We start from the raw sequence: 72,089 nt of genomic DNA on the forward strand, positions 1-72,089 counted from the left end.
TGATGTCGTCTCCATGAGGTTCACAGAGGACGTTCCAGTCTGTAGCCTCAAAGCCTCCTCTAAGAGCATCTTCAGCTTCAGCAGACCAGATGTTGATAGTCTTTGTGATGACTGGTTGCTGCTGAACGATGGGCTTGTAGGTGGAGGTGAGAAGAACCAGATGATGGTCAGATCTTCCTAAAGGAGGCAGGGCAGAACAACTGCATCCATTATTCATATTTGCATAAAATAAGTCCAACATCTTATTTTCTCTGGTGGAGCAGCTGACAAACTGCTGGAATGTTGGTAGAGTTGCAGAGAGGGAGACGTTGTTGAAGTCTCCGGAGATCGCCATGAATGAGTTTGGATGCTGTGTTTGTAGCCGAGCAACGACGGAGCTGATGACGTCACAGGCTGTGTCTGGTGCGGTACCAGGTATTATATAAACCGCTACCAGAATAACACAGGTAAACTCTCTGGGTAAATAATATGGACGGAAGCTCACAGCTAACAGTTCCATGTCCCTTGTGCATATCTTCTCCTTGACAGTAACATGTCCAGGATGACACCAACGCTGGTTAACCAGCACTGCAATTCCACCACCCTTTAGCTTTCCGCTGTGTTGTCTACTGCGGTCTGCACGGACCGTTTTAAAGCCCGGTACAGACACATTACAGTCAGGGATGTGTTCATGCAGCCATGTCTCGGTGAAGCACATAATACTGCACTCTCTGTATTCTTTCTGAGACCTTGTTAGCATCTCCAGCTCGTCCGTTTTGTTAGCTGGCGATCTCACATTACCCATGACGACGGTCGGGAGAAATGGTTTAAATCTCCATTGTTTTCTTCACTCTCTGACTCCCGCTCTGCATCCTCTTCTCTTTCTTTTCAACTCCATCGGGATTTGATGTGTTGTTTCGCTGATAATCCTGATTTGGGAGAGGTTAATCAGTTGATCCCGATTATAAACAAGTCTTTTGTTGCCATGAAGACTTATCATAACAAGCCTTGAAAGAGCAAAAAATATGCAGAAAAATCCTCCTTGCAGCACACCCTCCGAACCGGCATGAAATCCTCAGAAAAAAGTACCTAATTTGAAGTCATATCTATGTGAGAAGAGTTTGTACTTTAAAAAAAATCAAGATAGCAAGTCAGAGCTAGTACAATCTGCTGCCAACAGACGGCACAGTCTAGAATTGAATCAATGATCGAAATTAAGGACCAAACCTGAATTTGGGGTAATATACTAAGAAAACTATGTTGTTAGACCTCTGACATGATACTATCTTGTGTTTAAGAGATTTGATTATCTTCATCTGCTGACTAGATTCCACCACAATATCCATCACTTCTTCTTCATCTTTGTCTTGCCTTCCCTGTCTCCTGCCACCCCTTTCTTTTATCTTCTCTGCATGTTCATCACAAGAGCAAATCACTGCCATGAAAACTGCTTTTCCAGGAATGAATCTGGCCGCTGGGGAAAACCTTTAAAGCCTTGCTTTTTCTTCCTTTTCCTATCATGTTATTCTAAGTAAAGTTACCAACATTATATCAGGATTAAAGTTTCTTGGAAAAAACCTTTAGCAAAGAGAGGATTTCTGACGAGAGCCTTGGAAGCTATGATAGCTTTGACAGACGGCCCAGCTGTGCTGGATAACCCACATCTTTTTGCGTAGAAGAGTCACAGGTTTCCTACATGGCTGGATCACACAGCTCAGTACAGGATTTACTTCGTGGCTCAACAAACTGTAACATTTCCAGGGGATTTAGGCTGCTAATCAGTGTTTATGCGGCGCAGAAATGGAGCCGGTCCAGGCCTATAAAACACCAGAGCTTCAGGTCCGAGCTGCACAGTCAGAGTCGAGACTTTCTCAAAGCCTAATGGGATTCCTTCAGATTTTGCTGAGCCTGCAAGTCAGAGTTGAGGGAACTGCGGCCTGATATGACACTACCATCCAGTGATGTACTTAAACAGCTTTATCTTCCTCTCTTCTTATTCATCTCCTCCCACCTCTTCCTCTCCTTCTTATTTCCCTCTTCTTTACGTACCCTGTCCTCCTCCACATATCAGCTCTTACTGTTTTTATCCCAACATATGGTGTTCATTAGATAATGGAGAGAGTGGCGGGTGTTGTTTGGGCGGTGGAGGCTGGTGGTGTGTGATGTCAGTATGTATGAGGATGGAGGAGTGCTTCTTCTCACATGACGCATGAAAAACAAAGAATAACATTTTGCTGTCTCAGTTGTCAGCAAAATGTCATCAAATATGACTCTGCTGATGTATATGACTGATTTTATTACTGGACATTTAGTCAGTAGCATCACTTTACATGTAAATTGGACAGTGTGCAAGGCGTTATCAGATCCCCTGGAAGGTGTGTAACCTGACAGCCACAGACTGGAGACAAGACATGGTATGAGGTTCAAGTGATATGCAGGAAATGCTGTGCAACCTGTAGGGAAGAAACGGGATATTTGGTTGTGCCAAATCAATGAAAAATTAAAACAAAATTAGGTCTAACTCAGGAACTACACTGAAACAAAACATCCCAAACTAATTTGTCTACAAACAGAGCTCAACAAAAACACCCAGTGAGTGGCAACAAAATTTAACCCTCATTTGTTGAGCTAGGAGCAGGTAAGGTGTAGGGCACCTCAAACTCACGTGGTCCACATCCTCCTATGTAATGCCTGTTCCAAGCTCACAAGAAGGAGCAGAAAAGGGGAGCCTCAGCTTCCAGGAGTGCTGCTTTTAAAATTACACATCCATTGGAGCATTCAATGCAGAAGCAGCCAATAAAACGTAAAGGTTGAGCCGCCCTTATAAATCGGTCCTTATTATACTGTTAGCATCCAACTGGAACAGAGAAAAGAGGCAGAGTCATCTGCCCGTGACAGATGTCAACAATAAATACAGTTTTACTATCTCATAGACTCGGTCCAGTTCAATCCAGTTCAGTGTAATCCAACTATAATCCATCTAAACAAATCTGTACATAATTCAATTTAATGACATTTATGAAAGCGGCCATCTAAAAGAAATGATTAAGATAATGTCCCAAGTAAGGAACCACCAGAATGGAGAATCCCCATCAGAACCAGAACCAGGACAGAAAACCTGCATCAGGACCTGAACCAGGAAGGAAAACCTGCATCAGGACCAGAACCAGGAGAGAAAACCTCCTTTAGGACCAGAACCAGGAAGGAAAACCTCCATCAGAACCAGAACCAGGAGGGAAAACCTCCATCAGGACCAGAACCAGGAAGGAAAACCTGCATCAGGACCAGAACCAGGAGAGAAAACCTCCTTTAGGACCAGAACCAGGAAGGAAAACCTCCATCAGGACCAGAACCAAAAGGAAAACCTCCATCAGAACCAGAACCAGGAGGGAAAACCTCCATCAGGACCAGAACCAGGAAGGAAAACTTCCGCTGAATGGGAGCAGATTAAACAAGGGGAGCATAGAAAAGAAAACCAGAATGACTGAGACTCTTGTGTCTACAGGGCCAATTCATTTTCACTAAGGATTTTAAAGTTGACTCACTTACAAGCCAACTGCTAAGAAGCTCACCAGCTCGCCACCTTGAAGACAGAAAGCAGATGTTTATTAGATTTGTTGTTGTTGTTGTTCAAAATAAAAGGATGGTTCCTGGACTCAGTCCAGAGGAACATCCCAGGATGTGAGCCAACATACACAACAAGTACAAACACTGTGAAAGTCTTATCATGATTAATTCTGACAGTACAACAGGTTTGCACAGTAATATATTTACAGCATCAACAGTAAAAATAGTTACTTTTTTCTGTTCCCGTGGAGACAGCTTCCAGCAGCGCTGCAACTTTTAGCTCTTTTGAACCTTTTATTTGACCTCTTTCCTCTACTTTCTTTCCTCTTCTTGTGAAGAAATTGTGTGTTTTATATATATCCATGGATATTAATCCTCCCGTGGGCTCACCATCTGCGGGAGGAGCCGTAGGGGTCGGGTGCAATGTGAGCTGGGCGGCAGCAAGAGGCGGGGACCCTGGCGGTCCGATCCCCGGCTGCAGAAGCTGGCTCTAGGGACGTGGAACGTCACCTCTCTGGTGGGGAAGGAGCCTGAGCTTGTGTGCGAGGTTGAGCGGTTCCGGCTAGATATAGTTGGACTCACCTCGACGCATGGCTTGGGCTCTGGAACCAGAACCAGTACCCTGAAGAGGGGCTGGACCGGAACCAGTACCCTGGAGAGGGGCTGGACCGGAACCAGAACCCTCAAGAGCGGCTGGACCTTCTTCCACTCTGGAGTTGCTCATGGTGGGAGGCGCCGAGCAGGTGTGGGCATTCTCATCAGCCCCCAGCTTGGTGCCTGCACGTTGGGGTTTACCCCGGTGGATGAAAAGGTAGTTTTCCTCCGCCTCCGGGTGGGGGGACGGGTCCTGACTGTTGTCTGTGCTTATGCACCGAACAGCAGTTCAGAGTACCCACCCTTTCTGGAGTCCTTGGAGGGAGTGCTGGAGGGTGCTCCTTCTGGGGACTCCATTGTGGTATAATTGGGTGGTATAAATGATAAATGCAGAGGAGAAGGGGGGCTAGGTAGTCAGTTGTTTGTGTGTTTTATTTTAGTTTAATTGATTTATTAATTATAGTTTATTTTATTTTTTGAATTTTCTTTTTTTTTTTTTATTAATTTTAGGGGTGGGGCTTGATTAAAGAAATTAATCTAATTAACTACAGGCTTTTAAATTAATTTATCTTGATTAATCGCATTTTAATCGCATTATGAAATTTGCCCCAAAAAGCTGCTTTTAAAAAAAAATTTAAATGGATTTAAAGCAATCATTAAGTGTAATAGTATTAAATGAGATAAATATAATAGCCTCAAGCTCTATTAATGTCCGAATAAATTAATTTAACTTTGGGTTAGTTAAAAAGTACTAGTACTAGAAAACAGTGGAAAAACCAGAAATAGAAAACGTCCTGGCCAAACCTAAACAGACCAAGTTAAAGCGTCATTTTAAAGACTTTACTTCCAGCTGCATCTCCATTTATTCTCTAATTAAGAGTCTACAATATGTTACAATGATTTTAACTTTATGTTTTCACCAGCACTCTATTTATAGACATAAACACAAAGACATTTATTGCTATTATGTCCGCCTGACCTCTCTGTCTATTAGAATTTAAAAAATCAAGAATGCAGAAGCTTTTTTTATTATTAAATATGTTTCTCAGGCCTTGGCTATCAGGAGAGAAAGATTCCTACATAAACAAACTATTTCCATTTGTCCCATTTGTTTTCCCCTCAGTGACTTCAGAACCAGTTTCTGTCTGGAACAAGACATTATGTCTCACACTCCCAGCGCCTGAACTGTTGGACCTGCCTGGTTTTTGTATTATTTTGATTTTAACTTTATTACTTTGTTTTCAATGCTGGAAGATAACGATTTCAACTCATGCTGATCTTTGGCTGCTCGAATTAGATGTCATCGTCTTAAAAACAATAGAATAAGAAATCTGGGCATATTATTGGTTGAAAGACCGACAAGAAGTCATCACTGTTTACACAGAGTTCCAATATGGAGGTCTGCTGACATAATTTACACCTTTTTAATTACTAAATGTAATAAATCATGGACATAGCGCGGTGGAATTCACGTACAAAGAACATGCTGAACTTAACGGCTGAATTGAAAACCTTCTCGAAAGGCTAGAATCGTCCCAAGCTCAGGATAGATCACACAAAGCGCTGCTTGTGAGAGCAAGTTTCCCGTTTAACTGTGTGGTTCCTGAGATATTTAGCAAAGTGTGAGCGAATTAACCAGCTTCTATTTCAGTATGCTCTGAGGAGCAAGCTAAATGTGTTCTTTTATTGTTACTCCTGATACCACCAGAAGATGCTTCACTTGTTGGTGCTCCTTCTGTCTTTAAATAAACTCACTGAAGGGTCTGAAACGTCTCTAAACAAAGCACCAAGTTAGTATCGGAGAAGTGTGTGCATCGGTGTGATCGGCATACGAGGAAACCTCTGACAAAGCTTCCACAATTAAATGTGTTAATTTGAATTCGTTCAAGTTTCTGTAATTAATTAATTGAGATTAACGTGTTAAAGTCATCAGATCTTCATGTGCATGCTACTTTTCGTTTTGCTACTGCAAATTTTAGTGATAGTTTAGTTGCATTTTAGTGCGCAGTTAAGTCGAAGTCTATTAGTGAGTTACTTGGTGGATGGAAGCATCAAAGAATGGCATCGGTTTTAATCTGTCTATCTCTCTGTTGTCACTCAGATACTGAAGCTCGCTTTTTTCAACTGTCATGGCTGCAAGACTGCTGTCTTTTCTGATCCTTGACGCAGCCAGGAATGCAGCCGATAGGTACTAAAGGACCTTTCACACGAGCAGCTGCTTATGGGCACAGTTAGGGCAACTTAGCAAAGGAAACATTAAGGAGGTTGTGCACAGACAACAGATGTCTCGGTGGACATGCAGACCTGTTTTCAGGTCAGTGCTGGAGTATTTTGCAAGTTTATTTAAACGTGGTTCACTCGAAAAGCTCTCACATTTAGGACTGCATGCCTTGTAGACGCAGGCCTTTGAGTAGCCCCGCATCTACTGGGAAACCTTTGCTCCATTCTATCCATACAAGGGAAAAGCACCTCTCTTTTTATGTGTCTGAGTTGTTCAACTCAGCAAGTGAACCTGCAGTTTCCTACAAAACCCTACATTTCCCTACATCAATCATCTCATTCTTTAATGTTGTGATAATGATACAGTAGACCAGATTTTATTAAACAGACTCAGATGTCTGGTGGGCCTCTCAGGTGCTGTTTTAAAATGGTTTTACTCCTTTCTCACAGATCGACAGTTTTTTATTATAAGTATTTGCTCCTCAAAGACCCATAAAATAAAATGTGGGGTTCCCCAAGGATGAACTTTAGGCCCATTACTTTTTAACCTGTATATGTTGCCACTGGGGGATGTCATCAGGAGACACGGCATTGATTTCCACAGCTATGCTGATGATACACAGCTTTACATCGCCGTGTCTCCTGATGACCTGAAGCCAGTTAACACCCTTTTAAACTGTATTTTAGATATAAAGTCATGGATGGCAGAGAACTTCTTACAGCTCAACCGGGACAAGACTGACGAGTTCTGATGAGGACCAGGGGGCAGGGACACATTACACCTGTTTTAAAGTCGCTGCATTGGCTTCCCGTGCATTTCAGGATTGATTTTAAGATTCTTTTAGTGGTTTATAAAGTATGAACCCTCGCGGACCCTGAGGTCCTCAGGTACCGGCCTTTTAGTTCTTCCTAAAGTTTGTACCAAAACATATGGCGAAGCCACATTTCAGTATTACGGGCCTCGCCTATGGAACAGCCTGCCTGAGGGCCTCAGGGCTGCAGAGACTGTTGATGTTTTTAAAAAAACGCTCAAGACCGACCTTTTTAGTTTGGCTTTTAACTAAACTTTAACATTCTTATATTAGCCGATATTTATCCTTCTTTTTAGTTAATTTGAGTTATTTATATATTTTATATATTTATTTACATATTAGTATAAATTTAATTATTTTTGAATGGATTTTACTTTTAGTCATCACTCCAGTTCTGTCCTCATTGGGGTCCTCTCCACCGAGGGCTGTCCCTGTCTGGTGGGTCGGGATCCGGTGCTGCAGCCTTACAGTTGTGGCATGGGTCCTGTCTGCCCGGACCCGGGTGGCCCCCATGGTGATGACCTGGGTGGTCGTGGGTGGGGGTAGCCCTTTGTATAGATACACCCTGAGGATATCGTTTCCTTATCTGATGCACATGTACCTGGCCATTTGTCTTCTTTTAACTGTTATTGGGGTAATAGGGTACGGGAGAGGGTGGCTGTAGATTGGTGTAAAGGGACTATGGATGTATGTGTGTGTCTGTTTTATCTATTTTAAAGTAAATTGTTTTATGATGTAAAGCACTTTGTATTGTTTTTAAGCACGAAAAGTGCTATAAAAAATAAAGTTTAATTTGATTTGATGGCTTCTGCTCACAAAGTAATAATTTTATGTTTTCTAAATATTGTAATGGCACACCAATTACACTTTGGGCACATATATGATCTGGAGGTTTGAAATTTCGTACCCTGAAAAATAATAATTTCTTGTATTAAATATCTGCGTAAGGCTAATTTGGCTTAGACACCGGCATCACACCAACTACACTATATGTTTTTGTGTGTGTGTCCTGTTCTCCATTTTTTAATCCTTACTTTCTGACTCACCTTTCCAGTAGAAATATCTCCCCTATTGCTCTCTGTGCTCCTCTTTCCTGACTTCTATAGATCAATAAGGGTATTATTATTATTATCCATTGCTAATAATCATATGTGAAAGAGTACAGCCTCTGTACTCATACTTAAAGAAGGAAACACAGCTGCAGAAGACAGTCACCCCAAAGATAGGATGGTAAAAATAGTGGGACGTTTACAAAGCTTTCAGGCAAACTCCCTGAGTAGCCAGCATGTTTTTAGACCTGGAATGTAACTTTGGGTAAATATACACTTTGTATTTACATGTCTGTTTCCAAACACAGACTAAATGGCATGTGAACATCACATATTGCATATTCATTGCAGCAGATCTTCTAACTAGACACAGATGCAGTATTGTACAGCTCTTTGTGTATGTGTGCATGTGTGTGTGTGTGCGTGTGTGTGTGTGTGTGTGTGTGTGTGTGTGTGTGTGTGTGTGTGTGTGCGTGTGTGAACTGGACATAACGTTGACTTCAGCCTGTGGGTTTCTCTCCGTCTGTAACCCGTTTCATTCATCAGAAAGACATGACAGGATTACTTGTTTGGATTCTTTTTGGGCCTTTATGTGTGGATAATTATTATTTGAAATATTTCCTCATATTCTGACTTCTTACACAATCCATTGTATATTTTGTATAAATGTGCATATGCTAGTATGACGAAAGAATTATTTTATAATGATTATTTTCTTGCACTGTCAATGAAAAAGTGATTAAATGGAAAACAAGTCAAGCAGAGGGAGGAGGGCAAAGAAAGCGTTTTCCTGTGATTTCCTGTAGTTCAAGTTGAAGAGGTTGGCGTGCGTAGAAATCCACACAGCTTATCTCTCTGAGGAGTGAGACAATGCACATCAAGGGGAGGAGGAGGAGGAAGGGGAGTTGTGTGTCCATCTGCTGCTGGAGGAGAGGAGGAGGGAGAGGAGGATGTAAAGAATGAGACGCTGACTGATTAAAAGTAAACGCAACTTTAAATAATTTTCTAATTTGGTCCATCCAGTGAAAACACAGCCGCCAGCTGCAGGGACGACTACATATTATTCAGTCGTCTAGAACAAGATTAAGACAAAAATGGGTACACTGCTTTCTCTAAGTTCAACTCTAAGTCTCCTGAATAAATCAAACATTTGCTCCACGATTTTTTTCTTTACACCCTTGTGTATAAAAACTTACAGAACTGTTGTCAAGGTTTGCCACACAATAACCAGAGTTATTAAATCTTACTTTTGAGTCAGTCCACAGTTCTTCCTCGATTTAACAACAAGGATCTTGACCACTACGGTGGTGTAGTGGTCAGCTCTGTGGTCTCACAGCAAGGTCGCTGGTTTGAGCCTTGTCTGGCGGAGGATTAGGTTTGTGGCCTTTCTGTGTGGACTTTGCATGTTCTCCGTGCGTCTGCATGTGTTCTCACTGGCTTCCTCTCTTCATCCAAAGACAGGTCGACTGGTCTGTCTAAAACTGTCCCTCGAAGTGAGTGAGAGTGGGAATGGTTCGATGAGCCTCGATGAGCTTTAAGCTGCAGTGATAAACTTCATAGTCATCTTGTTAGGTTTGAGTCTTGGACACGTAGGTGTAAGAAGTGCAGACTGTCACTCATCACCACCTGGTGGTGAGTTCGCTCCAGCGGTTGCAGAGGATGCCATTCAGGCCTGGCAGGCCCAAACCTGTTGGAAAGATTTGCTAGTTGCTAGATTTTCTAGTTGAGACACCTGCCAGAGGGAACAACACCACCTACCTCAGGCAGTACTTTGTCCCGAGGAAGGTGGGGAACGTTGAGCTGACTGGAGTCCTGGCTGTCAGGTAGTTGGTGCTTACCATAGCTGACTTCATGCTCATCAGACAGAGCAGGAAGTCCTATCACACCTCATTGGGGAAACTTGGCTTGGACTGGCTGACAGAGAGGCTGGTCCCCTTGTTTAACAAGGAAACCAGAGAGTATATTGTAAGGGGATCAGAGTTACCAATGTCCTGGTTTGGCCTACACAGGGGTCTTTGACAAGAATTTCCATCAAACTGTCCAACCTCTGACTTATGAAGGGTATTGTGGTTTTCTCTCTGGTTGTACAACAACTGACCAGCTCTACACCCTTTGCAGGGTCCTAAAAGGGACATGGGAGTCAACCCAACCAGTCCAAATGTATTTTATGACAATGGAAAAGGCATTGGACAGTGTCCCTCAGGAAATCCCTGAGAGCTCCATGGGTACGGCGTACCAAACCCTCTGAGGAGGTCCGTTGGTTCCCAGTATGACTGCAGTCAAAACTCGGTAAACTGGAATTGGTGAGAGCTGGACTTTGCCAGGAAACTTCACCAACACGAATGTGAGGACCCAAAAATAATCAAACCAGGTTGGCGAATTAGAGGGAAAAAAATCAGGATACGCAAGGGAAAAGAACCAACAACATAAAGCATGAAAACAAAACTAAACATGAGCAGAGTACACAACCCAACCCAAAGCATGACCCTAACATCAACATCATGCATGCTACCAGTCCAGTTATCATGTCTAACTCCTGTTGTCGCTAAACACTCTCAGACAAGGACTGATATATCGACGCAGGACACAAATCAATTTAAATCTGGTGGTGTGATCCAACTCAATTCATAATTCTCAGTAATCAGTAAGTAAGTAAGTGATGGTGAGCAGTTACTGTAAATGTTTCATGTCAACAATCTTTCCAAAGCGGCGGTGTCACAGCTGGATCCCTACTTCCCCGTTTAGCTTGTCTTTGCAGCTGTTTAAATACCACAAGTTGTAAAGATATTTGTACTTTCTCACCACCTGGAACAGATTTTTAATTAAAACAATGTTTCACCTGAATCAGCAGAAAACTTTGAAAGCTGCAGTTGTCGGCTTCATGCTTTTAACCACGCCCACCTCAAATCTCAGACCAATCACACGTTACTTCTCAGAGCCCATCAGAAGAACGTTCTGCGGGCCGATGTGCTGAGAACTGTCGTCAACGACGTCGGTAAAGACAAAGTGATGTCATTTTCTTCTCAGGGTCTCAAGAGCAAGAAAGAAGTTTTCGCCTCTCGTGGGGAAGTAGGAGGCTTTATTTGTGTTTGTTTCTGGACATATGTGAACTTGAGTCCTACTTCTTTTCACTTCAGACAAAGAATAACCTCTACGGAGCTGTTCAACCTTCGTTTGAGTAATCTATATCACAGCTTTGAACTTACTTTTACCATCATATGAGACTTTTTAGATGACTGATTACAAATGTTTGCTGAGAAAATGAGCTGCATTTTTGGATGGTATTAAATGTCAGATTATTTATTAAAGTCTGGGGTCGGGTCGCGGGGGCAGCAGCCTCAGCAGGGAAGCCCAGACTTCCCTCTCCCCAGCCATATTTGCCAACTCTGCGGGGGGATCCCGAGGCGTTCCCAGGCCAGCCTAGAGATATAATCCCTCCAGCATGTCCGGGGTCTTCCCCAGGGTCTCCTACCAGAGGGACGTGCCTGGAACACCTCACCAGGGAGGTCCAGGAGGCATCCTGACCAGATGCCCGAGCCACCTCAACTGGTTCCTCTCGATGAGGAGGAGCAGCGGCTCTGAGTTTTTTGCACAAAAGTCAGTGTAAACGCACTACACACTGAAACATAGTGCGCCAAGTAGTGTTAGTGCGCTGATTGAGACACAGCCATGGGCTCAACCTCCTGTGGCCTTACCACCAGTAGGGGGCATAGCGGTCAGATGCAGCGTGAGCTGGGAGGCAGCTGAAGGCAGGGCCCCTGGCAGTCCGATAATCGGCCTAAGAAACTAGCTCTGGTGTGGAAGGAGCCTTAGCTAGTGCGTGAGGTTAGGCAGTTCCAGCTAGATATGGTTGAACTTGCCTCAACACTTGACTTGGGCTCTGGAACTAGTATCCTTGAGAAGAGCTGGACCTTCTTCCACTCGGCAGTTGCTCTCTGTGAGACATCCTCAGCAAATGTAGGAATACTTGGTAGCAAATATGGCAGGGGAGAGGAAGGTCTGGGTTTCCTTGCAGGGGGCTGATGTTCCCGTGACCCGACCTCAGATAAGTGGCAGAAAATGGATGATGGACATGCTAAACACCTGATCTTCTGGGTCAAATCACTGCCCTAAGGTCAACAAGGCAGAGGGTTTGCAGATAATATACATGTTATTATTGATCAATTAACAGTATCCCTGTGTAATTGCGCACATAGCTGCAGTTATTGTCATAAGAAGGAGACATGAAAATAACATAAGGAGATGTGTAAACATTTTTGGGATGATCCAGGAAACAATTATCAAAACTTTTCCAGTACTGCCATTTAGGAGCTATGGAACCCTGCCAGATACTTAGCATGTCTATAGAAATTGCAAGTAGACGCATTCGCTAATTATGCAGTGTTTCTGTGAGGCCAAAGACATGATTAAAGTGGTGTTAAATATATTGGATCGGTGCAGGATTCTTTTAATTTGAAAAAACAGTCTCCTGTCTTTCTCCTGGCAAAATTTTAGGTGGATTAGTTTATTAATTCCTTAGTAAAAACAAATGAGACCTACATAAGAAACCATATTGTGTCATAATCATTCATGTGTTCTTTCTTTTTAAGGTGACAGTATATACACCCCACGACCTGTTTTAGTTGCAGACGTTTTATTATATACTGATTTTTCTTTTCACCTTCTAATGTCTTTATGCTTTCTTTTTACTTCATCCCCTGTTAACATTATTTTGCCAATGGCATTCATTTGACCACAAATTTGCTCCCATACAAGCGTTTATGTGTGTAGCAGTCAGTTCTTTGCCTTATGTCATGTTTTCTCCCCAAACCCACCATGTTGCAAGCCATGAATGGAAAAGCCTCATTTAAATCTGGTGTTTCAGACACGTATACACGCACAGCCAACCTTAGAGCTGGTTCCATAAAGAGGGGTCCAATACCAGAAGGTTCTTCTTCCTGAGACCACAGTGGGAGCCGGTTCCAGTTCTGCCTCCCATTCCACTTTTAAATCATCTGGGAATCTCCAGTGAACTTGTAGTCTACTGGGAAAATAACAAAATAGGAGATCGACCCGTAAAGATTTTGGCTTAGGAAACAAAAAGTACTTTAATGTTAGGAAGAGGACTTGTGATGTTGGGTTCAATTACATTTAGTCATTTTAGATAACTTGGTTGGATTTAGGCAGTAACATGTATTTGCTATGTTGAGTAAGAGTCATGGAGTTTAGATTTCTTTTACATAGTATATCAGTTTAGCAATAAATATCTACCATTTTTCTTTGGTAAGATAAGTAACTTTGTATTTCCCTGTTAAGGAGATTTGCCGGTTCAACTCATTTTCTGCTCATGCCTGTGTCAAAACATCCAGAAATGTTGTCCTGGTTACCAAGCAGGTGGGTTTCAGAGGCCATTGGTTCCTGAAATATGTTTTACACCTCCAGTGTAAAATGGATAGTTATAAAATTATGCTTATGTCACAATTTTATAAAATAATAATCAGGTGTTGTATCAAACAAACAAGGCAAATGTTTTAAACTGGAGGGTTGATGGAGTCAAATACTGTATTTAACCAGAATACTAGTCCAAAACCATTTAATGAACCACAACAGATGAGTAGAGTGAATTGGTCAGCCCAAGGCGAGGAGTTTTAATGCTCTGATTTTCTTTTTACCATTTTGATCTCCTGTAATTGTTAGATTAGTTCTGGAAACATTTTTGTTTTGGTAAGAATGAAGTTAGATGACACATTTCCCATTTTTCATCAAGTTTCTTTTAGTTTTCTGGGGGCACCATGACAGTGAGAGTGTTTTATTGAAGCCTAGAGCATACTAGAAGATCGTTCTTAGGGGGTACTCTAAGAGAGAGAGAATGTGATTCTAAGAGGCCCTGACAAAGTGAGGAGTTAGGAGGGAAAACAGGTTGTCCTACCTCGAGCATCAATCATCTACAACAACTCCTGTTTGCACGCATTTCTATTTGTTCTGGTTGCTCTTCCACGACTTTCTTGGCGTATTCCTCTTTCAGTGGCGGCTTTTCAAACAGATCTGAGCGGAGAAAGAAAGAGAAAGCATGCAGAAAAAACCAAGCTGTCTCTGTGAGAGTGCACGTGATATTTTTTATGTGCTGCCTTTTGTGTGGTGGAGAGCAAACCAGAGCTCCGTTTGAGGCCATAGACTCTAACAGAGTCCAGCTGTGTGGTTCACACAGCCATGCAGAGCTACAGACAAATTGAATCTCCTTTGACCCATAAATCACCTTGCCTGAATTTGTGGTCCTTTCACCCTCCTTGTGGCGGTCGACTCTCATAGGAAATTGTCAGCCACTTATGATGAAAAATAACAGGTTTCTTTTTTCACATCTTAATCACAGGTTGCCTCGGCAGGTTGAATTATGGCAGTGAGGGGTTGTGTTATAGTAGTGCTTTAGGATCCATTTTTCTCAATATTTTCAGCCACATGCTTTTTCTAAGTTCATCAGTGCCAAATGAAATTCAATTTCATTTTAATACAAGATGCCAACATTGTCACACAAAATTATGGGCTTTGTACAAACCTTCATTTAATGCATAAACAAAACAGACTTGATTATAACTTGCACCTAAAGGCAATTGCCTCATTCCTGCTGCCCTAAAAGTAACGTATCAGAACAAATTTGCAGCCTTTGAAACGAAAACGTCTTTCAAACTCTCCTGGAAATCATTCAGCTGCTGTTTGTGCAGCTCCAGAAAAGTGTCACTCTGAGGAGTTACAGCAGTTCTACACAAATCAACCCAAATATCATGTTAAAGTGTGGGAAGAAGCACAGGAGTCGGAGAAAGAATTCAGGAGAGGCAGGAAAAATACCAATGTCAGGTTCCGTCTTGCACTGCGAGAAGAACCCCAAAGCTTTTTGTTTCATGAAAGAAAGTGCATTTGATGTTTGCAGAACTAGCAGAGAAAAGTCTACATTCAGAAGCAGAGGAGGTGTTGAGACTTGAGTTTGGGTCCAGTTTTTATGCAGCCTCCAAACAAGGAAAATAGTCTTTTAGTCAGGGCTTTAATTTGGACTTTCAGCCATGGCAACTAAAGTTAAAGGCCTACATTAAGCCATTAAACATTATTTGTTTGTTTGTTTTTTTTTAAATTAAGTTTTACTCAGAGCTTTCATTGAAACACATTATCACAACTCATTGCACGCTGACACCTCAATCCAAAACACTGGGATGGCTTTCCAGCCCAGTGAGCCGCTCCACATGTTACCAGTTATCCACTGCCATCAGTAACAGCCTGGCTGCTCCCAGAGGAAGCGTTATTCTCAGTAAATACTCAATGAAGTGCATTTTATTACACAAACTTCTGGAGATTTTTCCGCTAATTCACTGGAGATACACCCTGACATGGTGAGCAGCTTCACTTTCAGGATACCTGCAGTACTTCAAACTGGTGGGCTGTAATCCTGTATCAGTACATAACAAGTTAGAAATGAGTGGACACCCAGGTGACTGACATTTGGCCTTGTTGGACGACCATCTTTTGACTTTAGCTCCGGCACAGACTTTGGGACATTCAACTGGACCTGGGACAAAGGTGTGAGGCATGTTTTTTTCTGTTTTATCTACAACTTTTACCCAGGACTGTTTGTTTAGTCTCTCTTACCAAACAATGTGTACAATCGCCTCTGCCAAGGTTATAATTTTGCCTCTGTTTATGTGTCTGTTTGTCTGTTTGCAGCTTTACATAAAACTCCTGGAGGGATAGTTATGGTGTGTTTATAGGGACTGGTCTTTGTGTGACTTAGACTGCAATGAATTCAGCATCCTCATTGGGAGATAAAACCATTTTCAGTATATCTCCATGTAACTCCATGGTAAATGGTGAGAAAATCCAGGAGAAGATCCCAACATGTTTTCCAAGATATCAAAGACAGATGTGGATCCTGGAATCATTCTGGATACGACCATCCAGAAAAGGAACAACATTCCCAATACTATCATCCAGAATAGAAACAACGTTCAGGATACTATCATCCAGAACAGGAACAACATTCTGGATACTATCATCAAGAACAGGAACAACATTCTTGATACTACCATCCAGGACAGGAACAACGTTGTGGATACTACCATCCAGGACAGGAACAACATCATGGACACTACCATCCAGAACAGGAAAAACATTCTGGATACTATCATCCAGAACAGGAACAACATCATGGCGACTATCATCCAGAACAGGAAAAAAATTCTGGATACTACCACCCAGAAAAGGAAAAACATCCTGGATGCGACCATCCAGAACAGGAACAACATCATGGATACTACCATCCAGAACAGTAACAACATTCCCAATACTACCATCCAGAATGGGAACAATATGCTGGATACTACCATCCAGAACAGGAACAACATTCGCAATACTACCATTCAGAACATGAACAACGTTCTGGATAACACCATACAGAAAAGGAACAACATTCTGGATATCAACATCCAGAACAGGAACAACATTCTGGATACCACCATCCAGAACAGGAACAACATTCTGGATACTACCATAATGATCAGGAACAACATCATGGATACTACCATCCAGAACAGTAACAACATTCCCAATACTACCATCCAGAATGGGAACAATATGCTGGATACTACCATTCAGAACATGAACAACGTTCTGGATAACACCATAAAGAAAAGGAACAACATTCTGGATATCAACATCCAGAACAGGAACAACATTCTGGATACCACCATCCAGAACAGGAACAACATTCTGGATACTACCATAAAGATCAGGAACAACATTTCCAATACTACCTTCCAGCACAGGAAACAAATTCCTAATTCTGCCATCCAGAACAGGAACAACTTTCTTGATACTACCACCCAGAGCAGGATCAACGTTCTGGGTACCACCATCCAGAACAAGAACATCATTCTGGATACTACCATCCAGAACAGGAAGAACATCATGGATACTACCATCCAGAACAGGAACAACATCATAGACACTACAATCCAGAACAGGAACAACATTCCCAATACTACCATCCAGAACAGGAACAACTTTCTTGATACTACCATCCAGAACAGGAACAACTTTCTTGATACTACCATCCAGAACAGGAACAACGTTCAAGATACAACCATCCAGAACAGGAACCACATTCTGGATACTACCATCCAGAACAGGAACAACATCATGGACAGTACCATCCAGAACAAGAACAACATTCCCAATACTACCATCCAGAACAGGAACAACATCATGGATACTACCATCCAGAACAGGAACAACATCATATACGACCATCCAGAACAGGAACAACATTCCCAATACTACCATTCAGAACATGAACAACGTTCTGGATAACACCATACAGAAAAGGAACAACATTCTGGATATCACCAACCAGAACAGGAACACCATTCTGGATACCACCATCCAGAACAGGAACAACATTCTGGATACTACCATGCAGAACAGGAACAACATTCTGGAAACTACCAACCACAACAGGAACAACATTCTGGATACAACCATCCAGAACAGGAACAACATTCTGGATACTACTATCCAGCACAGCAACAACATCCTGGATATCACCATCCAGAATAGGAAAAACATACTGGATACTACCATCCAGAACAGGATAACATCCTGGGTACTACCGTTCCACAACAGGCAAAGTGTTCTGGATACCACCATCCAGAACAGGAACAATCTTCTGTATACAACTATCCAGAACAGGAACAATCTTCTGTATACAACTATCCAGAACAGGAAAAACATCCTGGATATCACCATCCATAACAGGAACAACATTCTGGATACTACCATCCAGAACAGGAAGAACATTCTGTATATCACCATCCATAAATGGGACAAAATTCAGGATATCACCATTCAGAACAAGAACAACATTCTGGATACTACCATCCAGAACAGGAACAACATTCCCAATACTACCATCCATAATGGGAACAATATGCTGGATACTACCATCCAGAACAGGAACAACATTCCCAATACTACCATTAAGAACAGGAACAATGTTCTGGATAACACCATATAGAAAAGGAACAACATTCTGGATACTACCATCCAGAACAGGAAGAACATTCTGTATATCACCATCCATAAATGGGACAAAATTCAGGATATCACCATTCAGAACAAGAACAACATTCTGGATACTACCATCCAGAACAGGAACAACATTCCCAATACTACCATCCATAATGGGAACAATATGCTGGATACTACCATCCAGAACAGGAACAACATTCCCAATACTACCATTAAGAACAGGAACAATGTTCTGGATAACACCATATAGAAAAGGAACAACATTCTGGATACTACCATGCAGAACACGAACAACATTCTAGAGACTACCATCCTGAACAAGAACAACACCGTGGATACTACCATCCCGAACATTAAAAACATCCTGGTACTACCATCCAGAACAGGAATAACATTCTGGATGACACCATCCAGAACAGGAACAACATTCTGGATACTACCCTCCAGAACAGGAACAACTCTCTGGATACCACCATCAAGAACAGTAAGAACATCCTGGATGCTACCATCCAAAACAGGATAACATCCTGGATACTACCGTTCCACAACAGGAAAAGTGTTCTGGATACCACCATCAAGAACAGGAACAATCTTCTGTATACCACCATCCGGAACGGGAACAACGTCCTGGATACTACCATCCAGAACGGGAACAACATTCTGGATACTACCCTGCAGAACGGGAACAACATTCTGGATACTACCATCCAGAACAGGAACAACATCATGGATGCTACCATCCAGAACAGGAACAATATTCGCAATACTAGAATCCAAAACAGAAAAAAAAACATCCTGGATACTACCATCCAGAAAAGGAAAAACATTCTGGATACCACCATCCAGAACAGGAACACAATTCTGGATATCACCATTCAGAACAAGAACAACATTCTGGATACTACCATCCAGAACAGGAACAACATCATGGATACAACCATCCAGAACAGGAACAACATTCCCAATACTACCATCCAGAATGGGAACAATATGCTGGATACTACCATCCAGAACAGGAACAACATTCCCAATACTACCATTCAGAACAGGAACAGTCTTCTGTATACCAGTATCCAGAACAGGAACAACCTTCTGGATACCAACCATCCAGAACAGAAACAACATTCCCAATACTACTATCCGGAACGGGGACAACGTCCTGGATACTACCATCCAGAACGGGAACAACATTCTGGATACTACATTGCGGAACGTGAACAACATTCTAGATGCTACCACCCAGAAGAGGCAAATCATCCTGGATGCTACCATCCACAACAGGAACAAAATCCTGGATAACACCATCCGGAACAGGAACAACATTGTGGATACTACCCTCCAGACCAGGAACAACTTTCTGGATACCACCATCCAGAACAGGAACAATGTTCTGGATACTACCACCCAGAACAGGAAAAACATCCTGGATGCGACCATCCAGAACAGGAACAACATCCTGGATAACACCATCCAGAACAGGAACAACGTTCTGGATACCACCACCCAGAAGAGGAACAACTTTCTGGATACCACCATCCAGAACAAGGAAAACATTCTGGATACTACAATCCAGAAATAGGACAACATTCTGGATATCACCATCCATATCAGGAACAACATTCTGGATACTACCATCCAGAACAGGGACAAAATCCTGGATGCTACCATCCATAACAGAAACAACATTCCCAATACTAATATCCAGAACAGGAACAACTTTCTGGATACCACCATCCAGAACAGGAACAACTTTCTGGATGCTACCATCCATAACAGAGACAATGGTCTGGGTACTACCGTCCAGAACAGGAAAAATGCTCTGGATAACACCATCCAGAACAGGAACAACTTTCTGGATACCACCATCCAGAACGGGAATACCTTTCTGGATACTACCATTCAGAACAGAAACAATGTTCTGGATACTACCGTTGAGAACAGGAAAAACGTTCTGGATGCCACCATCCCAAACAGGAACCACTTTCTGGATACCACCATCCAGAACAGAAACAACATTCCCAATACTACCATCCAGAACGGGAACAACATTCTGGATACTACCTTCCAGAATGGGAACAACATTCTAGATATTACCACCCAGAACAGGAAAAAAATCCTTGATGGTCCCATCCAGAACAGGAACAACGTTCTGGATACCACCATCCTGAACAGGAACAACATTCCCAATACTACCATCAACAACAGAAACAACCTTCTGGATACCACCATCCAGAACAGGAACAACATTCCCAATACTACCATCCAGAAGGGGAAAAACATTCTAGATACTACCACCCAGAAGAGGAAAAACATCCTGGATGCTACAATCCAGAACAGGAACAACATCCTGGATAACAACATCCAGAACAGGAACAACATCCTGGATGACACGATCTGGAACATGAGACACGTTCTGGATACGACCCTCCAGAACAGGAACAACTGTCTGATACCACCATCCAGAAAAGGAACAATGTTCTGGATACTAACATCCAGAACAGAAACAACATTCCCAATACTACCATCCAGAACAGGAGAAACATTTTGGATACTACAATCCAGAACAGAAACAACATTCCCAATACTACCATCCATAACGGGAACAACATTCTGGATACTACCTCCCAGAACAGGAACAATGTTCTGGATACTACCACCCAGAACAGGAAAAACATCCTGGACACTACAACCCAGAAAAGGAAAAACATCCAGGATGTCACCATCCAGAACAGGAACAACATCCTGGATAACACCATCCAGAACAAGGAAAACATTCTGGATACTACCATCCAGAACAAGGACAACATTCCGGATATCACCATCCAGAACAGGAAAAACATCCTGGATACTACCATCCAGAAAAGGACCAAAAGTATGGATACTACCATCCAAAACAGGAAAAGCATTCTCAATACCACCATCAATAACATGAACAACATTCTGGATATCACCATGCAGAACAGGAACAACATTCTGGATACTACCATCCATAACAGGAACAACTTTATGAATACTACCATCCAGAAAAGGAACAACATTCGCAATACTAGAATCCAAAACAGAAAAAAAATCCTGGATACTACCATCCGGAACAGGACCAACATCCTGGATATCACCATCCATAACAGGAACAACATTCTGGATACTACCATCCAGAACAGGAAGAACATTCTGGATACTACCATCCAGAACAGGAAAAACATTTTGGATACTACCATTCAGAACAGAAACAACATTCCCAATACTACTATCAAGAACGGGAAGAACATCCTGGATCCTACCTTCCAGGACAGGAACAACTTTCTGGATACTACCATCCAGAACGGGAACCACATTCTGGATACCACCATCCAGAACAGGAGCAACTTTCTGGATACCATCATCCAGAACAGGAAAAATATCCTGGATGCTAACATCCAGAACAGAAACAATTTTTCCAATACTACCATCCAGAACGGGAAAAACATACTGGTTACTACAATCCAGAACAGCAACAACATTCCCAATACTACCTTCCAGAACGGGAACAACATTCGGGATACTTCCCTCCAGAGCGGGAAGAACTTTCTGGATACCACCATCCAGAACAGGATTAACATTCACATTACTACCATCCATAACAGGAACAATGTTCTGGACATCACCAACCAGAACAGGAACAACTTTCTGGACACTACCATCCTGAGCAGAAACAACATTCCCTATACTACCATCCTGAAACGGGAACAACATTCTGGATACTACCACCCAGAACAGGAAAAACATCCTGGATGCTACCATCCAGAACAGGAACAAAATTCGGGATACTTCCCTCCAGAACGGGAAGAACTTTCTTGATACCACAATCCAGAATAGGAACAACATTCTGGATAGGACCATCCAGAACATAAACAACACTACCAATACTACCATCCAGAACAGGGAAAACATTCTGGATACTACCCTCCAGAACAAGAACATCATCCTGGATAACACCATCCAGAAAAGGAACAACGTTCTGGATACTACCATCCAGAACAGGAACAACTTTCTGGATACCACCATCCAGAACAGGAACAACTATCTGGATGCTACCATGCAGAACAGAAACAATGGTCTGGATACTACTGTCCAGAACAGGAAACATGTTCTGGATACCACCATCCAGAACGGGAATAACTTTCTGGATACCACCATCCAGAACAGGATTAACATTCACATTACTATCATCCATAACAGGAACAATGTCCTGGATATCACCAACCAGAACAGGAACAACTTTCTGGACACTACCATCCTGAGCAGAAACAACATTCCCTATACTACCATCCAGAACGGGAACAACATTCTGGATACTACCATCCAGAACAGGGAAAACATTCGGGATACTACCATCCAGAACAGGAACAACTTTCTTGATACCACAATCCAGAATAGGAACAACATTCTGGATAGGACCATCCAGAACAGAAACAACACTGCCAATACTACCATCCAGAACAGGAAAAACATTCTGGATACTACCCTCCAGAACAAGAACAACATCCTGGATAACACCATCCAGAAAAGGAACAACGTTCTGGATACTACCATCCAGAACAGGAACAACATTCTCAATACTACTATCCAGAACAGGAACAACTTTCTGGATACCACCATCCAGAACAGGAACAACTTTCTGGATGCTACCATGCAGAACAGAAACAATGGTCTGGATACTACCGTCCAGAACAGGAAAAAAATGCTCTGGATAACACCATCCAGAACAGGAACAACTTTCTGGATACACCATCCAGAACAGAAAAAACATTCCCAATACTACCATCCAGAATGGGAACAACATTGTGGATACTACCTTCCAGAACGGGAACAACATTCTAGAAATTACCACCCAGAACTGGAAAAACATCCTTGATGGTCCCATCCAGAACAGGAAAACATCCTGGATGCTACCATCCAGAACAGGAACAACATTCTGGATAGGACCATCCAGAACAAAAACATTCCCAATACTACCATCCAGAACAGGAACAAGATTCTGGATAACACCATCCAGAACAGGAACAACATTCTGGATAGGACCAACCAGAACAGGAACAACATTCTGGATAACACCATCCAGAACAGGAACAACATTCCCAATACTACCATCCAGAACAGGAACAAGATTCTGGATAACACCATCCAGAACAGGAACAACTCTCTGGATGCTACCATCCAGAACAGGAAAAACATTCTGGATAACACCATCCAGAACAGGAACAACATTCCCAATACTACCATCCAGAACAGGAACAAGATTCTGGATAACACCATCCAGAACAGGAACAACATTCTGGATAGGACCATCCAGAACAGGAACAAGATTCTGGATAACACCATCCAGAACAGGAACAACATTCTGGATAGGACCATCCAGAACAGGAACAACATCCTGGATAACACCATCGAGAACAGGAACAACATCCTGGATAAAATCATCCAGAACAGAAACAAATTTCTGGATACCACCATCCAGAACAGAAACAACATTCTGGATACCAAGATCCAGAACAGGAAAAACATTCTGGATAACACCATCCAGAACAGGGAAAACATTCTGGGTACTGCCATCCAGAACAACAACAACTTTCTGGATACCACAATCCAGAACAGGAACAACATTCTGGATAGAACCATCCAGATCAGAAACAACACTACCAATACCACCATCCAGAAGAGGAAAAACATTCTGGATACTACCCTCCAGAACAAGAACAACTTTCTAGATACCACCATCCAGAACAGGAACAATGTTGTGGATGCTACCATCCAGAACAGAAACATTCCCAATACTCCCATCCAGAATGGGAAAAATATTCTGGATACTGCCATCGATAACAGAACCAATATTCCCAATACTGCCATCCAAAACGGGAACAACATTCTGGATACGACCATCCAGAACAGAAACAACATTCTAGATACTACCACCCAGAAGAGGCAAAACATCCTGGATGCTACCATCCAGAACAGGAACAAGATCCTGGATAACAATATCCAGAACAGGAACAACATCCTGGATAAAACCATCCAGAACAGAAACAAATTTCTAGATACCACCATCCAGAACAGAAACAACACTCTGGATACCAAGATCCAGAACAGGGAAAACATTCTGGATAACACCATCCAGAACAGGAACCACATTCCCAATACTACCATCCAGAACAGGTATAACATTCTGGATACTATCACCCAGAACAGGAACAACATCCTGGATAACACCATCCAGAAAAGGAACAACGTTCTGGATACTACAATCCAGAACAGGAACAACATTCTCAATACTACTATCCAGAACAGGAACAACTTTCTGGATACCACCATCCAGAACAGGAACAACTTTCTGGATGCTACCATGCAGAACAGAAACAATGGTCTGGATACTACCGTCCAGAACAGGGAAAATGCTCTGGATAACACCATCCAGAACAAGAACAACTTTCTGGATACCACCATCCAGAACGGGAATAACTTTCTGGATACCACCATTCAGAACCGAAACAATGTTCTGGATACTACCGTAGAGAACAGGAAAAACGTTCTGGATGCCACCATCCCAAACAGGAACCACTGTCTGGATACCACCATCCAGAACAGAAACAACATTCCCAATACTACCATCCAGAACGGGTACAACATTGTGGATACTACCTTCCAGAACGGGAACAACATTCTAGATATTACCACCCAGAACTGGAAAAACATCCTTGATGGTCCCATCCAGAACTGCAACAACATCCTGGATAACACCATCCAGAACAGGAACAACATTCTGGATAGGACCATCCAGAACAAAAACATTCCCAATACTACCATCCAGAACAGGAACAAGATTCTGGATAACACCATCCAGAACAGGAACAACATTCTGGATAGGACCAACCAGAACAGGAACAACATTCTGGATAACACCATCCAGAACAGGAACAACATTCCCAATACTACCATCCAGAACAGGAACAAGATTCTGGATAACACCATCCAGAACAGGAACAACTCTCTGGATGCTACCATCCAGAACAGGAAAAACATTCTGGATAACACCATCCAGAACAGGAACAACATTCCCAATACTACCATCCAGAACAGGAACAAGATTCTGGATAACACCATCCAGAACAGGAACAACATTCTGGATAGGACCATCCAGAACAGGAACAACATCCTGGATAACACCATCGAGAACAGGAACAACATCCTGGATAAAATCATCCAGAACAGGAACAAGATCCTGGATAACAATATCCAGAACAGGAACAACATCCTGGATAAAACCATCCAGAACAGAAACAAATTTCTAGATACCACCATCCAGAACAGAAACAACACTCTGGATACCAAGATCCAGAACAGGGAAAACATTCTGGATAACACCATCCAGAACAGGAACCACATTCCCAATACTACCATCCAGAACAGGTATAACATTCTGGATACTATCACCCAGAACAGGAACAACATCCTGGATAACACCATCCAGAAAAGGAACAACGTTCTGGATACTACAATCCAGAACAGGAACAACATTCTCAATACTACTATCCAGAACAGGAACAACTTTCTGGATACCACCATCCAGAACAGGAACAACTTTCTGGATGCTACCATGCAGAACAGAAACAATGGTCTGGATACTACCGTCCAGAACAGGGAAAATGCTCTGGATAACACCATCCAGAACAAGAACAACTTTCTGGATACCACCATCCAGAACGGGAATAACTTTCTGGATACCACCATTCAGAACCGAAACAATGTTCTGGATACTACCGTAGAGAACAGGAAAAACGTTCTGGATGCCACCATCCCAAACAGGAACCACTGTCTGGATACCACCATCCAGAACAGAAACAACATTCCCAATACTACCATCCAGAACGGGTACAACATTGTGGATACTACCTTCCAGAACGGGAACAACATTCTAGATATTACCACCCAGAACTGGAAAAACATCCTTGATGGTCCCATCCAGAACTGCAACAACATCCTGGATAACACCATCCAGAAAAGGAGCAACATTCTGGATACTACAATCCAGAACAGAAACAACATTCCCAATACTACCATCCAGAACGGCAACAACATTCTGGATAACACCATCCAGAACAGGTAAAGCTTTCTGGATACCACCATCCAGAGCAAGAACAACTTTCTGGATACCACCATCCAGAACAGGGAAAACATTCTGGATACCACCATCCAGAATGGGAACAACATTCTGGATACTGCCATCCAGAAGAGGAAAAACATCCTGGATGCTACCATAAAAAACAGGAACAACTTTCTGGATCCCACCATCCAGAACACAAACAACATTCTGGATACTGCCCTCCAGAACAGGAAAAACATTCTGGATAACACCATCCAGAACAGAAACTACATTCCCAATGTTTCCATTCAGAACAGAAACAACATTCCCAATACTACCATCCAGAACGGGAACAACATTCTGGATACTACCATCCAGAACAGGAACAAAGTTCTGGATACTACCACCCAGAACAGGAACAACATTCTGGATACCACCATCCAGAACAGAAAAAAACATTCCCAATACTACCATCCAGAACGGGAACAACATTCTGGATGTTACCATCCAGAACAGGAACAACATTCCCAATACTACCATCCAGAACGGGAACAACATTCTGGATACAACCATCCAGAACAGGAACAACATTCTGGATATAACCATCCAGAACAGGAACAACGTTCTGGATACTACCACCCAGAAGAGGAACGACTTTCTGGATACCACCATCCAGAACAGAAAAAAACATTCCCAATACTACCATCCAGAACGGGAACAACATTCTGGATGTTACCATCCAGAACAGGAACAACATTCCCAATACTACCATCCAGAACGGGAACAACATTCTGGATACAACCATCCAGAACAGGAACAACATTCTGGATATAACCATCCAGAACAGGAACAACGTTCTGGATACTACCACCCAGAAGAGGAACGACTTTCTGGATACCACGATCCAGAACAGAAACAATGTTCTGGATACTACCGTCGATAACAGGAAAAATGTTCTGGATACCACAATCCAGAACGGGAACTACATTCAGGATGATACAACCAAGAACAGGAAAAATATCATGGATGCTACCATCCAAAACAAGGACAACATCCTGGAAAACACCATCCAGAACAGGAATAACTGTCTGGATACCACCATCCAGAACAGGAACAACATTCTAGATACCACCATCCAGAACAGGAACAATTGTCTGGATACTACCATCCAGATCAGAAACAACATAACCAACACTACCATCCAGAACAGTAACAACATTCTGGATACCACCAACCAGAACAGGAACAACATTCTGGATACAACCATCCAGAAAAGTAAAAACGTTTTTGATACTACCATCCAGAACAGGAACAACTTTCTGGATACAACCATCCAGAACAGGAAAAACATTCTGGATACTACTATCCTGAACAGGAACAACATTCTGGATACAGCCATCCAGAACATGAACAACTTTCTGGATACTACCATCCACACCAGAAACAACATTCCCAATACTACCATCCAGAAAATGAACAACATTCTCAATATTACCACCCAAAACAGGAAAAAAATCCTGAATGCTACCATCCAGAACAGGAAAAATATTTCCAATACTAACATCCAGAACGGGAACAACATTCTGGATAGCACCATCACGAACAGGAACAACATTCCCAATACTACCATACAGAACAGGAACAATGTTCTGGAATATACCATCCAGAACAGGAACAACATTCTGGATACTACCATCCAGAACGGGAACAACGTTCTGAATACTACCATCCAGAACGGGAACAACATTCTGGATACTACCATCCAGAACAGAAAAAACTTTCTGGATATCACCATCCAGAACAGAAACAACATTCCCAAAACTACCATCCAGAACGGGAAAAACATTCTGGATGTTACCATCCAGAACAGGAACAACATTCTGGATACCATTATCCAGAACAGGAACAACGTTCTTGAATCTACTATCCAAAACAGAAACAACATTCCCAATACAACCATCCAGAAAAGGGACAACATTCCCAATATTACCACCCAGAACAGGAAAAACATCCTGGATGCTACCATCCAGAACAGGAAAAACATTCCCAATACTAACATCCAGAACGGGAAAAACATTCTGGATACCACCATCCAGAACAGGAACAACATTCCTAATACTACCATCCAGAATGGGAAAAATGTTCTGGATTTTACCATCCAGAACAGGAACAACGTTCTGGATGGTAGTATCCAGAAAAGAAACAACATTCGCAAAACTACCATCCAGAACGGGAAAAATATTCTGGATACAGAAATCCAGAACAAGAACAACTTTCTGGATACTACCATCCAGAACAGGAACAACATTCTGGATGACACCACCCAGAACAGGAACAAATTTCTGATTACTACCATCCAGAACAGAAACAATGTTCTGGATACTACCATCCATAACAGGAACAACTTTCTGGATACCACCATCCAGAACAGAAACAACATAACCAATCCTACCATCCAGAACAGTCACAACATTCTGGATACTACAAACCAGAACACTAAAAATGTTTTTGATACTACCATCCAGAACAGGAACAACGTTCTGGATTCTACCATCAGGAACAGGATCAACATAACCAAAACTACCATCAAGAACAGGAAAAACATTCTGGATACTACCATCCAGAACAGGAACAACATTCTGGATACTACCATCAAGAACAGGAACAACTTTCTGGATACCACCATCCAGAACAGGGAAAACATTATGGATACAACCATCAAGAACAGGAACAATGTTCTGGATACTACCATCCAGAACAGGAAAAACTTTCTGGATACCACCATCCAGAACAGAAACAACATTCTGGATACTGCCATCCAGCACGGGAACAACATTCTAGATACTACCACCCAGAACAGAAACAACATCTTGGATAACACCATCCAGAACAGGAACAACATTCTGGATGCTACCCTCCAGAACAGGAACCACTTTCTGGATACCACCGTCCAGAACAAGAACACCGTTCTGGATACTACCTTTGAGAACAGAAACAACATTCCCAATACTACCATCCAGAACGGGAACAACATTCTGGATACTACCACCCGGAACAGGAACAACTTGTGGATACCACAATCCAGAACAGAAACAACATTCTGGATACTGCCATCCAGCACGGGAACAACATTCTAGATACTACCACCCAGAACAGAAACAACATCTTGGATAACACCATCCAGAACAGGAACAACATTCTGGATGCTACCCTCCAGAACAGGAACCACTTTCTGGATACCACCGTCCAGAACAAGAACACCGTTCTGGATACTACCTTTGAGAACAGAAACAACATTCCCAATACTACCATCCAGAACAGGAACAACTTTCTGGATACCACCATCCAGAACAGGAACAACTTGTGGATACCACCATCCAGAAAAGGAACAACTTTACTGATACCACAATCCAGAACAGGAACAACATTCTGGATGCTACCATCTAGAATGGGAACAACATCCTGGATGCTACCATGCAGAACAGGAACAACATACTGGATAACACCATCCAGAACAGGAACAACATTCTGGATAGGACCATCCAGAACAGAAACAACACTGCCAATACTACCATCCAGAACAGGAAAAACATTCTGGATACTACCCTCCAGAACAAGAACAACATCCTGGATAACACCATCCAGAAAAGTAACAACGTTCTGGATACTACCATCCAGAACAGGAACAACATTCTCAATACTACTATCCAGAACAGGAACAACTTTCTGGATACCACCATCCAGAACAGGAACAACTTTCTGGATGCTACCATGCAGAACAGAAACAATGGTCTGGATACTACCGTCCAGAACAGGAAAAAAATGCTCTGGATAACACCATCCAGAACAGGAACAACTTTCTGGATACACCATCCAGAACAGAAAAAACATTCCCAATACTACCATCCAGAATGGGAACAACATTGTGGATACTACCTTCCAGAACGGGAACAACATTCTAGAAATTACCACCCAGAACTGGAAAAACATCCTTGATGGTCCCATCCAGAACAGGAAAACATCCTGGATGCTACCATCCAGAACAGGAACAACATTCTGGATAGGACCATCCAGAACAAAAACATTCCCAATACTACCATCCAGAACAGGAACAAGATTCTGGATAACACCATCCAGAACAGGAACAACATTCTGGATAGGACCAACCAGAACAGGAACAACATTCTGGATAACACCATCCAGAACAGGAACAACATTCCCAATACTACCATCCAGAACAGGAACAAGATTCTGGATAACACCATCCAGAACAGGAACAACTCTCTGGATGCTACCATCCAGAACAGGAAAAACATTCTGGATAACACCATCCAGAACAGGAACAACATTCCCAATACTACCATCCAGAACAGGAACAAGATTCTGGATAACACCATCCAGAACAGGAACAACATTCTGGATAGGACCATCCAGAACAGGAACAACATCCTGGATAACACCATCGAGAACAGGAACAACATCCTGGATAAAATCATCCAGAACAGAAACAAATTTCTGGATACCACCATCCAGAACAGAAACAACATTCTGGATACCAAGATCCAGAACAGGAAAAACATTCTGGATAACACCATCCAGAACAGGGAAAACATTCTGGGTACTGCCATCCAGAACAACAACAACTTTCTGGATACCACAATCCAGAACAGGAACAACATTCTGGATAGAACCATCCAGATCAGAAACAACACTACCAATACCACCATCCAGAAGAGGAAAAACATTCTGGATACTACCCTCCAGAACAAGAACAACTTTCTAGATACCACCATCCAGAACAGGAACAATGTTGTGGATGCTACCATCCAGAACAGAAACATTCCCAATACTCCCATCCAGAATGGGAAAAATATTCTGGATACTGCCATCGATAACAGAACCAATATTCCCAATACTGCCATCCAAAACGGGAACAACATTCTGGATACGACCATCCAGAACAGAAACAACATTCTAGATACTACCACCCAGAAGAGGCAAAACATCCTGGATGCTACCATCCAGAACAGGAACAAGATCCTGGATAACAATATCCAGAACAGGAACAACATCCTGGATAAAACCATCCAGAACAGAAACAAATTTCTAGATACCACCATCCAGAACAGAAACAACACTCTGGATACCAAGATCCAGAACAGGGAAAACATTCTGGATAACACCATCCAGAACAGGAACCACATTCCCAATACTACCATCCAGAACAGGTATAACATTCTGGATACTATCACCCAGAACAGGAACAACATCCTGGATAACACCATCCAGAAAAGGAACAACGTTCTGGATACTACAATCCAGAACAGGAACAACATTCTCAATACTACTATCCAGAACAGGAACAACTTTCTGGATACCACCATCCAGAACAGGAACAATTTTCTGGATGCTACCATGCAGAACAGAAACAATGGTCTGGATACTACCGTCCAGAACAGGGAAAATGCTCTGGATAACACCATCCAGAACAAGAACAACTTTCTGGATACCACCATCCAGAACGGGAATAACTTTCTGGATACCACCATTCAGAACCGAAACAATGTTCTGGATACTACCGTAGAGAACAGGAAAAACGTTCTGGATGCCACCATCCCAAACAGGAACCACTGTCTGGATACCACCATCCAGAACAGAAACAACATTCCCAATACTACCATCCAGAACGGGTACAACATTTGTGGATACTACCTTCCAGAACGGGAACAACATTCTAGATATTACCACCCAGAACTGGAAAAACATCCTTGATGGTCCCATCCAGAACTGCAACAACATCCTGGATAACACCATCCAGAAAAGGAGCAACATTCTGGATACTACAATCCAGAACAGAAACAACATTCCCAATACTACCATCCAGAACGGCAACAACATTCTGGATAACACCATCCAGAACAGGTAAAGCTTTCTGGATACCACCATCCAGAGCAAGAACAACTTTCTGGATACCACCATCCAGAACAGGGAAAACATTCTGGATACCACCATCCAGAATGGGAACAACATTCTGGATACTGCCATCCAGAAGAGGAAAAACATCCTGGATGCTACCATAAAAAACAGGAACAACTTTCTGGATCCCACCATCCAGAACACAAACAACATTCTGGATACTGCCCTCCAGAACAGGAAAAACATTCTGGATAACACCATCCAGAACAGAAACTACATTCCCAATGTTTCCATTCAGAACAGAAACAACATTCCCAATACTACCATCCAGAACGGGAACAACATTCTGGATACTACCATCCAGAACAGGAACAAAGTTCTGGATACTACCACCCAGAACAGGAACAACATTCTGGATACCACCATCCAGAACAGAAAAAAACATTCCCAATACTACCATCCAGAACGGGAACAACATTCTGGATGTTACCATCCAGAACAGGAACAACATTCCCAATACTACCATCCAGAACGGGAACAACATTCTGGATACAACCATCCAGAACAGGAACAACATTCTGGATATAACCATCCAGAACAGGAACAACGTTCTGGATACTACCACCCAGAAGAGGAACGACTTTCTGGATACCACCATCCAGAACAGAAAAAAACATTCCCAATACTACCATCCAGAACGGGAACAACATTCTGGATGTTACCATCCAGAACAGGAACAACATTCCCAATACTACCATCCAGAACGGGAACAACATTCTGGATACAACCATCCAGAACAGGAACAACATTCTGGATATAACCATCCAGAACAGGAACAACGTTCTGGATACTACCACCCAGAAGAGGAACGACTTTCTGGATACCACGATCCAGAACAGAAACAATGTTCTGGATACTACCGTCGATAACAGGAAAAATGTTCTGGATACCACAATCCAGAACGGGAACTACATTCAGGATGATACAACCAAGAACAGGAAAAATATCATGGATGCTACCATCCAAAACAAGGACAACATCCTGGAAAACACCATCCAGAACAGGAATAACTGTCTGGATACCACCATCCAGAACAGGAACAACATTCTAGATACCACCATCCAGAACAGGAACAATTGTCTGGATACTACCATCCAGATCAGAAACAACATAACCAACACTACCATCCAGAACAGTAACAACATTCTGGATACCACCAACCAGAACAGGAACAACATTCTGGATACAACCATCCAGAAAAGTAAAAACGTTTTTGATACTACCATCCAGAACAGGAACAACTTTCTGGATACAACCATCCAGAACAGGAAAAACATTCTGGATACTACTATCCTGAACAGGAACAACATTCTGGATACAGCCATCCAGAACATGAACAACTTTCTGGATACTACCATCCACACCAGAAACAACATTCCCAATACTACCATCCAGAAAATGAACAACATTCTCAATATTACCACCCAAAACAGGAAAAAAAATCCTGAATGCTACCATCCAGAACAGGAAAAATATTTCCAATACTAACATCCAGAACGGGAACAACATTCTGGATAGCACCATCACGAACAGGAACAACATTCCCAATACTACCATACAGAACAGGAACAATGTTCTGGAATATACCATCCAGAACAGGAACAACATTCTGGATACTACCATCCAGAACGGGAACAACGTTCTGAATACTACCATCCAGAACGGGAACAACATTCTGGATACTACCATCCAGAACAGAAAAAACTTTCTGGATATCACCATCCAGAACAGAAACAACATTCCCAAAACTACCATCCAGAACGGGAAAAACATTCTGGATGTTACCATCCAGAACAGGAACAACATTCTGGATACCATTATCCAGAACAGGAACAACGTTCTTGAATCTACTATCCAAAACAGAAACAACATTCCCAATACAACCATCCAGAAAAGGGACAACATTCCCAATATTACCACCCAGAACAGGAAAAACATCCTGGATGCTACCATCCAGAACAGGAAAAACATTCCCAATACTAACATCCAGAACGGGAAAAACATTCTGGATACCACCATCCAGAACAGGAACAACATTCCTAATACTACCATCCAGAATGGGAAAAATGTTCTGGATTTTACCATCCAGAACAGGAACAACGTTCTGGATGGTAGTATCCAGAAAAGAAACAACATTCGCAAAACTACCATCCAGAACGGGAAAAATATTCTGGATACAGAAATCCAGAACAAGAACAACTTTCTGGATACTACCATCCAGAACAGGAACAACATTCTGGATGACACCACCCAGAACAGGAACAAATTTCTGATTACTACCATCCAGAACAGAAACAATGTTCTGGATACTACCATCCATAACAGGAACAACTTTCTGGATACCACCATCCAGAACAGAAACAACATAACCAATCCTACCATCCAGAACAGTCACAACATTCTGGATACTACAAACCAGAACACTAAAAATGTTTTTGATACTACCATCCAGAACAGGAACAACGTTCTGGATTCTACCATCAGGAACAGGAACAACATAACCAAAACTACCATCAAGAACAGGAAAAACATTCTGGATACTACCATCCAGAACAGGAACAACATTCTGGATACTACCATCAAGAACAGGAACAACTTTCTGGATACCACCATCCAGAACAGGGAAAACATTATGGATACAACCATCAAGAACAGGAACAATGTTCTGGATACTACCATCCAGAACAGGAAAAACTTTCTGGATACCACCATCCAGAACAGAAACAACATTCTGGATACTGCCATCCAGCACGGGAACAACATTCTAGATACTACCACCCAGAACAGAAACAACATCTTGGATAACACCATCCAGAACAGGAACAACATTCTGGATGCTACCCTCCAGAACAGGAACCACTTTCTGGATACCACCGTCCAGAACAAGAACACCGTTCTGGATACTACCTTTGAGAACAGAAACAACATTCCCAATACTACCATCCAGAACGGGAACAACATTCTGGATACTACCACCCGGAACAGGAACAACTTGTGGATACCACAATCCAGAACAGAAACAACATTCTGGATACTGCCATCCAGCACGGGAACAACATTCTAGATACTACCACCCAGAACAGAAACAACATCTTGGATAACACCATCCAGAACAGGAACAACATTCTGGATGCTACCCTCCAGAACAGGAACCACTTTCTGGATACCACCGTCCAGAACAAGAACACCGTTCTGGATACTACCTTTGAGAACAGAAACAACATTCCCAATACTACCATCCAGAACAGGAACAACTTTCTGGATACCACCATCCAGAACAGGAACAACTTGTGGATACCACCATCCAGAAAAGGAACAACTTTACTGATACCACAATCCAGAACAGGAACAACATTCTGGATGCTACCATCTAGAATGGGAACAACATCCTGGATGCTACCATGCAGAACAGGAACAACATACTGGATAACACCATCCAGAACAGGAACAACATTCTGGATACTACCCTCCAGAAAAGGAACAACTTTCTGGATACTACCATCGAGAACAGAAACAACATTCCCAATACTACCATCCAGAACGGGAACAACATTCTGGATACTACCACCCAGAACAGGAAAAACATCCTGGATGCGACCATCCAGAACAGAAACAACTTTCTGGATACTGCCATCCTGAACAGGAACAACGTTCTGGATACTACAATCGAGAACAGAAACAACATTCTGGATAACACCATCCAGAACAGGAACAATATTCTGGATACTACCAAACAGAATGAGAAAGACATTCTGAATGCTACCACCGAGAACAGGAAAAACATCCTGGATGCTACCATCCAGAACATTAACAACATCCTGGATAACACCATCCAGAACAGGAACAACTTTCTGGATACTACCATCTAGAACAGGAATAACTTTCTGCATACCACCATCCAGAACAGGAACAACATTCTGGATGACACCATACAGAACAGGAATAAATTCTGGATATCACCATCCAGAACAGGGAAACCATTCTGGATACCACCATCCAGAACAGGAACAATATGTTCTGGATATTACCAAACAGAACAGAAACAACGTTCTCGATACTACTGTCCAGAACAGTAAAAACGTTCTGTATACCACCATCCAGAACAGAAACATCTTTCTGGATACCACCATCCAGAACAGGAACAACTTTACTGATACCACCATCCAGAACAGGAACAACTTTCTGGATACTACCATCCAGAACAGAAACAACATTCTGGATACTAACATCCTGAACAGGAACAACGTTTTGGATACTACCATCCAGAACAGGAACAATATGGTGGATACCACCATCCAGAACAGGAACAACTTTCTGGATACCTCCATCCAGAACAGGAACAACATTCTGGATAACACCATCCAGAACAGGAACAATATTCTGGATACTACCAAACAGAATGAGAAAGACATTCTGAATGCTACCACCGAGAACAGGAAAAACATCCTGGATGCTACCATCCAGAACATTAACAACATCCTGGATAACACCATCCAGAACAGGAACAACTTTCTGGATACTACCATCTAGAACAGGAATAACTTTCTGCATACCACCATCCAGAACAGGAACAACATTCTGGATGACACCATACAGAACAGGAATAAATTCTGGATATCACCATCCAGAACAGGGAAACCATTCTGGATACCACCATCCAGAACAGGAACAATATGTTCTGGATATTACCAAACAGAACAGAAACAACGTTCTCGATACTACTGTCCAGAACAGTAAAAACGTTCTGTATACCACCATCCAGAACAGAAACATCTTTCTGTATACCACCATCCAGAACAGGAACAACTTTCTGGATACTACCATCCAGAACAGAAACAACATTCTGGATACTAACATCCTGAACAGGAACAACGTTTTGGATACTACCATCCAGAACAGGAACAATATGCTGGATACCACCATCCAGAACAGGAACAACTTTCCATCACTGTAAGAGAACAAACGTGCAACAAACACCACAGTGGATTTTTTATGAATGGATCTGGAATCTGATCCACATAAGAGGAATGTAGGACCAGAACATTGGCTTGAAATGAACTGCTGGCTAGTCTTCTGAGCTCTCACCGCGGTTTTTTGCTTGTTTGTTTTGGTCATTATAGTAACCATGCACATTTTCCAGTTTTTACAATCAGGACAGAGTCCTCCATGAAACCTGAAACAAAATTGATTCATTTCAGCTTTACAGCACAAATTCTTGGCAAAAGTTTTTTCAAGATACTTTTACAGATTTACTTCAGTCAGTTATAAACCAACCAAAACAAATCCACCATATGAACCAAATCAGTCCAGTTTTTAATTACTGTGTTCATATAAAACATTGTCCTAACCGCTTAATCCAATGAAGGGTTATGGGGAAGCTGGAGCTAATCCCAGCAGTCTTTGGGCAAAAGGCAGGGTACACCCTGCAATGACCCTTGCCACGTCCATCGGACTACATCGGGCCACACAAAGACAACCATTCACTCCTATGGGCAATGTAGAGTACCCTCACATGCATGTCTCTGGATGGTGAGAGGGAGCCAGAGTACCTGGAGAGAAGGAGAACATGCTAACTTCCCACAGAAAGGCTACTGTCCAAACCTCACCCCAGCCAAGGATTGAACCAGCAACCATCTGGCTGTGAGGCTACAGTGCTACCCACCATGCAGCCTTTTATAAAACAGTTTATAACAACAATTACCAAGCTGAGAAAACTCCATCACAACCAGAACAAGGGAGGACGGCTATCTTTCTGGACTGTTTGACTCATTGTTACTTTTGACATCCCACCATCAGGACGAGCCACATGAAGCAATGTTTTATTTTTCTTTGATATTTTAAATTGAATTTTTTTTGTGATGTTTTGCAATTTGTTTTGCTGGTTGGTTAGGTTCAGGAGTCCCCAGTGGGACACAGTTAAACACCATCTCATGCCTCTCTATGATGGGAATTGTATAAAATGATCACTCCAATGCAGGGAGGAAATTGAAATTGTTCTAAAGAACAAATAAACCTGAAATGCATACTTTTCTGCATTTAAGGATTTAAGTGACGTGAACTCCTTCGGCTGTCATGATTCACCTCTATCTTGACTGAGTCTTTTTATTTATTCTGAAGGTATTTTGACCTTGAACTCTAAAGCAGCTCCTGAAGGAGTTCAGATCCAGGGTTTAAGTCCCAGTATTAAAAACTATGAAACACTTTTCTTGTGTTCTTGCTATCTGTCAGATGTCACAAAGTCATGGAGTCAGGGTTGAAAAAGAAGAAAAATTCCTTCATCCTTTCTAAGAGTTTAGAGTTAATAGGGAGGTGTATAGCTCGCAGACGGTGGACAGATGCTTCTGTGCGATCCAACAACAGTTCCCACACTTATGGGACACAATCTCTGTTCTCTCGCAGAAGATGTGATGAAGCAGTGGTGAATATGGTTGCTTCCAACATGTGGAGGACGTGTGGCCTGAACTCTGGCTGAACCCCTCTCACCACTACCACTGCATGGGAGTCATTAGCACATGTTCAGAGAGATGGCAAGAGGCTGTTTATGTCACTGGCCTGCATTTACAGGCTGCGGTGTCTGAACACGGAGGGAACATGAGAGTTTTTGGCTACATGAAAGACACTGCAGCGGTTTTGACTGCGTTTCCCAGTCGCTTCCAACCCTGCTGCTACAGCTGCATTCAGCCAACCTGGGAAAAATGTCCCTTCAAATCTGGAAAGTCATCCATCCAGCCATATAAAGGACAGTTTCACTTCTTTACAGCACTTATTCTCAGACTTTGCCTGATTTGTGCTTCCTACCTCAGGGTGGTGCCGAACAGCAGTCACTGAAGATCAAACAGGAAAAGAAAACAAGAGAAAACAAACTTAAAAATCAACTAACTACTGCAAATTACAATATAAATAGGCTATAATTACACAAAAGCCTTTATCTTTCTTTCCGTGCGAATGGCAGTCACACGGTTAACATTAAAGCTACAATGTGGTTGCATTTAGAAAAAGCTGCCTATTAAATGTGTGTTTCTGACAGGACCTGACCTCCAGTTTCCTGCACCAATGTTGCACATGCTCTGTACCTTCTGAAGAATACTTCACTGCAAACTGACGTGCCAGTATTAGAAATACAATTTAAATAAGATTAGTATCACCCACAAGCAGAGTGTGACAGCAGCGGCAGACTTCAGCTGATGAAAAACGTTGACTATAAAGAGAACACGGACCTTTCTGGGACCTCCATGTCTACAAGATCCCCTGGCAAGTAGAAGACAGGGACAATGGACAGTGGGTCAAGCTTGTGAACAGGTAGGATTTTGTTCCCAACAGCAGCTTACTACGGACCAGATCTGCTAAAGGTTTGCACGGATTAAAACGTGCAAACTCACTGCACACATAAAACAAGTTCAAAGTGATTTACTAACGGCGCACACTGAAGGCTCACAAAGGCACAAAACAGCATGTCTGCATCCAGCTTGTATGTCTATGTCTATGCTTGCATGTCTATGTGACATACAAGCTTGGGAGGAGAATATTAAATACATTCCTTTAGCAGCTGCAATGGGATCCATCAAACCTGAGAGCAATGTTGCTGATAATAACGGTGTTTAACACGTTTCAAAAAGACGTGCAAACAGTCCGCCAACGAAACGGAGACATCGAAGCAAAGAGATGCAGAGAACGTGTTTCTGACCCTCATGAATATTTTTGGGCTGAAGGGAGCCATCCACCTGCTGGCTCCAGCCTCAGTCTCCACCTGCCTCTGCCTGTGTTTGGCTGCCTTCTGCTTCCTGGATGGAATCTGGTCATTTTATTTCCTCTGCAGGTTGGTCCAAAGTCCCCACCTTGGAAGTAGCTCTGATTTATCATTACAACAATGTGACGGCTGTGGGTCAAAGAACTGTTCAGCACCAGTTCTAACACAATGAGACGCACTCAAGCAGTTTGTAGTGGAGGTGGATGCTTCTGACTCGGTAGTGGGGGCTGTTCTGGATCACCACCATGGACCTGAATGTAAACTGCACCACTGTGCTTTCTTTTCTCATTGATTGACTACAGCTGAGAGGAGTTACAATGTGTGAAACTGTGAATTCTGGGCAGTAAAGCTAGCTCCATTCATAGTCCGGATCATAAGGAGCTGTCCTTTCTGCAGAATTCCAGACAGGCCAGGTGGTCTTTGTTGTTTGGGTGTTTAATTCCAACATATTGTCCAGGTTCACATCATATGAAGCCAGATGGTCTTTCTTGACTGTGATGATACCCCACTCCCAACAGAGCCCTTTCATCTGGGACAAACTGGGATGGCTGGCCAGGGTGGACCACAGTGGAATCAGCTGGTTGAGCAGCAGAAACAGGAGGTCTGGCTGGTTCCAGTAAGGTGCCTCCTCTTTTGTAAGGGAATCGTCTTCACTCTGAAAGGGCTAGAGCTGTTTCAATTTCAAAGGCGAAGATCGTGTTGCTTTCTGACTGATTGGCTTGATAGGGGCTGAGAGAAAACTACGAGGCAAAAAAAGTGTGAAGTGTTCTGACGGGGCGTTCTTCTGTCTCTGGCTTCACGGTAAAACTGGAAGTGAACCAGCTTTCTTGATGACAATGGGAACTTCTGGTTCCCACTGATCAGCAATCTTGTGTTCCCCTTATCCTCACCAGTACTCAGTCTCCCACTGACACTTCTGAGGCAACGATGTTCTGGTGAAATTGCGTCGTGTTTCTAAACATCGACCCCTCAGCATTCGCCATGGTGATTTTGTAGCTCTCTTCAAGGTGAGCTTGGATCTTATTGACTTATTGTTTGTCTGAATTGTGCAGAAATGAAGTGAAAGGTTTGCTAATGAGCCATTGAGTTAGACGTGTTGCAGCATGGAAACTCTTGCAGGACTGCGGCCCCGGAAGACTGGAGTTGCCCACCGGTGATTTACGCTAATCAGCTAATGAATCAGTGAATCCGACAGACTACAGGAGGCAGCAGCAGCAGTCACTGTCATCGTTCCATCAGAGCCTCTATCTACCCAAAGTGACTGATCTGATGGCTTCTTCACCTGTAGTTGTCATGGCAACCATTAAATGCAGCACATCTATTGACGGTGCTGCAATGCCGTCGTGTTTTCTTCAGGACTTAATGGGAACAATGCCGCGGTGGATAACTCCTGGCCAGAGCGGCGAGTTATGAGTGCTGACAGTAATCGTCCTGTGGTGCAGACAGCTGGCATGTCTGATCCCCATAGATTGGTTTTAGTGGTCAAATAAAGCTGATTAGCAGCTCGTCTGACCTGTCACAGACACTGCTGCCTTCTTGTCTATGAACCTGTGTGCATAATGTCCAGTTCTGGGATTGTTCCACTGAGGACCATCATTCATAATGAGCTCAGCTGCTCCACACCTTCACAGACCTGGAGACGTAGATCCAGACTCAGACTGGTTCTCCTGGACCGAACCAGTTTCCTCATCCTTCAGCAACTTTAACTGCTGTGCATGAAATGTTATGAACACACAAGTTCTGCCTGACGAGGATGAATGTGGAGCAGGACGGAGTTGGGTGGAACTTCCTGTCAAACAGTTTCTGAGAAATGTGAAGAGCTCCAAACCCTGCTGAGACAGCAGAACGCACAGACCAACAAAACAAACATCACATTAATAACATTTCACCATAAACAGCATGAAGGCACAAAGATAATTTCCTGCTTGTTTATTTTTTGTTTATAAAATTTTAGATGGAGCTGAAAAACAAAAGAACACAACAGAGGTGAAAAGACAACTTTACTGAGAGCACAAATCCTCACAAATGTTTTTATCTGAATTCATATTGTTTTCCTGTTTGTTATGTTTTCCTGTTTGTTTGTTTTCTGGTTTGTCATGTTTTCCTGTTTGTTTGTTTTCTGGTTTGTCATATTTTCCTGTTTGTTATGTTTTCCTGTTTGTCATGTTTTCCTGTTTGTTTGTTTTCTGGTTTGTCATGTTTTCCTGTTTGTTTGTTTTCTGGTTTGTCATATTTTCCTGTTTGTTTGTTTTCTGGATTGTCATATTTTCCTGTTTGTTTGTTTTCTGGTTTGTCATGTTTTCCTGTTTGTTTGTTTTCTGGTTTGTCATGTTTTCCTGTTTGTTTGTTTTCTGGTTTGTCATATTTTCCTGTTTGTTTGTTTTCCTGTTTGTCATGTTTTCCTGTTTGTTTGTTTTCTGGTTTGTCATGTTTTCCTGTTTGTTTGTTTTCCTGTTCGTTATGTTTTCCTGTTTTTTTTTTTTTTCCTGTTCGCCATGTTTTCCTGTTTGTCATGTTTTCCGGTTTCTTGGTTTGTTTTCCTGTTTGTTATGTTTTCCTGTTTGTTTGTTTTCTGGTTTGTCATGTTTTCCTGTTTGTTTGTTTTCTGGTTTGTCATGTTTTCCTGTTTGTTTGTTTTCTGGTTTGTCATGTTTTCCTGTTTGTTTGTTTTCTGGTTTGTCATATTTTCCTGTTTGTTTGTTTTCCTGTTTGTCATGTTTTCCTGTTTGTTTGTTTTCTGGTTTGTCATGTTTTCCTGTTTGTTTGTTTTCCTGTTTGTCATGTTTTCCTGTTTGTTTGTTTTCTGGTTTGTCATGTTTTCCTGTTTGTTTGGCTTCCTGTTTGTCATGTTTTCCGGTTTCTTGGTTTGTTTTCCTGTTTGTTATGTTTTCCTGTTTGTTTGTTTTCTGGTTTGTCATGTTTTCCTGTTTGTTTGTTTTCTGGTTTGTCATATTTTCCTGTTTGTTTGTTTTCCTGTTTGTCATGTTTTCCTGTTTGTTTGTTTTCCTGTTTGTCATGTTTTCCTGTTTGTTTGTTTTCTGGTTTGTCATGTTTTCCTGTTTGTTTGTTTTCCTGTTCGTTATGTTTTCCTGTTTTTTTTTTTTTTCCTGTTCGCCATGTTTTCATGTTTGTTTGGCTTCCTGTTTGTCATGTTTTCCGGTTTCTTGGTTTGTTTTCCTGTTTGTTATGTTTTCCTGTTTGTTTGTTTTCTGGTTTGTCATGTTTTCCTGTTTGTTTGTTTTCTGGTTTGTCATGTTTTCCTGTTTGTCATGTTTTCCTGTTTGTTTGTTTTCTGGTTTGTCATATTTTCCTGTTTGTTTGTTTTCTGGTTTGTCATGTTTTCCTGTTTGTTTGTTTTCCTGTTCGTTATGTTTTCCTGTTTTGTTTTTTTTTCCTGTTCGCCATGTTTTCCTGTTTGTTTGGCTTCCTGTTTGTCATGTTTTCCGGTTTCTTGGTTTGTTTTCCTGTTTGTTATGTTTTCCTGTTTGTTTGTTTTCTGGTTTGTCATGTTTTCCTGTTTGTTTGTTTTCCGGTTTGTTTGTTTTCCTGTTCGTTTGTTTTCCTGTTTGTCATGTTTTCCTGTTTGTTTGTTTTGCTGTTTCTCATGTTTTCCTGTTTGTCATGTTTTCCTGTTTCTTGGTTTGTTTTCCTGTTTGTTATGTTTTCCTGTTTGTTTGTTTTCTGGTTCGTCATGTTTTCCTGTTTGTTTGTTTTCTGGTTTGTCATATTTTCCTGTTTGTTTGTTTTCTGGTTTGTCATATTTTCCTGTTTGTTTGTTTTCTGGTTTGTCATGTTTTCCTGTTTGTCATGTTATCCTGTTTGGTTGTTTTCTGGTTTGTCATGTTTTCCTGTTTGGTTGTTTTCTGGTTTGTCATGTTTTCCTGTTTGTTTGTTTTCCTGTTTGTCATGTTTTCCTGTTTGTTTGTTTTCCTGTTTGTCATGTTTTCCTGTTTGTTTGTTTTCTGGTTTGTCATATTTTCCTGTTTGTTTGTTTTCCTGTTTGTCATGTTTTCCTGTTTGTTTGTTTTCTGGTTTGTCATGTTTTCCTGTTTGTTTGTTTTCCTGTTTGTCATGTTTTCCTGTTTCTTGGTTTGTTTTCCTGTTTGTCATGTTTTCCTGTTTGTTTGTTTTCTGGTTTGTCATGTTTTCCTGTTTGTTTGGCTTCCTGTTTGTCATATTTTCCTGTTTCTTGGTTTGTTTTCCTGTTTGTCATGTTTTCCTGTTTGTTTGTTTTCCTGTTTGTAATGTTTTCCTGTTTCTTGGTTTGTTTTCCTGTTTGTCATGTTTTCCTGTTTGTCATGTTTTCCTGTTTCTTGGTTTGTTTTCTGGTTTGTCATGTTTTCCTGTTTGGTTGTTTTCTGGTTTGTCATGTTTTCCTGTTTGTTTGTTTTCCTGTTTGTCATGTTTTCCTGTTTGTTTGTTTTCCTGTTTGTCATGTTTTCCTGTTTGTTTGTTTTCTGGTTTGTCATATTTTCCTGTTTGTTTGTTTTCCTGTTTGTCATGTTTTCCTGTTTGTTTGTTTTCTGGTTTGTCATGTTTTCCTGTTTGTTTGTTTTCCTGTTTGTCATGTTTTCCTGTTTCTTGGTTTGTTTTCCTGTTTGTCATGTTTTCCTGTTTGTTTGTTTTCTGGTTTGTCATGTTTTCCTGTTTGTTTGGCTTCCTGTTTGTCATATTTTCCTGTTTCTTGGTTTGTTTTCCTGTTTGTCATGTTTTCCTGTTTGTTTGTTTTCCTGTTTGTCATGTTTTCCTGTTTGTTTGTTTTCCGGTTTGTTTGTTTTCCTGTTTGTCATGTTTTCCTGTTTGTTTGTTTTCCGGTTTGTCATGTTTTCCTGTTTGTTTGTTTTCTTGTTTGTCATGTTTTTCTGTTTGTCATGTTTTCCTGTTTGTCTGTTTTCCTGTTTCTCATGTTTCCCTGTTTGTTTGTTTTCCTGTTTGTTTGTTTTCTGGTTTGTCATGTTTTCCTGTTTGTTTGTTTTCCTGTTTGTTTGTTTTCTGGTTTGTCATGTTTTCCTGTTTGTTTGTTTTCCTGTTTGTTTGTTTTCCTGTTTGTCATGTTTTCCTCTTTATTTGTTTTCCTGTTTGTCATGTTTTCCTGTTTTTTTGTTTTCCTGTACGCCATGTTTTCCGAATTGTTTGTTTTCCTGTTTTGTTTTTTTTCTTGTTCGTCGTGTTTTCCTGTTTGTTTGTTTTCATGTTCGCCATGATTTCCGGATTGTTTGTTTTCCTGATCGTCATGTTTTCCTGTTTGTTTGTTTTCCCATTTCTTTGTTTTCCTGTTTGTCATGTTTTCCTGCTTGTCATGTTTTCCTGTTTGTTTGTATTCCTCTTTGTTTGTTTACCTGTTCGTCATGTTTTCCTGTTTATTTGTTTTCCTGTTTGTCATGTTTCCCTGTTTGTTTCTTTTCCTGTTTGTTTGTTTTCCTGTTTGTCATGTTTTCCTGTTTGTTTGTTTTCCTGTTTGTCATGTTTGACTGTTTGCCATGTTTTCCTGTTTGTCATGTTTTCCTGTTTGTTTGTTTTCCTGTTCGTCATATTTTCCTGTTTGTTTGTTTTCATGTTCGCCATGATTTCCTGATTGTTTGTTTTCCTGATCGTCATGTTTTCCTGTTTGTTTGTTTTCCCATTTCTTTGTTTTCCTGTTTGTCATGTTTTCCTGCTTGTCATGTTTTCCTGTTTGTTTGTATTCCTCTTTGTTTGTTTTCCTGTTCGTCATGTTTTCCTGTTTATTTGTTTTCCTGTTTGTCATGTTTCCCTGTTTGTTTCTTTTCCTGTTTGTTTGTTTTCCTGTTTGCCATGTTTTCCTGTTTGTCATGTTTTCCTGTTTGTTTGTTTTCCTGTTTGTCATGTTTGACTGTTTGTTTGTTTTCATGTTCGCCATGATTTCCGGATTGTTTGTTTTCCTGATCGTCATGTTTTCCTGTTTGTTTGTTTTCCCATTTCTTTGTTTTCCTGTTTGTCATGTTTTCCTGCTTGTCATGTTTTCCTGTTTGTTTTTTCTCCTGTTTGTCATGTTTTCCTCTTTGTCATGTTTTCCTGTTTGTTTGTATTCCTCTTTGTTTGTTTTCCTGTTCGTCATGTTTTCCTGTTTATTTGTTTTCCATTTTGTCATGTTTTCCTCTTTGTCATGTTTTCCTGTTTGTTTGTATTCCTCTTTGTTTGTTTTCCTGTTCGTCATGTTTTCCTGTTTATTTGTTTTCCTGTTTGTCATGTTTTCCTCTTTGTCATGTTTTCCTGTTTGGCATAGTTTTCCTGTTTGTTTGTTTTCCTGTTTAGTTGTTTCCCTGTTTGTCATGTTTGACTGTTTGCCATGTTTTCCTGTTTGTGATGTTCTCCTGTTTGTTTGTTTTCCTTTTTTTTCCTTTGTTTTTACAGGATCATAATGAATGTCATCAACAGAAAACGCCAGCCACACTGTTATGGAAAAAACCAGTAACTACATAAAAATTTAGTATTTTACTCCTAATGTGTCATATTTGACACAACATGAGACCTGTTGCATCACCTTGTAGTGAAAACTTCTACCATTCAAGCCGCAACGTGTGGAGTTTAGCACGCTTAGTTGCACGTGCTCTCCACACGCTTAGCGGCGGCGTTCATTCCACAGACGCACCGTTAGAACAAGCTTGACCTGGTTGTCACGGTGACGGCGACGGCTTTCCTCTGATGTATAACACAACAGAAGCTGCAGAAAACACGAAGCTAGTCATGTCGCATCGGACCCACGGTGCAGCTGATTTCCTTCGTCTGAGCATGCATCAGGCGGAACCTGAACAGAACCGGACGTGTTCTGGTTCTCAGCCTCCATGCATCAGGCGGAACCTCAACGGAACCGGACTTGTTCTGGTTCTCAATCTCCATGCATCAGGTGGAACCCAATGGAACCGGACTGGTTCTGGTCTGGTTCTCAAACTCCGCACATCAGGCAGAACCTGAACGGAACTGGACTAGTCCCGGGTCCAGTTCTCAACCTCTGCACGTCAGGTGGAACCTGATGGAACCGGACTGGTTCTGGTCTGGTTCTCAACCTCCTCGGTGGCAGATGCTGCTCTCAGATGTTAGAGAGTCCTCCTTCAGCAACACCGACCTGAAAAAACATCTGATTTTGTGGACCCAGTTGTACCCGGTTGGACCCGGTTGGACCCGTTGGACCCAGATGGACCGGGTTGGACCCGTTGGACTCGGATGGACCCGTTGGACCCGGTTGGACCCATTGGACCCATTAGACCCATTGGACCCAGATGGACCCGTTGGACCCAGATGGACCGGGTTGGAACCGTTGGACCTGGTTGGACCCGTTGGACCTGGTTGGACCCATTGGACCCACTGGACCCAGTTGGACCCAGATGGACCCGGCTGGACCCAGATGGACTGGGTTGGACCCGGTTGGACCCATTGGACCTGGTTGGACCCAGATGGACCCGGTTGGACCCGTTGGACCCAGATGGACCGGGTTGGAACCGTTGGACCTGGTTGGACCCGTTGGACCTGGTTGGACCCATTGGACCCACTGGACCCAGTTGGACCCAGATGGACCCGGCTGGACCCAGATGGACTGGGTTGGACCCGGTTGGACCCATTGGACCTGGTTGGACCTGCTGCATGTTGTTATAAAGCATCAGGAGGAAGAATAAAGGGATGAAGAAAAGAAAGATGCTTTGATGTTTTACACATCACATGGAGGATGGAGAGTGGTCAGATGAGAGGAAGTTTGGTTTCCAGCCTCTGTTTCAGCCAAAGTTCCTCCAGAGGCAGAAAACAGGATAAAATAAACCATCTAAGACATGCACAAGTGGTTTTTTGGTGCTACAAGTTGCATCCTGACCACGTCTGGGCCTCCTACAGACCTGTATTTACTCTGATCAGATTACAGGGCTGGACGCGTTTGCAGCCATCTTCACTTTGAGGAAGATGTACACAAAGTCTAATCCCTCTTTTTTCTAAGAAAGAAAGAAACGTTGCCTGAGAAATACAGATATTTTCACGCCGCGAGCAGAGTGTGCCCAGTCTGACCCTGTGTCATGTTTCCTCCTGTGCTTGCCTCCAGAAAGAAAGCTGGTCCTCAAACCAAACATGGTGAAAAGGCGGGTATCTGGTGTCTTCACTTAAAAGGTGAAAATCAACCTCTGTGCCTCAACAGAGCCCTCCATTGTCTGACGGTTTACAAAAGCCACCGTTCCTAAGATAGAGTTTAAAGCCAGCAGTCTAGATTGAGTTACTATGTATCTGCTGTGCTGTTGCCAAGTTTTTTATTGTGTTTCACGTCGGGTTTGGGAACAAACAAAGCCCGCTACAGTTGAGCTGAGGGCTAAGAAGAGAGCGGAAGGGAACAGCAGAGATGTACAGCCAGATATTTTTGTTGTGCATTCTTTCAGACGATGAAAGTAATCTCAGATCAAAGCTGCATAAAAATGACTATAAGGTGTGTTGGGAGCCCCCCGTTACCACCACCCACACACACTTGATGATTAGAGACATGGAGGAAGGTCAGGTCCTCAGGTACAGGGATTCCTCTCAAACCTGCAGACCTGAACCTAAAAGTCCAGCAACAGAAGCACCAGCTCTGTGAACTGGTTCTATTTAGATCCATGTGGCCAAACCAGCTGCAGCAGCTGTGGAGACCAACCATCCACAGTGGTCCCAGTGACCTCTTGACCCACCCTGTGCCGCATGTAGACTGAAGTCCTACCCCTACCGTACACAATGGCTCTACATGTATGTAGACCGCGGTCCTACCGTCCACAGACTGAAGTCCTACCGCATGCACACACCAGTCCTACTCACACTGGTAGAAATACGAGTTGTTTTAATAATGTTTTTCAGTGTGTCATCTTGCAGGTGCTCCCAATGATTGTATGCTGTCTTTTATAAAAGTGCCCGAAATGTTTTTTGATCGAGTTTCTCTCTGTCAGCAATAAAGGAACTGAAGCTAAAAATGACGCCTGACATCCGTAAAGCCGCTTTGGACAAATCAGTTCTGTTGGGAAGAAAACGGTGTCCATATAACGGTTCTGTCGCGATGCAGAACGCGAGGAGGCGGCAAAGACAACACCAGAAAAACCAACACAAAGCATAACCTGCCAGGAAACCTACACTCATGACGTTGCATTTGGTTTCCTTCTTTTTTATCGTATAAAGCGATAAATAAATAAATCCTCCGCTTTTTCCGTCAGCAGATGTCTGGACTCGCTGTCCTGCAGGTCTTCATGCAGGTGCAGGACCGGGGCCTGAGATACAGGATCTGCTAGACGCCACATGTGAAGCAGAGGTTGATAGTTTTACAACAGTCCACACGTCCAGACCGACGTGGAGGATGCTAAAGCTAATCAGCTGATCCTCCTCACCCGGGAATGAATGAAGTCCTTGCGAACATCCTGAGGATGATTACTCTGTGATAAGGCTTTAACAGCTTAATGTCGCAGCTAATAATCGGGTAATCTTTGTGCTGATTTGATCAGCCTCTGGGACGCTTCAGTTTAATTAATCCCTGGCGTGTTGCAGCGAGGATGAGGCGTCACCCTCACAACCCAAAAGCAATCCAAGATGGAGTTGTTTATTTTCCTGGTAAGGAAAGAAAACGCTCCATTTTAGAAGCTGTTGGAGAAACAAAAGTCTTTAAAATACACAAAACAAGGCAGTTGGTCAGAATTGGTTGCTTCTTTCTTCGTGTCTTCTATGTGACTTCTCTCCGTCCAAAGCCACAAGCTGGAGAGCTTTCAGCTCAGACAGGGGAAGCTCTTACTTCCTTTCACCATGAGGACTCTTCTCAGTGGCAGAATATTTATGTTGCCTTGTTGTTTCTGTGTTAGCATCCTCAGCAGGTGAGAGTTCAGGTCATATGAAGCCGACAGGCTGGGGGGGGGGGGGGGGGGGGGTCATTTCATTGAAATGATCTTCGTCCAACTTCTGTGAGAACTTCTGCATGCAGGAAGACGGGACGTCACGCTGTCTTTACATGGATGTAAAACCGAAAATGTAACATTCTTATATCATCGTTCCTGCCATATTACAGCCTCTAAACGCATAAAAACACATTTACAACATATTCATTGTTGAATGTTTCATAAAGTGCTTTGTTCTGCGGTGCAGAAAGACCGCGAGGACTTCCCCAGCTGTTTATTCCACAGTCAGCCCCACCTAAAGGAGCCCAACATGATCCTTGGCATGGACCCGCCGGCCTGCAGATGAGCCTGAAACATCAGTACCAAGCTGATGATGGTGGCTCCACTTCAAATCAGATGGTTCATTCAGAAGCTGGAGTTTGAACACAGAACATTTAGAAGATGGACAGTTTTCTCCATCAGGGACATAATGGACATTTCAGGGTGAACTGTGCTCAGACAGATTTCTGAATCCTCACCAGCGTCCAGCCTGAATGCCGGTCCCCTGCCCGCATACAGAGATTCCTTCTGATTCTCTGAGTTTGGTGATGATAATCTGCCGTGGAGATGGTGGATCTTTAAAGTCTGAGGAACACTTTTCTGAAGACTTTAGACTCAGTTTGTGTCTTTAAAAACTTCCCAACCTGCTCCCAGTTCAACCAGTAAATGCCCCTCCAGCTGTTTCTGATCACACCAGTTCCTTTCCAGCATTTTGCTGCTCCTGTTTACAGGGTTAGGGTTAGCTGATGCAGCACTGGGTTAAGGTTAGGGTTAGCTGATGCGGCGCTGGGTTAGAGTTAGCTGATGCAGAACTGGGTTGAGGTTAGGGTTAGCTGATGTGGCGCTGGGTTAGAGTTAGCTGATGCAGCACTGGGTTAAGGTTAGGGTTAGCTGATGCAGCACTGGGTTAAGGTTAGGGTTAGCTGATGCGGCGCTGGGTTAGAGTTAGCTGATGCAGAACTGGGTTGAGGTTAGGGTTAGCTGATGTGGCGCTGGGTCAGGGTTAGCTGATGCGGCGCTGGGTTAAGGTTAGGGTTAGCTGATGCGGTGCTGGGTTAAGATCAGGGTTAGCTGAGGCGGTGCTGGGTTAAGATTAGGGTTAGCTGAGGCGGTGCTGGGTTAGAGTTAGCTGATGCGGCGCTGGGTTAAGGTTAGGGTTAGCTGATGCGGTGCTGGGTCAGGGTTAGCTGATGCGGCGCTGGGTTAAGGTTAGGGTTAGCTGATGCGGCGCTGGGTTAAGATTAGGGTTAGCTGATGCGGCGCTGGGTTAAGGTTAGGGTTAGCTGATGCGGCGCTGGGTTAAGATCAGGGTTAGCTGAGGCGGTGCTGGGTTAAGATTAGGGTTAGCTGAGGCGGTGCTGGGTTAGAGTTAGCTGATGCGGCGCTGGGTTGAGGTTAGGGTTAGCTGATGCGGCGCTGGGTTAAGGTTATGGTTAGCTGATGCAGCGCTGGGTTAAGGTTAGGGTTAGCTGATGCAGCACTGGGTTAAGGTTAGGGTTAGCTGATGCGGCGCTGGGTTAGAGTTAGCTGATGCAGAACTGGGTTGAGGTTAGGGTTAGCTGATGTGGCGCTGGGTTAGAGTTAGCTGATGCAGCACTGGGTTAAGGTTAGGGTTAGCTGATGCAGCACTGGGTTAAGGTTAGGGTTAGCTGATGCGGCGCTGGGTTAGAGTTAGCTGATGCAGAACTGGGTTGAGGTTAGGGTTAGCTGATGTGGCGCTGGGTCAGGGTTAGCTGATGCGGCGCTGGGTTAAGGTTAGGGTTAGCTGATGCGGTGCTGGGTTAAGATCAGGGTTAGCTGAGGCGGTGCTGGGTTAAGATTAGGGTTAGCTGAGGCGGTGCTGGGTTAGAGTTAGCTGATGCGGCGCTGGGTTAAGGTTAGGGTTAGCTGATGCGGTGCTGGGTCAGGGTTAGCTGATGCGGCGCTGGGTTAAGGTTAGGGTTAGCTGATGCGGCGCTGGGTTAAGATTAGGGTTAGCTGATGCGGCGCTGGGTTAAGGTTAGGGTTAGCTGATGCGGCGCTGGGTTAAGATCAGGGTTAGCTGAGGCGGTGCTGGGTTAAGATTAGGGTTAGCTGAGGCGGTGCTGGGTTAGAGTTAGCTGATGCGGCGCTGGGTTGAGGTTAGGGTTAGCTGATGCGGCGCTGGGTTAAGATTAGGGTTAGCTGAGGCGGTGCTGGGTTAGAGTTAGCTGATGCGGCGCTGGGTTGAGGTTAGGGTTAGCTGATGCGGCGCTGGGTTAAGGTTAGGGTTAGCTGATGCGGCGCTGGGTTAAGATTAGGGTTAGCTGAGGCGGTGCTGGGTTAGAGTTAGCTGATGCGGCGCTGGGTTAAGGTTAGGGTTAGCTGCACCAGAACGCCTGGCATGACGTTAATGTGCTGGGCAGAGAAGAGAAGGGCGTTATGTGGTAACCAGTGCTTCCATTGCTGGAGCTGGGGTTAACCTGCCTTCCTACCCTCCAGGTGGGAGTCACTAGAGCAAACTGCCAAGCAGATGTAAAGTGCAACACGTCAGTTGCTTCTGCAGTTATCAGGTTGGAAACATTACTCACAGCAGGAAAAACACAGCTCACGTTTCTCCATCCTTCATTTGTCAGCTCCAGTTTTCTCTTTATCACAGAAAAATGTATCATTACTGTGAGAAATGTGTGTGTTTCACTCATCTCCTTCGTGTTTAAACTCTCAGCTCATATGGTTCTGATTTTTATTCTAATTTCAGCCGGTTAATAAAGATTAAAACGTGTAATCTTTCTTGTTTATGATGTTATTACATGTTATGTATGACTGGATGTACAGTATGAACACTGTGGTGTGTGGATCCTGATTCAGGTTAAACAGAGTTTACATCTTGTTAGTCTGAAAGCGCTTCAGCTTATTTTTATTATTTTCTGTCTGCTTTTTGCTACAACTCAGTGTTTTCCTGCTGTTACAGCAGGCTGCATGCTGATCTGATCAAAGCAGTTGTGTGAAAAATTGTTTCCTTTCTGCATGCTGGTAAGGATTATTCCCAACATCTCTGCACCAAAAAGACTAATCACAACCCAGTTCGCTGAAACCATCCTCGTTTCTTCACGCACTTCCACCAAAACAGGAACATAAATACAGCAGATGAGGCACAAACTCAGGGTCTTCTTACAGAAGCTTCCTGTTGTTTGTTTCAGTGGACTTCAGGAAGAAAGACATTACAAACTAAAACTGAAGACACGAACAAAAACACAGACAGCAAACTGCTTCTGTCCTCTATTTATGTTCAACATGAATTTTTTAAAAATCCTTTTGAATTTGATATGAGTTTGGCATGATTTCATATGATAAAAGTTCTGTCTAAAAAGCTCTGCATGGTTCAGGACCCGGTATGAACATTGCAGACCCCTCAGGTCATCTGGATCCGGTCTGTCCCAGAGTCAGAGGGAGACATGCAGCTTCTATGCTCCACATGTCTAGAAGAGACTCCTTCCGATCAGCTGGAACGTCCATGTTATGGACCTGGTTTTTAACTATTTTATGTTTCACATTCACATTTTTCTTCTAAGCTCTTTATTTTAATAGGTTTTTATCTGGTATTTCCTTTTCCTTTCTTTCCATGTAATTAATCTGGATGCATTCATCTGGCCTCTCCCTGAGCCGTCACCTTATCGTGGTGGAGGGGTTTGTGTGTCCTGAAGATCCTAGCAGCTACGTTGTCGGGGGCTTTATGCCCCTGGTAGGGTCACCCATGGCAAACAGGTGTCTAGGGGAGGGACCAGACCAAGCACGGCTCATAGACCCCTACAATGACGACCAACCTGGGCATGAATGTTCCCTTGCCCGGACGCGGGTTACTGGGACCCCCCTCTGGAGCCAGGCCTGGAGGTGGGGTACGACAGCGAGCGTCTGGTGGCCGGGCCTTCGCCCATGGGGCCCTGTCGGGCTCAGCCCGAAAGGGTTACATGGGCCCCGCCTCCCGTGGTCTCACCATCTGCGGGAGGAGCCGTAGGAGTCGGGTGCAATGTGAGCTGGGCGGCAGCAAGAGGCGGGGACCCTGGCGGTCCGATCCCCGGCTGCAGAAGCTGGCTCTAGGGACGTGGAATGTCACCTCTCTGGTGGGGAAGGAGCCTGAGCTTGTGCGCGAGGTTGAGCGGTTCCGACTAGATATAGTTGGACTCACCTCGACGCATGGCTTGGACTCTGGAACCAGAACCCTCGAGAGGGGCTGGACCTTCTTCCACTCTGGAGTTGCTCATGGTGAGAGGCGCCGAGCAGGTGTGGGCATTCTCATCAGCCCCCAGCTTGGTGCCTGCACGTTGGGGTTTACCCCGGTGGATGAAAGGGTAGTTTCCCTCCGCCTCCGGGTGGGGGGACGGGTCCTGACTGTTGTCTGTGCTTATGCACCGAACAGCAGTTCAGAGTACCCACCCTTTCTGGAGTCCTTGGAGGGAGTGCTGGAGGGTGCTCCTTCTGGGGACTCCATTGTTCTGCTGGGGGACTTCAATGCTCACGTGGGCAATGACAGTGAGACCTGGAGGGGAGTGATTGGGAGGTATGGTCCCCCCCCTCTGAACCCAAATAGTGTTTTGTTATTGGACTTCTGTGCTCGTCATGGATTGTCCATAACGAACACCATGTTCCAACATAAGAGTGTCCATATGTACACCTGGCATCAGGATTCCCTGGGCCGCAGTTCGATGATGGATTTTGTAGTCGTATCGTCGGACCTGCGGCCACATGCCTTGGACAATCGGGTGAAGAGGGGGGCGGAGCTTCAACTGATCACCACCTGGTGGTGAGTTGGCTCAGATGGTGGGGGAGGAAGCTGGTCAGATCTGGCAGGTCCAAACGTGTTGTGAGGGTCTGCTGGGAACGTCTGGCTGAGTCCCCTGTCAGAGCGAGCTTCAACTCCCACCTTCAGCAGAGCTTCAACCATGTCCCGAGTGAGGCGGGGGACATTGAGACCGAATGGGCTTTGTTCCCGGCCTCTATTGCTGAGGCGGCCAGCCGGAGCTGTGGCTGTAAGGTCGTTGGTGCCTGTCGTGGCGGTAATCCCAGGACTCGTTGGTGGACACCAGCAGTGAGGGATGCTGTCAAGCTGAAGAAGGAGTCCTATCGAGCCTTCTTGGCCTGTGGGACTTTGGAGGCAGCTGATGGGTACCGACAGGCTAAGCGGCATGCGGCCTCGGCTGTCGCCAAGGCAAAAACTCGGGCATGGGAGGAGTTCGGCGAGGCCATGGAGAAAGACTTCCGGATGGTTTCGGGGAGATTCTGGTCCACCATCCGGCGGCTCAGGAGGGGGAAGCAGTGCTCCATCAACACTGTGTACAGTGGAGATGGGGAGCTGCTGACCTCAACTCGGGACGTAGTGGGTCGGTGGAGGGAATACTTCGAAGACCTCCTCAATCCTACCAACACGTCTTCCGATGAGGAAGCAGAGCTGGTGGACTCAGGGGTGGACTCTCCTATCTCTGGGGCTGAAGTCGCTGAGGTGGTTAAAAAGCTCCTTGGTGGCAAGACCCCGGGGGTGGATGAGATCCGCCCGGAGTTCCTTAAGGCTCTGGATGCTGTGGGGCTGTCCTGGCTGACACGCCTCTGCAGGATCGCGTGGACATCGGGGACAGTGCCGCTGGATTGGCAGACTGGGGTGGTGGTCCCCCTTTTTAAGAAGGGGGACTGGAGGGTGTGTTCCAATTACAGGGGAATCACACTCCTCAGCCTCCCTGGTAAGGTCTATTCAGGGGTCCTGGAGAGGAGGGTCCGCCGGATAGTCGAATCCCGGATTGAGGAGGAGCAGTGTGGTTTTCGTCCTGGTCGCGGAACAGTGGACCAGGTCTATACCCTCTTTGGGGTCCTGGAGGGGGCATGGGAGTTTGCCCAACCAGTCTACATGTGCTTTGTGGACCTGGAGAAGGCGTTCAACAGTGTCCCCAGTGGGCTCCTGTGGGGGATATGGGGTACTCCCAGGGTACTCCCAGGGTACTCCCAGGGTACTCCCAGGGTTTTCCTAGGGTCGTGATCTCCAGCTCTCACTTGAGCAATTCGCGGCCAAGTGTGAAGCGGCTGGGATGAGAATCAGCACCTCCAAATCTGAGACCATGGTCCTCATCCGGAATAGGGTGGATTGCCCTCTCCGGGTCGGGAGTCAGGTCCTGCCTCAAGTGGAGGAGTTTAAATATCTCGGGGTCTTGTTCACGAGTGAGGGCAGGATGGAGCGTGAGATTGACAGACGGATCGTTGCGACGTCTGCAGTAATGCGGACTCTGCGCGCGGTCTGTTGTGGTGAAGAAGGAGCTGAGCCAGAAGGCGAAGCTCTCGATTTACCAGTCGATCTACGTTCCTACCCTCACCTATGGTCATGAGCTGCGAGTCGTGACCGAAAGAAGGAGATCTCGTATCCAGGCGGCTGAAATGGGTTTCCTCCACAGGGTGGCCGGGCTCTCACTTAGAGATAGGGTGAGGAGCTCGGTCATCCGGGAGGAGATCAGAGTAGAGCCGCTGCTCCTCCACATCGAGAGGAACCAGTTGAGGTGGCTCGGGCATCTGGTCAGGATGCCTCCTGGACCTCCCTGGTGAGGTGTTCCAGGCACGTCCCTCTGGGAGGAGACCCCGGGGAAGACCCAGGACACGCTGGAGGGATTATATCTCTCGGCTGGCCTGGGAACGCCTCGGGATCCCCCCGCAGAGTTGGCAAATGTGGCTGGGGAGAGGGAAGTCTGGGCTTCCCTGCTTAGGCTGCTGCCCCCGCGACCCGACCCCGGATAAGCAGCAGAAGATGGATGAATGGATGGATGGTAGTAGCCAGTACCACTGTGAGGAACCTTGGAGTTCTTCTGGACCAGGATTTGTCCTTCAGCTCACATTTAAAACAGGTTTCTAGAAGTTTCTTCCAGCTGTGTAATATTGCAAACATGAGGGACATCCTGTCTCAGAGAAATGCAGAAAAACTGGTTCATGTCTTTGTTACTTCCAGACTGGATTAATGCAGTTCCTTACTAATGTTCTGTCCCAGAAATGTCCTGAAACGTCTCCAACTGATCCAGAACGCTGCAGCCAGGGTTCTGATGAGAACTAGTGCAGAGATCAGTGTTCTCTAGTTTTAGTGTTCAGATGCCAGGCTGGGTTCAGATCCCAGTCTGGTTCAAATCCAGTCTGGGTTCAGATCCCAGACTGGGTTCAGATCCCAGTCTGGGTTCACATTCCAGTCTGGGTTGACATTTTAGTCCGGGTTCAGATCCCAGTCTGGGTTCAGATTGTAGTCTGGGTTCAGGTCCAGTCAAACTCGTCTTCCTTTCGGATCCAGCTGAAGACTTTTCTGTGGGATAAGTCTAATAGTTGGGGGGTCTAGTCCCTTGGTGATGCTGCCGGACTCACTGCTGTGTTACGTCTCATGATGCACTGAGCTCTTCCTCTTCATCTCTCTGCTCCTCATCTTCCATGTAGAAACATACAACAGTATCATCAACATGTTTCCTAGATAAAAGCTGTTGTACATGTTGGTCTGTCTTTCCTGTCCTCTCCACCCCGACCGGTCCAGCAGATGGCTGCCCCCCCTGAGCCGGTTCTGCTGGACGTTTTGCATTCCTGATAAACTTGAGTTTTCCTTCCCACTGTCGACGTCCAGGTTCTGAGGAACATCCGTCCTTCCATCAGACCTGTTCTTGTCCAGGTTCTGAGGAGGATCCGTCCTTCCATCACACCTGTCCATGTCCTGGTTTTGATGAGGATCCGTCCCTCCATCACACCTGTCCATGACCAGGTTCTGAGGAACATCCGTCCTTCCATCAGACCTGTCCATGTCCTGGTTTTGATGACGATCCGTCCCTCCATCAGACCTGTCCATGTCCAGGTTCTGAGGAACATCCGTCCCCCATCTGACCTGTCCATGTCCAGGTTCTGAGGAACATCCGTACTTCCATCAGACCTGTCCATGTCCAATTTCTGAGGAGGATCCGTCCTTCCATCAGACCTGTCCATGTCCAGGTTCTGAGGAACATCCATCCCCCATCAGACCTGTCCATGTCCAGGTTCTAAAGAACATCCGTCCCACATCAGACCTGTCCATGTCCAGGTTCTGAGGAACATCCGTCCTTCCATCAGACCTGTCCATGTCCTGGTTTTGATGAGGATCCGTTACTCCATCAGACCTGTCCATGTCCAGTTTCAGAGAAACATCTGTCCCCCATCAGACCTGTCCATGTCCAGGTTCTAAAGAACATCCGTCCCACATCAGACCTGTCCATGTCCAGGTTCTGAGGAACATCCGTCCTTCCATCAGACCTGTCCATGTCCTGGTTTTGATGAGGATCCGTTACTCCATCAGACCTGTCCATGTCCAGTTTCAGAGAAACATCTGTCCCCCATCAGACCTGTCCATGTCCTGGTTTTAATGAGGTTCCGTAACTGCATCAGACTTGTCCATGTCCAGGTTTTGAGGAACATCCGTCCTTCCATCAGACCTGTCCATGTCCAATTTCTGAGGAGGATCCGTCCTTCCATCAGACCTGTCCATGTCCTGGCTTTTATGAGTATCTGTCCCTCCATCAGACCTGTCCATGTCCAGGTTCTGAGGAACATTTGTCCCCCATCAGACCTGTCTATGTCCAGGTTCAGAGAAACATCTGTCCCCCATCAGACCTGTCCATGTCCAGGTTTTGATGAGGTTCCGTCCCTCCATCAGACTTGTCCATGTCCAGGTTCTGAGGAACATCCGTCGTACCATCAGACCTGTTCTTGTCCAGGTTCTGAGGAGGATCCGTCCCTCCATCAGACCTGTCCATGTCCTGGTTTTGATGAGGATCCCTCCCTCCATCAGACTTGTCCATGTCCAGGTTCTGAGGAACATCTGCCCCTTTCAGACCTGTCCATGTCCAGGTTCAGAGAAAAATCTGTCCCCCATCAGACCTGTTCATGTCCAGGTTCTGAGTAACATCCATCCCCCATCAGACCTGTCCATGTCCAGGTTCTGAGGAACATCCGTCCCCCATCAGACCTGTTCATGTCCAGGTTCTGAGGAACATCCGTCCTTCCATCAGACCTGTCCATGTCCTGGTTTTGATGAGGATCCGTCACTCCATCAGACCTGTCCACGTCCAGGTTCTGAGGAACATTTGTCCCCCATCAGACCTGTCCATGTCCAGGTTCAGAGAAACATCTGTCCCCCATCAGACCTGTCCATGAACTGGTTTTAATGAGGTTCAGTAACTGCATCAGACTTGTCCATGTCCAGGTTCTGAGGAACATCCGTCGTACCATCAGACCTGTTCTTGTCCAGGTTCTGAGGAGGATCCGTCCCTCAATCAGACCTGTCCATGTCCAGGTTCTGAGGAACATCTGTCCCTCCATCAGACCTGTCCATGTCCAGGTTCTGAGGGACATCCGTCCTTCCATCAGACCTGTTCTTGTCCAAGTTTGGAAGAACATCCGTCCTTCCATCAGACCTGTCCATGTCCTGGTTTTGATGAGGATCCGTCCCTCCATCACACCTGTCCATGTCCAGGTTCTGAGGAACATCCGTCCTTCCATCAGACCTGTCCATGTACAGGTTCTGAGGAACATCCGTCCCCCATCACACCTGTCCATGTCCAGATTCTGAGGAGGATCCGTCCCTCCATCAGACCTGTCCATGTCCAGGTTCTGAGGAACAACCATCCACCATCAGACCTGTCCATGTCCAGGTTCTGAGGACCATCCGTCCTTCCATTAGACCTGTTCTTCTCCAGGTTCTGAGGAGGATCCGTCCTTCCATCAGACCTGTCCATGTCCAGGTTCAGAGAAAAATCTGTCCCCCATCAGACCTGTCCATGTCCTGGTTTTAATGAGGTTCAGTCCTTCCATCAGACCTGTTCTTGTCCAGGTTCTGTGGAACATCCGTCCCTTAATCAGACCTGTCCATGTCCGAGTTCTGAGGTAAATCCGTCCCCCTTCTGACCTGTCCATGTCCATGCTCTGAGGAACAACCGTCCCTCCATCAGACCTGTCCATGTCCAGGTTCTGAGGAACATCCGTCCTTCCATCAGACCTGTCCTTGTCCAGGTTCTGTGGAACATCCGTCCCTTAATCAGACCTGTCCATGTCCGAGTTCTGAGGTAAATCCGTCCCCCTTCTGACCTGTCCATGTCCATGTTCTGAGGAACAACCGTCCCTCCATCAGACCTGTCCATGTCCAGGTTCTGAGGAACATCCGTCCTTCCATCAGACCTGTCCATGTCCAGGTTCTGAGGAACATCCGTCCTTCCATCAGACCTGTCCTTGTCCAGGTTCTGAGGAACAACCGTCCCCCATCAGACCTGTCCATGTCCAGGTTCTTAGGAATATATGTCCTTCCATCAGACCTGTCCATATCCAGGTTCTGAGAAGGATCCGTCCCCCATCAGACCTGTTCTTGTCCAGGTTCTGAGGAGGATCCGTCCCTCCATCAGACCTGTCCATGTCCTGGTTTTGATGAGGATCCGTCCTTCCATCAGACCTGTTCTTGTGCAGGTTCTGAGGAACATCCGTCCTTCCATCAGACCTGTTCTTGTGCAGGATTCCGAGGAGGATCCATCCCTCCATCAGACCTGTCCATGTCCAGGTTCTGAGGAACAACCGTCCCTCCATCAGACCTGTCCATGTCCAGGTTCTGAGGAACATCCGTCCTTCCATCAGACCTGTCCATGTCCAGGTTCTGAGGAACATCCGTCCTTCCATCAGACCTGTCCTTGTCCAGGTTCTGAGGAACAACCGTCCCCCATCAGACCTGTCCATGTCCAGGTTCTTAGGAATATATGTCCTTCCATCAGACCTGTCCATATCCAGGTTCTGAGAAGGATCCGTCCCCCATCAGACCTGTTCTTGTCCAGGTTCTGAGGAGGATCCGTCCCTCCATCAGACCTGTCCATGTCCTGGTTTTGATGAGGATCCGTCCTTCCATCAGACCTGTTCTTGTGCAGGTTCTGAGGAACATCCGTCCTTCCATCAGACCTGTTCTTGTGCAGGATTCCGAGGAGGATCCATCCCTCCATCAGACCTGTCCATGTCCAGGTTCTGAGGAACAACCGTCCCTCCATCAGACCTGTCCATGTCCAGGTTCTGAGGAACATCCGTCCTTCCATCAGACCTGTCCATGTCCAGGTTCTGAGGAACATCCGTCCTTCCATCAGACCTGTCCTTGTCCAGGTTCTGAGGAACAACCGTCCCCCATCAGACCTGTCCATGTCCAGGTTCTTAGGAATATATGTCCTTCCATCAGACCTGTCCATATCCAGGTTCTGAGAAGGATCCGTCCCCCATCAGACCTGTTCTTGTCCAGGTTCTGAGGAGGATCCGTCCCTCCATCAGACCTGTCCATGTCCTGGTTTTGATGAGGATCCGTCCTTCCATCAGACCTGTTCTTGTGCAGGTTCTGAGGAACATCCGTCCTTCCATCAGACCTGTTCTTGTGCAGGATTCCGAGGAGGATCCATCCCTCCATCAGACCTGTCCATGTCCAGGTTCTGAGGAACCTGGTGCTTTAGTCCTAACGCCTTTTAGGGATAGACTGCACACCATGCTAAGCCCAGTTATCTTTTCTAATATCAAACCAGGTTAAAGCTGCAAGCGAGGACCTCAGGGAGACGGGAGACGGCTTAGCTCAGCCATCTCTAATGGTTTTTTCTTTCTTTTTTTTTTTTTTTTTGCTCCTTTATTCTTCACCAGAAACATGTCGAACTGAACAACTTTACTACAACTCCAAACTTTTTGAAGCAACCTTGTAGTTGCATTTCATTTGGGTTGCAAATGTTAAATGTAGGAATGCTGCACATCCTGACTGATGCAGAGGTGATTTTTTTGGACCAAGACCAGGTGTGTCTGAGTCATATAAAATCTAAAATACACTCATAAAGGTCACATTTGAAGGGGCAGCCATTCAAAAACTCAATAAAGTTCAGGAGAAGTGATAGAGAAGACAGACAGAGGACAAGAGCTAGAGAGGTAATCTTAGCGTTGGACCAACAGATGGCGAGAATGGACGTATTTCCAGCAGTGTTGTTGTTTACTATGTGAGCTGCTTTTTAGTGAAGTTCCTGACAGGAAGTGTGACCTTTTCTGTGAAAGAATTCCTAAATGTATCACAGCATTCAAGTTTCTGTGTTTTTTTTAGAGCAATGCGATAAATCAGAGGATTACAACCATTTTCCCCACGTCCTCTTTTGCATTCTAAAACAAACACCTAAACACAAATCTGTGGGAAGCTGCTGCATCATTTCATTTGAAGCAAAAATCCACAATCTTGTGAAGAAGCATGTAGGCCTTTGTCCAAAAGCTCATAAAATGTCCTGAAAGACAAACCACAAAAAGTTCTTGTGTGTTCAGACCTTTCCGGTCCTCTGTGATCCAACCTTGGACAAGGCCAAAGTCCGGACCTCCAGGAAGGTAGCTAACATCTCCCGTACAGAAGGGCCGGCAGAGAGGAGAGTAATGACCCATTTACAGTCAAGAGCCACAGTTTAGGAAACTTATCTGGTCTAATAGATGGCGGACTCGGCAGCAATCTGGGCCAGCGCATTAAACACAGGAAGGATTATCCGTTTTCAATGAGCCCTATGCTTTCACATACAAGCAGCGCAATAAATAAACAAACAATGCTCGTAAGATTAAATCCCCCATCTGCATGTGTACAGCTGAGATGTGGACTTCTGCTGGATAAAAAGGAAAGTAATCAGTTACTTTACATTTAAGGGGAAAACTATGACTAAATACGTCTGAAGACTCTGAAGGTGTGAGATGACAGTGATGCAAGGCCATGAGAAAACACGGCAGTTCATTTAACTTTAGTTCAGTTTTTATGATGAATTAAAAGTCCAGATCAATCAAAATGAAGAGCCGCTGCTGGTCGTCACTGTGCTGCCTGCAAGCTGCAGGGAGGGTGTGTTTACATGGGAGTGTGTCCTCCCCTCCTCGCCTCGGTGACATAAAGACCCCTTCGTGCAGAGCACTCGCCTCAGGCCCAACAAAAGCCTCTAATACAGATTTAGATTTTCAATCCTGCGCCTCAATTCTGCTCGCTTTGACAGGTCAACAGGCATCCGACAATCTGTTCCTCCAACAGAGGAGGTGGATGAAGGCTGGGTTCAGGCAGGAAAACGTGGAAGTGGGTGGAGACATGATGATGGTGAGGAAGCAGAGAAGGAGGAGGTGATGAGTAAAATCCTAATTACAGGTTGGAAAAGTCTGGAAGCAGAAAAGTGCCCAGCGTGTGGGCTTCTTGTTTGTTGTGGTAATTATTGCAGCCTGCAGACTGTAACTAATCCATAATACTTCCAACGGTGGACAAGCTGCTTTCTTAGGAGATCTTTAACCAACACACACACACGCACACACACACACACACACACACACACACACACACACACATACTGCACAAGAAAAATCTCTTGTGGAAAAATCTCAATGAGCTGCACCAACCGAAACTTTTGTTTTACTTTGCTGATTCCATGTCATCAGGATGACCCCCGAGTACCGGGTACGACCCTCATGTTAATTCTACGTCTAACAAATTATAAAAGGTAGAAACATTCCTCAGAGATTTTGTTCCATATTGATATAAAGTGTTAAGCAATTCCTGTACATCCCTGATGAATCTCCTGTTTCACCACATCACCATGAGAATCTCCCGTTCCACCACATCACCATGAGAATCTCCCGTTCCACCACATCACCATGAGAATCTCCCGTTTCACCTCATCACCATGAGAATCTCCCGTTCCACCACATCACCATGAGAATCTCCCGTTCCACCACATCACCATGAGAATCTCCCGTTCCACCACATCACCATGAGAATCTCCCGTTCCACCACATCACCATGAGAATCTCCCGTTCCACCACATCACCATGAGAATCTCCCGTTCCACCACATCACCATGAGAATCTCCCGTTCCACCTCATCGCCATGAGAATCTCCCGTTTCACCTCATCGCCATGAGAATCTCCCGTTCCCCCTCATCACCATGAGAATCTCCCGTTCCCCCTCATCACCATGAGAATCTCCCATTTCACCTCATCACCATGAGAATCTCCCGTTCCACCTCATCACCATGAGAATCTCCCGTTTCACCTCATCGCCATGAGAATCTCCCGTTTCACCTCATCGCCATGAGAATCTCCCGTTCCCCCTCATCACCATGAGAATCTCCCGTTCCCCCTCATCACCATGAGAATCTCCCGTTTCACCTCATCACCATGAGAATCTCCCGTTCCACCTCATCACCATGAGAATCTCCCGTTCCACCTCATCACCATGAGAATCTCCCGTTCCACCACATCACCATGAGAATCTCCCGTTTCACCTCATCACCATGAGAATCTCCCGTTCCACCTCATCACCATGAGAATCTCCCGTTCCACCTCATCGCCATGAGAATCTCCCGTTCCACCTCATCACCATGAGAATCTCCCGTTCCACCTCATCACCATGAGAATCTCCCGTTCCACCTCATCACCATGAGAATCTCCCGTTCCACCTCATCACCATGAGAATCTCCCGTTCCACCTCATCACCATGAGAATCTCCCGTTCCATCACATCACCATGAGAACCTCCCGTTCCACCTCATCACCATGAGAATCTCCCGTTCCACCTCATCACCATGAGAATCTCCCGTTCCATCACATCACCATGAGAATCTCCCGTTCCACCTCATCACCATGAGAATCTCCCGTTCCACCTCATCACCATGAGAATCTCCCGTTCCATCACATCACCATGAGAATCTCCCGTTTCACCTCATCACCATGAGAATCTCCCGTTCCACCTCATCACCATGAGAATCTCCCGTTCCACCTCATCACCATGAGAATCTCCCGTTCCATCACATCACCATGAGAATCTCCCGTTCCACCTCATCACCATGAGAATCTCCCGTTCCATCACATCACCATGAGAATCTCCCGTTCCACCTCATCACCATGAGAATCTCCCGTTTCACCTCATCACCATGAGAATCTCCCGTTCCACCTCATCACCATGAGAATCTCCCGTTCCACCTCGTCACCATGAGAATCTCCCGTTCCACCTCATCACCATGAGAATCTCCCGTTCCACCTCATCACCATGAGAATCTCCCGTTCCACCTCATCACCATGAGAATCTCCCGTTCCACCTCATCACCATGAGAATCTCCTAAAGTTGCTCTGCAGGATGTAGATCTGGTGACTGTGGAGCCGTTGGAGGACAGTGAACTCATCGTCATGCTGGAGATGATGTGAGCTTTGTGACATGGTGCATCATCCTGCTGGAAGTTTCCATCAGAAGATGCTACACTGTGCTCAGAAAGGGATGGACATGGTCAGCAGCAGGACTCATGTAGGCTGTGGTGGTTAAACCATGTGATGGTGGTACTAAAGGGACCAAAGTGGAACAAGAAAACCTCCCCACCACCACTATCCTACTAGCAACAGTCTGAAGCGGTGATCCTGACAGCAGGATGGATCCATGTTGTCATGATGCTTCCAGCAGATTCTGATCCTACCATGTGGAGCTGAACTGGAGACTCATCAGACCAGCAGCGTTTCTCCACCTTCTGTTGTCCTGTTCTGGTGAGTCTGTGTTAATTGTTGCCTCAGACGTTCTGGCTCAGTCTAAAGACCCAATTATTTACTGGTCTTTACTCATACTGCTTTGGGTTGAAGATGGAAAAGTAGGAGGTGTATCCTTATAAAGACTGAGATGCCACATATACAATCAAAGCAGGGATAAAGTCTTGGAGCATCTTGAAGTTCACCTGTGCAGCATCTTATTTATGAAAGGACATATTTTTCTGGCCTCCTTCCCTACCAGGATCCTGGTTTTAGAGCAGTCATGAACCCTGTGAGGTGCTTCCATCAGCAGAGACATTACGCAAGCCTGCGTCCTGCCAGTGCTCTGCTATTTCCTTCTCTCTAACCCGAAATACCCGAGTGTTATGAATGAAAATGAGATTATGGCTCTCTAAGCTCCCCCGTTTCCCTCCCTTTTCTGCGGGCCCAAGGGGCCCACAGAGCCCCTGCCGTTCCCACCTGGGGAGAACAATATCCTAAGATCATCTTAGTGTGCTTCCCAAGGGCTTTGGTTAACAGATGGTTCCTCAAATCCCCTGGTTTCCTCCCAGCTTGAACATGTGTTCATGTGATCCTGCCCTAAAAAAATACACCAAAGAAGAAGACGTGTTTTGGTAACTTGCATCCCAGCATTGTCAGTTCACTTGCTGACCTTCCCAGATTGTTATTGTGACTGTGGAGTGGTTTCAGTAGAACGTGTTGTTTTTCTTTGTGATAACTGCGTGTTTTATTTCCTTTTCTTCAAAACTTTATTGAGAAACAAATACTGATGCTTTTTCTGTTTCCTGTAAACTTTGAGACCAGTTAAACACAGTGGTTTCATACTTACTGACTTGGAAAGACAATCGATCGTTGGGAAACTTGGTGGGTGGGGGATCAAAACCCATCTGTCTTTTCCCAACTCTTCCCAACATAAAAATGATTGACAACAAAGAAAAGGAAACTGTTGCAAGATTGGGATCCGTCTTCGTCCTCTCCAGACTCGTCAGTCAGCTCAGAGGAGAGTCATGCATAATCACACATCTCCTCTATTGTTTGTGCACTGAAGATTGATAAAATCACAATTTGAACTGACTGCCAGATTCTCCCCCACTGAAGGGGCCTCAAATTATGATAATTCCAACTCCCAGCTTGGTGGAATTTGACTTTGCCCACTTTCCCACATTTCAGCTCCGCTCTGTGGCCCACATGCAACCCATTCGGAGCATGGTTGCAGCCATTGTTGTGTAGCAGAAGTAGCGTTTCCCCTCATGTTGGACATCCTCCCTGCTAATGCCTGTTGGCAACAGTTTTCTCCTGACAAACCTCTCCAGATCAAACCATGGTGAAGCCCATCAGATGCTGCTGGATCCTCTGATTTGATCAAAAGTCAAGGAGGAGCAAAAGAATTCCTGTTTTGGTGAAACTGTGTTGACAACTTCCACTTCCTGTTTAAAGAAGCTCCTTTCAGGCTAATTTTCTAAAGCACTGCAAAAACTTTCATCAGCTCTTTAACAGGATTGTGTGTCAGAAAATAAAGGAAATGGTGGTGGTGGGAGAGGCCAGCAAAATCCATAAAATCTGCATAAAATCCAGCCAAAAGATTGACACACAATCTCAAATCCTAAAAGGCAGGGATGTTGTGTGAGCAGTAGATAATAATAGAAATCAGTTACTTCCCAATCTCATCAAGCCGTATTGTAGAAGTTTCCCTGCTCCGGGTGCTCCTCCACAGCTTGTTGTCAAGCTGAACCTAAGCATGTTTAGACACAAATCTGGAGCTGAGGATTGTGTTCAGCACGTTGGCCAACAGGTTGGTTTTAAAGCGCTCTATCTGATTCGTGTGCTGTAGCTAGAAATGTCCAAAACCTGTAGGACAAGAATACTCTAGGACCAAAATTGGACACCCCGAATTTACAGTGTTGCCTCCATATGAGTGGTGCTACCAAAACCCAACCACAAAACTGTATGTGGCCCACAAGGCAACTGCTGTAATCTATGTCCCAGACATCTCATATTTCTGCCCTGCACACAACAGTAGCCAGTGCCTTAACTGAGCCATAACTGCCAAAGTAGCTGGGAATAGGCCCCAGCATGCATGCTATCTAGGAACAAGCCACATGTGAAGAGGATCAGCTTTGGTCTTCTCTGGACCAAAGCTCATTTAAAATGTTCTGAGTGGAAACCTGGATGAAGATGTGGAATAGTTTGTGGACAGCATGGACGGCGTGTCCTGCAGACTAAAGAGGAGAGGGAGCATCCAGCTTGTTATCAGCCTGCATCTCTGATGGGATGGGGTTGCATTAGTGCCGATGGCGTGGGCAGCTTCCACATCTGGGAAGCTCCATCAATGCTGAAACATCTGCTCCCATCCAGACAACGTCTCTTTCAGGGAAGACCTTCCACCATGCTGGACCACATCCTGATGGTGGAACAGGAGAAACTGGTCCAGCAGGACCAGGCTGGACCACATCCTGATGGTGGAACAGGAGAACTGGTCCAGCAGGACCACATCCTGATGGTGGAACAGGAGAATTGGTCCAGCAGGACCACGCTGGACCACATCCTGATGGTGGAACAGGAGAACTGGTCCACCAGGACCATGCTGGACCACATCCTGATGGTGGAACAGGAGAACTGGTCCAGCAGGACCACGTTGAACCACATCCTGATGGTGGAACAGGAGAACTGGTCCAGCAGGACCACATCCTGATGGTGGAACAGGAGAACTGGTCCAGCAGGACCACATCCTGATGGTGGAACAGGAGAATTGGTCCAGCAGGACCACGCTGGACCACATCCTGATGGTGGAACAGGAGAACTGGTCCAGCAGGACCACGCTGGACCACATCCTGATGGTGGAACAGGAGAACTGGTCCACCAGGACCATGCTGGACCACATCCTGATGGTGGAACAGGAGAATTGGTCCAGCTGGACCACATCCTGATGGTGGAACAGGAGAACTGGTCCAGCAGGACCACATCCTGATGGTGGAACAGGAGAACTGGTCCAGCAGGACCACGCTTAACCACATCCTGATGGTGGAACAGGAGAACTGGTCCACCAGGACCATGCTGGACCACATCCTGATGGTGGAACAGGAGAACTGGTCCAGCAGGACCACATCCTGATGGTGGAACAGGAGAACTGGTCCAGCAGGACCACGCTTAACCACATCCTGATGGTGGAACAGGAGAACTGGTCCAGCAGGACCACGCTTAACCACATCCTGATGGTGGAACAGGAGAACTGGTCCAGCAGGACCACATCCTGATGGTGGAACAGGAGAACTGGTCCACCAGGACCACACTGAAGTCCAGACTTTTGACCAGTACAAACATCTGGAGCAGCATGGATTGTATTGTGGATCCTGCATCATGTGGTGCTTTAAAGACACATTAAACCACTTTCTGACATTAAAGCTCGGCGTCCAGGACGTGTTTGATGACACTGTGACATCTATCATGTGTATGTCTAGAGACGCTGCTGAGGCTGAGAAACCGACACAATACGACTTTTACATCCGGGACGCGATGTGACGTTTGGCTTCATGGCAAAATAAGGAACTGGCTGTTCTAAACACACAACGTTGCTGAGTCAGCAAAGAAACAAGAAGCTTAAAAGAGACAAAACAAGTCATGGTGAGATGGTCTTCTGCTGGCTGGAGAGAGCTGACAGGTCAGGTAGGATGGAGGCTGGTTAGCCGTCGCTAGGGGGCGCTGGCGGGAACATGGCTGAAGTTCTGTCGTGTGTCTTTAACAACGTTGTATCACCAGCAGGACTAAAGTTATTGGGAGAATTTAGCAAAAGTCTCTCTGGTTTGCAGCTGAATGCAGAGTGCAGCATGGAAATGGTCCGGGTTGACGGGAAAGGCTCGCCAAAACTGGTTAGCATGACTCTTCCACCAGACACGGAGCAGGTGTGGCGTCATTTCCAGACCAGTAAGGTCTTAAGTATATGCACAAGGTTGAGAAACACCAGTAAGACTTAAAAGGTATAGACAGAGTTGGAGTGGGACATTATATTCTTGAATACTGTAAAGTTACATTAAGCATACATGTTATGACTTCAGCTTGACGATGCGAAGCCTTTGGGTGTCTGATGGAAATAAACCAAAATATGGTGATTTTTGTAGCTTCCACATGCTTGATGAGCGATAAAATCCAGAAATACGTTGGGTAGAAAAGAATCTGTCCATAAATGAGAACCAGACAGCAGTAAACGATGCAACCTTTTGGACTTCAGAGGGAAAAAGCATGCGGACGCGGAACTGTGATGATGCACACGTTGCCGCCACATGTGGCGGTTGCAATACCGTGGACATGAGCGTCCTGCTCAGACAGCCTTCGCTCTTGTCTTTTGAAGTTTTTCCAGCAGATGTTGAACCTGGTTCCTCACAAACAACCACATTGTTGAGGTCCTGTACGGACTCCGATAAGGTTTCTTCATCCCAAACGTGTCGGATTTCATTCCCTCAGCAGGAGGATGTGGAGTGTTAGTCTGGAAGCCTCGAACACACACACTGTACATGAGGTTGGTGAATATGACATCGTCTCATCAGTGAATAACAGCATTGTTCCTGCTGCCGACTCAAGAGGCAAAAGTTGCCATTGTGTGTCCTTCCAGTTCACTTCACACACATCTACTGAAAAGGTTGAACGGAGCAAAGGCGCCTGATTACTTGCTCATTATCTCTGGCTTAACAGACTAATTGTTCTTGTGTGTTGGCTGTGTGGTGAAAAGTCCCCCCCAGCATGCCTCCCACCCTCTTGTAGCCAATTATTTCATTATCAGTGCAGAAGAACGCCACCCACGCTGTCCGCCGCTTATGTCAACCCAACTGGTCAGCTGGGATTCTTCACCCTGCGTACCGTGGTGTCGATGCAGCCTGGTGTGTTCACGGACAGCTGAAATGTTTCCATCCTCTGTTCCATGACTCCCTGCAACCTTTGGTAAATGCCGAAATCCGTCTCTGTCCGGCGCAAAGTCTTTGTCTCCGTCCAGTTTTCACATTTCTCTTCCACACCCGACTTGCTTGTAATCTCATATTAATCTTGAGCAACCACTCTGCAGTTTCTGAACATCTGTCAAAGTTTTCTCTTTTTTCATCCAGAAGACTTCGGAGCTTCGGAGGAAAGTGTTCTTTCTCTCGTTGTCAAACTAAATAAAAAGTCTCCCAACCCGGCGTGTCGACTCATAACAGACAGAAAAATGATTTAAACTGGATCTTCAGGCTTTGTCTCACAAAAAAGCCTCATTTGTTCCCTGAAAAACAGCAGAGATCAGACAGTCTGATGGACAGAAACCAGGTTTAGCTGCTGGCAGCTGGTCCCAGCATGGTGGCAGAAACTGGACACGAACTGAGATCCAGCACAGACCGGGACCAGGACCCGAGAGACGCAGTCAGCTGATCCGCCTGCTGTTGACCGAAGCCTCATCAGAAACGGTCTCCATGGAAACGTGGCAGTCGAGAAGCCAGAAAAACGGAGGTCACATGACCCAAGAACTGGACGGAAGATCAGTGGAAACGGGTCAGATGGAGGGACGGATCCTCCCAGAACCAGGACTTCCACGGGTCAGATGGAGGGACGGATCCTCCCAGAACCAGGAGCTTCATCTGGATAAAGAACAGAACAAAAGTAAGAATCACTCAAAGAAGAACTTTAGACAGTCCTTCAAGGATCCTGAAGAACTGTTCCTGAAGTCTGTACCAGGAATAAATCTGCTCCAGTCATTTAGTTTTCATCCCCTTCCATCTGGATCTGGGCGGCACGGTGGAATAGTGGTTAGCACTGTGGCCTCACAGCACTAGGGTCACAGGTTTGATCCTGTGGTTTGGACTGAGGTCTGGTCAGTGGCCTTTCTGTGTGGAGTTTGCATGTTCTCCCCGTGTACGCTGGGTTCTCTCCAGGTTCTCCGGCTTCTTCCCACCATCCAAAGACATGATGTTGGGTTACCTGGTTCCTCTAGATTGTCCCGAGGAGGTAGTGGTTGTGTGTCCCTGTGATGGACCGGCGAGCTGTCCAGGGTGTGCCCCTCCTTTCACCCAAAGACTGCTGGGATAGGCTCCAGCTTCCTGCGACCCTGAATTGGACTAAGCGGTTAAGATGATGAATGAACATCTGGATCTATATTCATGGTTCAGTACATACCTGCGGCTGTGTCCTGAGTTCAGTATATCAGGGAACAGTCCAGGTTCTGCCGAGGGGATCTGGTTTTCTCTTGGATTATGATAAAACCCAGGCCGACCATTCCAGATGATCAGGGTGAAAACCTTCTTTCATTGCTCAGTGAAACAACGGGTTCAGATGTGTACGGGAGGAAAAACATCAGATCCCAGTTCCGGTCTTCAGCTTTCTGAGAAAAAGTCCAATGAGAGAAAGGGTTGCTGGATTTTAGGTTCCACAATCACTAGTTCTAAACTGATGATAACAGGATACGTTGCAGCAGTTCGGTCTGCAGTCAGGTGCTTTGAGATGGCAGGTGGAGCATGGCGGTGCTGTCAGCCAGCGCTCCCGGCCTCGCCCCGCAGCCATACTCCCTGGATCTTTTATTACGCGGCGTATGAAAAGTGATATAGCAAGCTCATCAGCGTGAAGGCCG

This window comes from Telmatherina bonti (genome assembly GCF_933228915.1).
Source record: "Telmatherina bonti genome assembly, chromosome: 24".
Taxonomy (NCBI): Eukaryota; Metazoa; Chordata; class Actinopteri; order Atheriniformes; family Telmatherinidae; genus Telmatherina; species Telmatherina bonti.